The 72,089-nt window shown below is 38.6% G+C and overlaps 1 protein-coding gene across 3 annotated transcripts; it reads right to left on the bottom strand.

Moving 5' to 3' along the window:
- Positions 1-38,307: 38,307 nt before the first annotated feature.
- LOC136687473 (uncharacterized) lies at positions 38,308-46,353 on the bottom strand. Of its 3 annotated transcripts, none has more exons than XM_066661920.1 (3): positions 46,218-46,353; positions 45,183-46,032; positions 38,308-40,367 (listed from the first exon to the last, which is right to left on the bottom strand). In XM_066661920.1, the coding sequence occupies exons 1-2, from the start codon at positions 46,262-46,264 to the stop codon at positions 45,210-45,212; spliced, it is 870 nt and encodes a 289-aa protein (XP_066518017.1). In that variant the 5' UTR covers positions 46,265-46,353; the 3' UTR covers positions 38,308-40,367; positions 45,183-45,209. The 3 variants fall into 3 exon arrangements, with proteins under 3 accessions (XP_066518017.1, XP_066518018.1, XP_066518016.1); XM_066661921.1 differs by having other exon boundaries at positions 38,308-40,267; XM_066661919.1 differs by lacking the exon at positions 38,308-40,367 and having other exon boundaries at positions 44,598-46,032.
- Between the last annotated feature and the right edge of the window lie 25,736 nt (positions 46,354-72,089).

The following is a 72,089-nucleotide window of genomic DNA, read 5'->3' as shown; positions in this document are numbered from 1 at the left end:
GGCACTGTAAAGTATCCAAATATACTAATTATAAATATAAACACAATATATAATTTGACATTATTTGAAAATGAAGTTGATATTCATTGGTCATTGTTTTTATGTTTCATTACAGTTCCCACTGTTGTAAATGTGTCTGTTGGAGCTCAGGCTACACTTCCATGCTTCGCTGAAACGGACAAATACTCAGACTTCTCCTCCATCTACATTCAATGGGAAAAAGACCAAAAGCTGGTGGTGAAACTTGAGACTGGTGTGATTTCGTATGGTTCTGGATTTGAGCAGAGGGCCATGGTGTCAACAGAAGGTTACAAAATGGGGGACCTCTCTCTTAGCATCAAGAATGTCAGATTCTCTGACTCTGGTTTGTTTAGATGCTCTCTTAAGGACGGAGCGTACGGATACCCACACGCAGTTTCTCTGACTGTTGAAGGTTATAATAATTTCATTTTTGTCACATTTTAAAATAACTGCAGCCTGTTTTAATATATGCATTATGTTGTGCCATATGAAACTACAGTGGAGGCTATCCATTATTTACTTATTCATTCATTATCATTATTAGGTTGGAAACAGTTAATTACACGCCTCTGTTTTCTCCCACAGTTCATCGGTTTGAACACTATATAAAGGAGGGTGACTCCGTCTCTCTGGATCTAGTCCTCCCAACTCCAGTGATGATGCACTTCTCACAGGACGGTGGAAACACTGCAGAGTCCTGGATGTGCATCAATCCAAAGGAAGACTCTTTTCATTGTAAACCAGACTACGAGCAGAGAGCCTCCATCCTGAATAACGCTGTGGTGCTGAGTAAAGTCTTAGAGTCTGACAGTGGAACCTACACCATCACAGACATCAGAACAAAGGAAGTGGTGGGCATTCACAAACTAACAGTCATTGGTAAGTGTTTTTTCCCCAAAGCTTTCATGCTTGTTATTCTGTATTTGATTAGGAGTGTTACTGGTTTGTTCCTGCCATGTGCCCAATGATTTAGTGTAGGCTCCAGACCCACCGTGACCCTGAACTGGATGAGCGGGTACAGACAATATGGGAAGCCGTTCATGAAATAATTATTATGTACTTTGTACATATATATTGGGTTATGGAGAAACTACTTGCTTTAATGGCACATACATTGGTTTTAAACTGTTGGTTTGTATATATCGGTTTGTGAGTATATAATGGATTATCAGTTTATACATTGGCTTCCTAGCATATATATTGGTTTGTATGTATTGATTTGCTGGTGTATATATATTGGTTTGTGGGTGTATATATTGGTTTGTATATATCGGTTTGTTGGTATATATTATAACAATATACGACATATATAATATATGATAATGAATGAATGAATGAACATGTACACGCACGCGTGCGCGCACACACACACACACACACAGGAGGATGAGTCAAATGTTGTCTGCATTCCAGGCTATGGTATTGAAGATTTTATGTTAGTTAATCCCGAAACACTTCAGTGAAGAGCACAATTCAAAGTGTTTTAACATTTTCAAATTTTGGACTGAAAGTTTCTTAAAAAGAAACATTGCTAATGGAGGGACTTATTACTACGAGCCTGAGAGTAAATGGCAGAGTATGGAGTAGAAACACCTTCAACCGCTGACCAAGAAATATTTCAAAATTCTATCATCAGCAGGAAAATGGATTCTCCAGGATTCTAGGTGTCTAAGATTTGTACAGAAAGTCTGTTTTAGTTTTTTAATAACTCACCCGAACTCTCTGAAAAGTTGCAAAAACTAGTGGCAAAATCACTAAGTTGGCCATACCATGCAGGGGTTTGGACCCAGACGTGACATTTCACTAAGCGGATTGGAACAATCAGTAGTGCTTATTACAATGAGATGCTCACTGAAAAGATGAAGCCTAAAATTGGGACCAACTATCCATGTTCTCTAATGATTTGTTTGGAGGTGTTAATTAAAGCATCCTCCCTACAATCCTGATCTTGCCCCATTGGACAAACCCTGTTTGATCACCCGAAAGAAGCCCTGTGGTGACAGATGAAGAAGGGAAACAGACAGTGGTGCATTTATGGCCTGTAGTGCCATCTAAAACATTTTTTAATGAGGGAAATTGAAAGCCTTTTGACAAATTGCTCTGAGTGGATTCAGAAAGCTGTGCTGCTGGAGATTAAACACTGTGTCCACTCACTGACCTCTCTATTGAACACACACCCACCTTGTTGGTCTTTGTTGGTATTTGGGTCGAACCTGGTGCTGTGTGAACATAGGGGTGGCTGAGGTTGAGTTTCACACAGTCTGGTTCTCTGGTTCAGTATGCATTGTCAAAATTCAGACAGCCAATCTAATTATTCCTCAGTAACAAATATCTTATTTAAAATAATACATTTAAAAGAACCTTGTCTTTATAAATTCCTTTTGTGTCTGTTTCCTATTTTTCAGGTCTACCCCCTGCTAAAATTACAGTGGTTGCCCTCTCAGTAGTGAGTATTGTGGGGTTTATTCTTGGAGCACTACTTGGGGCTTACTTACAGAAGTGTCTGAAGCAGGCGAAGAGGGAAAAGAAGAAAGATGTGTCTGAAACTGAATATGAACTTGGGAACATGTCAGATAAAAGTACAACTGAATCTCCAAACCTAATCAACCGAAAGAAAAACTCCTCTTTATCCCAGCCTGAAGACCACAAATGTGAGAACTAAATCATATGAGTATAGATATCATCAATATGAGTATAGATATCATCAAAACAATAAGGATATCAAAATTTCTCTGCTGAAGGACTGGCGCCCCCTCCAGGGTGTATTCCCGCCTTGCGCCCAATGATTCCAGATAGGCTCTGGACCCACCGCGACCCTGAATTGGATAAGCGGTTACAGATAATGAATGAATGAATGAAAATTTATCTGCTTTTGAATTTGAGCTCAAACCTGTTTCAGGGTGTGTTTACATGTCAGCTATAGAAATACGCTTAGTGTTCCACCTCACTTTTGCTCAGTGAGGATATATACATGTACAGTTAAATGACAGAAGTGTAGTATTTTTCAAATTTTCTCCATCTGTCGACAGTATTTCAGGTTGCCTTCTTTTATTTAGTTAAATGGGGGATAGTGACATGCTGCTTCTCAATTTTCAAATGCGCTGCTGGTTTAAAATCTTAAAACCAACACTAATAAACCGCTTTCAAACATGGACAGTTTGAAAAACAGTAACCCAGAAATTTAGCCAGAGTTTAGCGTAACCCAGAGTTTAGCATGTGTAAACACAAACACCTGGACTTTACCCCACTAGTGCCCTAGTAAAAAATAAACAGGTAAACCCAGGTAAACTCAGAGTGAACACATATGAGAAGAGTGTTCCTGACAATTTGCTGCATCTCCTGCACACGTTGCACTGACACTGCCCTATACCTAAAAGCCTATTCACACACACACAAATTTTTTTTTGCACAGAAAAAAACTGATGTGATTTTTCCTGTAGTGGATCCTTCATACTAAATCACATTTTTTTGTCTCAACACTGAAATCACAGGAAGACACTGGAAGAGGAAGAAGAAATAGATTAATTGAGTAGGAATGATGTTGAATTTACAATTTTACTTTAAGCACAGCAACTAACTGGCACAAAATGAATTCACCCCATTCTTCAGAACAACTCTGGGATTTCAGGAATGTTTTGGTAGGTCAGTGGGGCGTTTGAGGCTCTGCTTCTGCATGTTGCTCCTCTGATTTAAATATATCATATTTTTTAACCATATTTTTATAGTCAATGTCTTGTTGTTCAAGCTTTTGTGTTCTGCTACGAACAAGAAGGGAAAGTCTACAATTGTGAGGAAATTCAATTCTTGCTGGTTACATTTACATTCTGAAGGTCGGTGCCTTTTATGGTGGAACAGTGATTTTGAGGGGAATAATTTGACTGTCGTTTGGACAGTTGACTAGATGTAAGACAAGACAGGCAACACTGGGAAGAAAAACACTGGACTTTTCCTTTATGATGTTTTCTTATCTGCTGTATTTTTTATGATGTATAAGTGAATATAAGATGTTTACAGTACTTTGTTGTAGGTAGGAGGTAAATCTCCTCAGATACTTTTGATGGAGAACAGTGCTAAAATGAAAGGAGGTTCTATATAAGCCAAAGAGCAACAGAGCACTAAAACATAAATTGTTGCTAGTATTTAGTCATATTTAGGAATATCTGAGTAATGTAAGAACAAACTTTACTTGCAGGGCAAAATTTTGACTCAGAAATGGCAGCTTTACAGAATATGGAAAAGTAACTACTGGATTATTACAACCTTAACACCTTAAGCATGGAAACAGTGTTGTATGTTGCTGTACATAGTTTTTATGTTTTTTGAATCTTTGTATTAATGTGAACCATTTTGCAAAAATTGTTTTTTTAGAAGATTTTTGTGTGTGTGCTTTTTTTCCCCAGTGATACACAGAGTTAGGATCTTGCATAATGACTTGCGAACCATACAGAAGAAGACTCATATGTAAAATATAACAACTTTTTTGTCGCAGATTATGATTTTGTAAAGACTAAGGGTCACTATTTGAAGGAACCAAGAATAAAAGACAGTTATCTTGACCACCTTGCAACAGAAGAGAAGAGAGTAACTGGGATCTTGCAATACGCTGGATTTGCCTGCAACAGTGAAATCCTTTGAAATACCGTTTGTTGTAAGGCCGGCATAAAAAAGAGTCATGTGGGATTCAGCCAAGTGTGGTGTGTCCTTACCAAACATAGGGCTTTGAACTGAGCATCAATACTTTGGATTGCTAATGATTTTGTGGCTGAATGCCCTCAAATACTGATGAGAAGCATTCCAACATCTAGTGTAAATCCCTCACAAAAGAGTAAAAGCTGTCACGACTAAGATGGACCCTGCAGTTGCCTCAGGAGGTGTGTGGGGGCCATGTTATATTACTAATATAAAGGGTCTTCTAGTGTTTAGAACACTACAGCTGTATCACAGTCCACATTACTTTCTTTAATTTTTCTAACACTCAGGCAGAGCTTGGATTTCTTGCACTGGTTTATTAGGTTTTCCACCTCTGTGAGGGGTAATGCCATTGTTTTTGGTGACCAGGCTGTTCACTATTGTTTTATGAACTCTCCGTTACTGTGGTAGTGAATGTATCATGACAGTGGTAATTTGAGATGGATATCTAAGGTTTTTATAGCAGGTCATTTACACATATATTTAGATTTTAGCCATTTACTGACTCACAGTGACATACACAATGTAACTTATGTCACAGATGAACACCTCAGTGGTGTTTGGTTTCTTGCCCAAGCTCTTATTCGTGTAGAATGGAGTTCCAGGCTGAGCTGGGAATTGGATCCTATGTAACCACTACCCTGCACTAACCAGACGCATGAGGCTACAGTGAACTGGGACAAGAAAATATTAACTATGAAGAATGCTGGTATTTGTTGATCTGCAAAAACTTTGATGACATGAAAATGGATGGTACCCATGCCCCCAACCTTCCTCAACATTCCTGACCACAAAGGACGGACAACTTGCATTACATGCTTAATGATCATAAACAGCAGGCCGTTTCCAGGCAAAATTGTGTAATTTTCCTCAAAATATACATGCTTTCCCCATCACGTTAATTTTAGACTTTAAAAGAGTATTTAAACTGTACATGTTTCTATTTACACAAAGGCTATTATTTTAAGTATCATTTGATGAGTGAAACCTGGAAATAAGTAATTAAGTTTTTATTGGTACATACCTTTACCACCCATAAAAACAGGTTCTTCATGATTTCCTTAATAAAGAATGGAAAACCAACTGTAAATGTTTCTTTTAAATATGGTGTATGTTAAAATTTCTATTCGTACTTTACAGAAACTTTGTTGCTGCAAATAAATCTTTCCAAAGTTTCTTCAGACTGGAACATTTATTTCTTGTAAAAAAAATTTAATAATTTTTTCCAGTGCTGTTTGCCATTGCTTCAGTGATAGATGCAGTTGTGGTGCAGCTTGGACACAGTGCCACTATTTCCTGTAAACTGAACCGCTCCACAGTGACATGGTCCACCAAAGGATTAGATGTATTCCAAATATCTCACATATTTCAGTTTTCTGGAGGGAAATGTACTGTTGCTCCAGAGTTTGAGGGCAGGATTGAATGCTCTGGAGAGAAGATCAGAAGTGGAGATGTTTCCTTGACTATATCATCTGTTGTGTACAATGACAGAGGCTGGTACTACTGCTCATGTGATGGAAATGACTACTGTGACCAGAAGATAGAAGTTTTGGGTAAGGGGCACTGTAAAGTATCCAAATATATTAATTTTAAATATAAACACAATATATAATTTGACATGATATGAAAATGAAGCTGATATTCATTGATCATTGTCTTTATGATTCATTACAGTTCCCACTGTTGTAAATGTGTCTGTTGGAGCTCAGGCTACACTTCCATGCTTTGCTGAAACGGACAAATACTCAGACTTCTCCTCCATCTACATTCAGTGGGAAAAAGACCAAAAGCTGGTTGTGAAACTTGAGAATGGAGTGATTTCGTATGGTTCTGGATTTGAGCAGAGGGCCATGGTGTCAACAGAAGGTTACAAAATGGGGGAACCCTTTCTGAGCATCAACAATGTCAGATTCTCTGACTCCAGCTTGTTTAGATGCTCTCTTAAGAACGGAGTGTACGGATACCCACACGTCTTTTATCCCCCTGGAGTCTGAGGCCTTTCAGCCATGTCTGAGGTGATTTGACATGCCTTGATATTTTATCAGAATTCACCTACCTAAAAAAGGTTTGTTCCCAAAAAGCCACACATGCTAATATTCAGCACAAACCCAGCAACAATAATGTGAGAGAAGTCTGTATGTCATTCATCTATTGTTTGTTTAAATTAACTCTAAACATGGACTTCCCAAAAACAATATTCAAAGTTGCTGATATATAGTGAAAAAGGTCTGAAATTTGTAGAAGTGTGTTAGCTACACACTGGTGTTACAGCTTTCTGATATTTTAATTAGTTTTTCTTCTATATTGCTGTGAATCTGATGTGACACTGTATTCATGATTATTCATGAGATAGGTGTGAATCACAGGTGAGAAATACCTTCCCCACTATCAAAACCAACTGAATTGCTTGTTTGTAAAAGGTGGTATTTTAGTGATTTAGCTGCTAAATAAGTGCTTTGGAGCAATAAAGTCAGAAATATGAGCTACAGGTGACTGATTGAAAGCAGCAGAGAGCATCCAAACTTTACTACAAGCCGTTTTTCCCCTCTATCAGCTGAGCTTTGTGCCTCTGGGTAATTACAAAACATTTCCACCAGCTTCACAAATTCCTTTGCTGTGCTCAGTGTGAAAAAAGCCATGTGCTTGTGTTTATATCACTAAAATTAGTGTTTTCACACATCGGAATCCTCCAATACGAGTGGCTGTATTAGCATGCTATTATCATATGAATATGAATGGGTGGGCCATAAAGGCATGCTGTCTGAGTCTCAGAGAGAGACATGCCTGCTGTTACTTATCTTTCTATAACAACCAGTTAAAAATATATTCCTTTTCTACGTTCATATATTTGACAAGTAAACCCTTTAAGGTTTCTGGGAGTATGTTTGTTATGTTTCAAGACAAAAACTTGCTGAGCTGCATAGCTAGCTTGTGTTTTGGCACAAATTATGATGTATCCAGTCTCCAGACTCCAGAGGGTTACACAGAGTCATTGTTTAAAAGAACTACTAACAAACCAGCTACAGTGGATGGAATCAATTATTTATTCGTTTGTCATTTTTTGTTAAGATTATTGTTAGACAAATATAAATTACATCTCTCTGTTTTCTCCCACAGTTTATCGGTTGGAACACTATATAAAGGAGGGCGACTCTGTCTGTCTGGATTCTCCCAACTCCAGTTATGATGCAGTTCTCACAGGACGGTGGAAACACTGCAGAGTCCTGGATGTGCAACAAGCCGAAAGAAGACCCTTTTCATTGTGAACCAACCTACAAGCAGAGAACTTCCATCTTGAATAACTCTGTGGTGCTGAGTAAAGTCTTAGAGTCTGACAGTGGAACCTACACCATCACAGACATCAGAACAAAGGAAGAGGTGGGCGTTTAAAAATAACAGTCATTGGTTAGTGCTTATTATTCTTTATATTTTAAATTTCATTAGGTCATCCCATGTTTAAATCACATAATTTAATCTTTTTGTTTACTGCATTACTAGGGCTGCAACTAATGATTATTTTGATAACCGATTAATCTCTCGATTATTTTTTCGGATAAAAAGGAAGACAAGCCAAATTTGGTGTCCTGTCTGTTACTAGCATATTCAGGATACCATCAGTGAGAACAGCTGCTTGCTGTGGTGTGTAGATCTTCTTCAAAACATAGTCAGCAATGCTGGGCTGTTTTTATCTGAGGTGAGAGAGAAAGTGTAGATATGAACATACATCTTTTTTAAGTTAATAACTACTGATCTAAAATGCAGACAACAATGCAGGCAAATTGAAATTACATAAATGGATATTGGGTGATGCTGCCATGTGCTGAGAATAAAAGGGAAATTCAACTAACACATATGATCAGATATGGTTAAGATATTTAAGATTTTAGAGAACTAATGTTGTAATTGTATGAGAAACACACAACTTACCATTATTAAAAAATAGCATTTACATAGAATGAATCCAACCGTTACATTAATTTTATGTTTATCAATATTTAACAGTGTATGTAATGTTATATACACTTGGCTGTGATACTCAAACACGCAATGCCAGTCAGAAAAGACCTTGAAAAAGGCTTTAAATATTTTATTTTTAAAAATGTTTGAATTGTTTTTTTTTAACTCTGAATGTAACTGCTGCCACATTTAAGGTGGAACGGAAACCTCGCTAAATGCAAGAGTGATATAAATTTACTAAAAATTAGACATCTTGTTTAAGTACTCTAGCAGGCTCTAGTGACAATGAGTGAGAGAAAAAATGGAACGTTAACTTGACTAAAACTACGGTCTGTTTTGGAACTGCTGGTCAAGCTGACACATTTAAGGTGGGGGGGGCATGCTAAGACTTGTTCGCTAAACGCGAGTGTAATATCAATGTACTAAACAAATGTAGGTTTAACTACTCTAGCAGGCTCTAGTAACAATGAGTGAGAGAAAAAGTAGAATTAACTTACTATACTTAATCTCTTTCACACATAGCTTCAACAGGCTTCATTTTCAGGTGCTCATGCAGTGATGTTGTGCTGTCATGCCATGCGAGATCAGCTGTGCACATTTTGCACCTAACGCTGTTCCTTGAAAGCGTTAATGTAAGGTGTTCCCATACTTTTGATGACTTTGGTCGTTGGGTCGATTGGTGTAGTGCAGATTATGACACCTCCTGATTGGTACACCCAGCATCTATAGTGAAGGATGGTAGCAGAGAGAGAGAAAAAGAAAAAAAACATACGTGCATGTAACAGTCGTACATTTTTCTCTCAGCTTGTGCTAACATTATCCTCTGCTGTGAACGCCTCCGCCAATTTTTAAACCCTTCTTCGCCATGTGTAGCAACTGTACTTATGTGTATAATAACTTAAACCCAACAAATCGATTATTAAATTAGTTGCAAACTATTTTAACACTCAATTTTAATCAACACCCTCAGTTGTCCCTACCAACTGTTTTTTGGAAGTCCTGAATTGCAGGAACATGTATTTTATGTATATTGACAAATTAAGTTGTAGGCACTTCTTCATTTTGTGTTACAGATACATATTGCTCATTTATACAACAGCCATAACATTTAAAATAGACTACTTATTTATATACACATTGTTAATTTCATAAGTGCACTCTAGTTCTAAAATTAGATTGTAGTCCATTTGTTGCTTGCATACTTTAGTAGCCCCCTTTTACTTTGTTTTTCAATGATCAGGACCCCCACAGGACCAGTAAGGAGCAGGTATGATTAGGTGGGTGGATCATTCACAGCATTGATGTAGTGGTGGTCGTGTGTGTTTTGTGTGTGAGAGTTGCTGGCAGAGTGTACTCAGTGGTTCCTGGGCCTCTTCACATCTGACACTGAAGGAGAAACAATGTGTGGGGCCTACTTTGTGCCAAATTCCCAAAAGCGCTTCCCAGGCCTAGGCGCAACTCATTCAGGTGTCGGTGTTTAGCATATGTCTAAAAATGTGATGGCTATTATTGACGGCCCTGCCCTCACCTCCCTTTGTCATTGTCACCTCCCCCCACACTAACAACTTCCACCTCAGTGCATTTTTCAAACCTTCAGAGAGGGCTGGGTTCCACACATTTCAAGGGCTTAAATAAACTTTTAGAAAAATCCAGCAGCACTGTCAGATCCATATACATATAAATAAGTGCTGATCGTAAAATTAGAATATCATGAAAAAGTTGATTTATTTCAGTAATTCCTTTCATTATATATTATACTTGTATATTATACTCATTCATTACACACAATCTGATATATTTCAAATTTAGCTCTTTTAATTTGATGATTATAACTGACGACTAATGAAAACCCCAAATTCAGTATCTCAGAAAATTAGAATATTATTTGAGATCAATACAAAAAAGAAGATTTTTAGAAATTCTGGCCAACTGAAATGTATGAACATAAAAAGTATGAGCATATACAGCACTCAATACTTAATTGGTCCTCCTTTTGCCTGAATTACTGCAGCAAAGTGGCATGGCATGGAGTGTTATGAGAGCCCAGGTTGCTCTGATAGTGGCCTTCAGCTCTTCTGCATTGTTGGGTCTGGCGTATTGCATCTTCCTCTTCACAACACCCCATAGATTTTCTATTGGGTTAAAGTCAGGTGAGTTTGCTGGCCAATTAAGAACAGGGAGACCATGGTCCGTAAACCAGGTACTGGTAGCTTTGGCACTGTGTGAAGGTGACAAGTCCTGTTGGAAAATGAAACCTGCATCTCCATAAAGTTGATCAGCAGCAGGAAGCATGAAGTTCTTTAAAATTTCCTGGTAGACGGCTGCGTTGACCTTGGACCTCAGAAAGCACAGTGGACCAACACCAGCAGATGACATGGCACCCCAGACCATCACTGACTGGAAACTTTACACTGGACCTCAAGCAACATGGATTCTGTGCCTCTCCTCTTTTCCCCTAGACTCTGAGACCTTGCTTTTCAAAGGAAATGCAGAATTTACTTTCATCAGAAAACTTAACTTTGGACCACTCAGCAGCAGTGAAAAGTGAGATGCTTCTGACACTGTCTCTTGTTCAAGAGTGGTGTGGAATGGATGTTAAAATTGAAGTGTGGAGGGTACGGCTGAAGAAGTATGGGTTCACTCAGCAAGGAGCAGGCAGGACTCAAAATAACTCTTTCCGTGAGAATTTATTCAAATGTAGCACACGTGATGACATCACAACAAGAGAGGTACCCATAAAGAAATGAAAAGAAAAGAAAAAAAGAGCGAGTTAGAACTAACCAGACCTAGTTCGTCCGTACTGCAGTTCCTTCTACCTTCACCTGGCTACAGCAGCCAAATCCCCCTCCTTTTAGGAACTAGCCCCACCCCTCTCTTAATTGGACTAACCCAACTCTGGCAAAGGGGTAACAAAGTTACTTACAGGAAGATATTTATTCCCTACAATATAATAATAATATAATATAATAATCAATAACTGATATCCCCAGCACATCTTATTCCAGCTTCACTGGTAAGTTTTTATCTATGTACATAGTTTGTTAGTATTTTTACTTATTTGCTTTTTCCCTTTCACAGGTTCCCAAATCCAGCTCCTCCCTCCCCCTCTCTATACCTCACCGTGGGCCCTTCAGCTAGCACAAAGAGAGACAGGAAATTTGCTGTCATTCCCCTAGGAAAAGGAACTGAAACACAAGGTAAGTAATAATACCGACATTCCTTAATGTATATTCCAGTCTTGTTGATGGGGCCAATTCACTGACCTTCACACAGGTCAGTGGCTTCACACAAGGAATGCGACAGCTAAAACACATGTCTTGCATATGTCTGTGCGTGGTGGTTCTTGAAGCACTGACTTCAGTCCAGTCTTTGTGAATCGCCCCCATAATTTTCAATGGGTTTGTTTCACAATCCTCTCCAGGGAGCAGTTATCCATATCACTTGTAAACATTTTTCTACCACATCTTTTCCTTCTCTTCACCTCTCTGTTAATGTGCTTGGACACAGAGTTCTGTGAACAGCCAGCCTCTTTAGCAATGACCTTTTGTGTATTCCCCTGCTTGTGTAAGGTGTCAGTGGTCGTCTTTGGACAACTGTCAAGTCAGCAGTCTTCCCCATGATTGTGTAGCCTACAGAACTAGACTGAGAGAACATTTAACGGTCTTTGCGGGTGTTTTGAGTTAACTAGCTGATTAGAGTGTGGCACCAGGTGTCTTCAATATTGAACCTTTTCACAATCTAATTTTCTGAGATACTGAATTTGGGGTTTTCATTAGTTGTCAGTTATAATAATCAAATTAAAAGAAATAAACACTTGAAATATATCGGTCTTTGTTTAATGAATGATATTGCATTGTGTATAATTTGCAAGTTTCACTTTTTGAGTGGAACTACTGAAATAAATATACTTTTTCATGATATTCTAATTTTATGACCAGCACCAGTGCAATACACACACAAACACACTACCACAATATCTGTGTCACTGCAGACCTGAGAAATACGCGTCATCCAAAATAATACCTCCTCTGTGGAGGTCCTGTGCGGGTTCTGACTAGCAAGGTAAGTGGAACTGAAAATGGACAGAGGAGCTGGTTTAAACTGCAGAACAGGCCCGCCTCCCTGGTGATTGAACCTGCCTGGGCCAAGCCAATTGCTGTGTGAAGATAGGTGTGGCTGAGGTCTGCATGATCATGCATGCTGCCAACTAATTATTCCTCAATCATATAACATCTACAAGCAATAAAATTAAATGCAGCACATATGTATAAATTCCTTTTGTGTCTGTTTTCCCTTTTTCAGGTCTACCCCCGTTAAGATTCCAGTGGCTGCTCTCTCATCTGTCGGTGGTATTTTGGTGTTTTTTCTTGTAGCAATTTTGACTTACTTATATAAGTGTCAAAAGAGAAAAATGAAGAAAGATGTGTCCCAAACCAAAGGTGAACTTGGGCAAATCACAGTCCGAGGACCAGGAGGTAGATGGTCTTCTACAAGATCAATGTAGAAGTGATATGAAAAAACTAAAATATATGATGTTAAAAGTGTTGTTACTTTACATATAGCAAACACTGTGCATCAATCATGCCTAAATCTCTGCATCTATAGCCATACTATCATCTGTGATAGTACACATAATGGCTATAGTTGTATTGTGGAGATCCTGAGCCCAGTTTCTTAAAACAGAAACAAATATGACTGGAAATTAACTGTGAAAAAAGCTGAAATGTGAAAAGCTTATTATTATTTTTTAACTATTGTTCATCAGGGCATGAAAACTGCTCTCGTATTTTTCAACCTATTTTGCCATATGTCACATCTGTAGTAAACTAGTGATGCATGATGATGTAAGAATTATATTGGTGTCAGTAGATTATAAGTTGAAATATATTTAGCTAACACCTTTCTCAGGAAACACCTTTCATTTTGTTCTCATAAAATTTGTTGAATTATTGGTTTGCATAAAATTGGTTTGTGTTATTTACATTGTGTATATTGGCATGAGGGCGGCACGGTGGCGCAGCAGGTAGTGTCGCAGTCACACGGCTCCAGGGGCCTGGAGGTTGTGGGTTCGATTCCCGCTCCGGGTGACTGTCTGTGAGGAGTTGGTGTGTTCTCCCCATGTTCCTCTGGGTGCTCCAGTTTCCTTCCACAGTCCAAAAACACACGTTGGTAGGTGGATTGGTGACTCAAATGTGTCCGTAGTTGTGTGTATGTCTGTGTTGCCCTGTGAAGGACTGGCGCCCCCTCCAGGGTGTATTCCTACCTTGCGCCCAATGATTCCAGGTAGGCTTTGGATACACCGCGACCTGGAACTGGATAAGTGGTTGCAGAGAGTGAATGAATGAATATTGGCATGAATAATGCAGGATATCATAATCCGTAAACTGTTGGTTGGCACAAACACATTTCTCAGTGTCCTTTTATTTGAAGTAAATGAACTGAAACTTGCTGCTTTTAATCACACATGGAATCTAAAATTTGAAGTCACTGTGGTCTTGTGATAGTTTATGTTTTAAATCATAAATATTCAGGTAAACGCTGCAAAACTGGTGCCTGCACCCTCAGAGAAAAAGGCACTGGTAAAATCTTGTTCCTTTATTTATCGTTAGACTTATATAGCAGTTTTCTAGAATCCTATGGACGCTTGACACACAGTGTACTATCAACCAGGAAGAATGGTTCACCTGGAGGATTGCATCGGGCACCAGGGTTTCACCCAGGACAGAGCATCAATCCATATCTGGGCATACACATACAGACTTTCATTCACTGTGGGAGGAAAGCAGAGACCCCAGAGGAAACCCAATTAGGCACAGGGAGAACATGGAATCTTCACCCAGATGGGACTTGGAGGGTGCAAGGCGGGATCACACCCTAGAGAGGGTGTCAGTCATTCACAGGGCAACACATACACACATTCACTCACACACTTACGGACACTTTGGAGTTGCCAATCCACCTACCAATGTGTGTTTTTGGACTATGGGAGGAAACCCACGCAGACACAGGGAGAACACACCAAACTCCTCACAGTCACCTGGAGTGAGACTTAAACCCACAATCTCTAGGTCCCTGGAGCTGTGTGACTGCGACACTACATGCTGCGCCACCGTGCCGCACTAAACCTTTTCTAGTGAAACAAAATATGGGTTTCGCACATGATACAAGGAGTTAGCAAATTCATGCTAACAGTCAACTATCTGCGCTTGTGATAAGAACCATCTGTAATGTTTCTCAAACTTTTAAAACAGCTGCTGGACTAAAAGAGGAAAAACAGTTAGAAACTATAATGTAAACAGCAGAGCTTACATAGATGATACAAAGTGAGAATTTCTGCAGTCTGTTCCAATCTGTGTGTTTGTTCATCCGTCTAGAGTTTGTTCCAGATCCCAGTCCACGTACTTGTTCAGTGTTCAGTCCGTTCCATAATCCAGTTCATGTGTTCTGTCTGTCACTGTTTCCTGTACATCATCTCGACAGAAATCATAAATACATCTATTTGTACGCTGCTAGTCAACACATTTGTGAGGTCAGACACTGATGTTGGACGAGAAGGCCTGACTAATTCATCCCAAAAGTGTTCTATCAGGTTGACCATGTCTTTATGGACCTTGCTTTGTGCACTGGTGCACAGTCATGCTGGAACAGGAAGGGACCATGCCACATGAAGTGTGGGCGTCTGTAATGATTGATTTTGCAGAAGGTTGCCGACCTCTGCACACTATGTTCTTTAGGACCACCACAGAGCAGGTGTGATTTGGCTGGTGGATCATTCTAAGTGCTTTTTAAATCCCTGATGATCCCTGAGTATCACTGATGCACCGAGAATAGCCCACCAACCAAAAAGTCCAGCCAACAGTGTCCTGTGTCTACTGATGATGGACAAGAGAATGATGAACACACACTGAAGCAACAGGTCAGCTACTCTCTGTGAATTTCTGAATTTATATCTATAATGATGGACCAAGGAGGTAGATGTGTCTAACAGGTTGGACACTTTAAGAACTCCAGCAGCACTGCTGTGTCTGATCCACTCATATATACATACAGTCATAAATACATGTTCTCATGTATGCTCAAATTATGTGAGTGACTGGCTGAGTATGTGATGCCTTCTGATGGACTGGTGCCATGTCCGGGGTGTGTTCCTGCCTTGCACCCAATGATTCCAGGTAGGCTCTGGACATGATGGCAACCATGAACAGGATGAACTAAATTACAGGTGAAGTGAATCAATTAATTTATTCTTTTAGCGAAAGAAATCTTGAAATGATTCTTCTGTGCCACTAAAAGGTTCTTCTAGCAGGTTCTTGCATGGAAGGGAACACTAACTGTCTGGATCTGTTATTTTGTTAACCAAACTGTTTTTAACGTATTTCCATGTCATCCTTTTAATAAGGTGCTGAATTGTATTTATTTATCATTACACTTATATACCCAAGGACACGCTGCTCAGAACGCCATTCCATTTAACACTCAATTCACACACACACACAGGTGAGAAGCAGCAGTCAATCTGATTTTTTTATTTCAAAATATAATTGGTATTTGATATTATTTTATCTATGTTGGAAATTGGCTTTCAATAGGGAGCTGAGTTCATGATTTTAAATTTGATATTTAAATAAAGATAGCAACCATGTCCTCATTGTCTTCTACAGTTGTAAATGTGGCCTAATACTTTCTGTGGACTAGGAAATATATACGGCCAGAATGCATCTGGATGAGGAAAGGTAATGTTGGTAGGACATGTTACACTTCTAAGTCACTGTTTCTCTCAGCTTAGCTGAAAACTTAAGTGGGAAAACAATTATTACTTTAAAAGAGAGAAAGAATTATTAAGCTAACTACTGTGTATTTTTTAATACAAAGTTCACAGTTTTTAATTCTTTCTAATCATTCAGAGAAACGTTTTTCATTTTGAATCCATGTGATCACCAGCCGAAGAAGGGTGTCTATTTAAAAACATATTTATTTATACATTAATCAGAAGTCTGAGATAAAAGCCATTGAAATACATCTACGTTACACACTTCATGTGACCTTGGGTCTAAGAAAGGTGCTAGTTCTTTGTCACACTGCAAAATCACACGCTGGTGGTTTCAGTCCCCAGAAGAGCTACTGTAACACACACTGCTTCTCTAGGAGCAGACAGAGGAGGGCTTCATTACCCACAGGTCAGTGAGCCCTGACTCGGCACCAGTTCAGTGGTTGTCCTTGGACCACTTTTTTAACGAACACTACACAATACTTGCTATCTTTAGATGCTCTAGACTAAAAAAAAAATCGTAATGATAATTCCCGTGTCCACAGTAGAATCGAAAAAACTTCAACATTCAAGAAATGACTGTTCACCTGCTGATATCCCACTGCTGGACAGGGGCCAGGGTCAAGAAAATAGATGAATTTACTCATATTTTAAGAATATTTAATGAAATTATTTTCTGAGTATTATTCCTGAAAATATAACAGAGTGGAAACCTCCTCCCCGCCCACTCTTCCGTGAATGACCGCTGAAAGTGAAAGCATTATTCATTCCATTGTTCAAGTCCTAAACACGTGTTATCCAGTCTAGCGCTGTCAGATAAAAACCTTTATTTATTTACAGTCTTCTGCTGTTTCAGAACATTACAGGCTCGATGCTGCACGGACAGAGAAGATTAATAACTCCTGGTAAGTTTTGAACAGCACAAATCCATGCACGGCTTTAGTGTTTGCACGAGACGGGAGAAGTGTGTGGAGGTGTTTAACCGCTAAGTTTTAAAGTTTGTTGTTTCCAAATCCACAACTTAGAACACAGCGTGTACTGATCAGAGACAGAGCTAGTGATATCGATATTTTACCTGCACGCATTCCCTCCCTATTTTTTTTTTTTTATTATTTATTTATTTATTTGTTTATTTTTTTAACCCTTTTGTGCGCGAGCACACAGCACGAGGCGGAGAATATAGACTGTGTAGAAGTGTCGGAGTTTTAGGGCCATGGCGTTGAAGAAAGAAAAATGATTTCGAGTCAGAATTCAGCGAAGACCCTAAAGTCTCGTGGTGGAAAAATATTATTTAGAGACTTCCCTCAATTTAGTAATCGGTTCCCTCACTTTAATAATTCGTTACTCAATTCAGTAATCAGTGCCCTTTATTTAGCAATTCGTGCCCTCAATTTTGTAATATGTTCCTTCATTTTAATAATTTGTTCCCTCAATTTAGTAATCCGTTCTCTCAATTTAACAATCATTTTCAGGTTATCCGTTAGGTCACTTGTTTGATTTCTCCTGTCCATTCCTTATTTACACATTACAACCACTTTTTAACTAAAACATTAATAGTTCAGGTCGAGGAGGAGTGAATCTGACGGGACTCCATTTCGTTTTTAACTGAGCGAGTTTGGCGCGGAACATTCAGCTGGAGGCGGGACAGTGGACTAATGTTGAGCGGCTCATAGCTGCGGCCAAAATCACATCTCATTCTCAAGAGAATTATTCAGTAAAATCCAACTGACCTGCTACTGTCTTTGTGTATGAAATACCACATTAAAAAATCAGATAAAACACATCGGGGCTTTTGTGGACAGAATTAAACCTGAAAATGAGATCAGGCAATACCTATATCGTCCACAAGAGGGCACCATAAGATTTAATCTGACACCTCATTCAATATAATGAGGCATTGCGTGATAATATGACACTAAAGGGATTTGTGACACCGATTTTTGCAAAAAGGACACATTTACACATCTAGTGAGTCTATTATTGCTGGTCAGAACCTAATATTGCCCAATTTGTCATGTCCATAATACAATAAATACAATGTATGTTTGTAAGTAATATCCACATAAATTGCACTGCTCCAGTGCTGCATATATATATTATAGTATAGAATAGAATACTATAGAATGTAGAGTGTAGAATGAAGAAAATAGTTATAAACACACACCTATGAAATAGACTAAATTAATCAAATAATTACAAATAAGCAGCTTTACAGTGGCACTGACAGGTGTAAATAAGGAATGGACAGGAGAGATCAAACGTGTCCTAATGCACAGTCTGTGTCATGTCTGTCTAAATTGAGGGAATGAATGACTAAATTGAGGGACAAAATAAAGTCCCTTAATAATATTTTCCACCATGAGATAATTCTGAGAATGATGTCGGAATGTTTCTGAGAAAAAAGTCAGTATATTTCACTGCATATTTATTGTGGCAGACAACCGTAGCGTAACTGAGGAATGCAGTTTCACAGTTAGTTTCACAGGATACAATCAATGATCACAGAAAAGGTTTATTTAAATGATTTATGTAATGAAATATATCAATCAAATCATTTATTTAATGAAATTTATTAATGAAGAACAAAAAAATATTTACACATTCAAACTACTAAAACTGATCTGATCCAAATATAAATCATTTGTGGACGACCAAAGAAAAAGGCCGGAAAAATAATTAAATGTGATTATGTAATTATTTTTAACTACTTGATTTTCCATTTGTTTTCACAAGTATGTATTTTCTTTTCCAGTGCTGTTTGCCATTGCTTCAGTGATAGATGCAGTTGTGGTGCAGCTTGGACACAGTGCCACTATTTCCTGTAAAATGAACTGCTCCACAGTGACATGGTCCACCAAAGGATTAGATGTATTCCAAATATCTCACATGTTTCACTTTTCTGGAGGGAAATGTACTGTTGCTCCAGAGTTTGAGGGCAGGATTGAATGCTCTGGAGAGAAGATCAGAAATGGAGATGTTTCCTTGACTATATCATCTGTTGTGTACAATGACAGAGGCTGGTACTACTGCTCATGTGATGGAAATGACTACTGTGACCAGAAGATAGAAGTTCTATGTAAGGGGCACTGTAAAATATCCAAATATACTAATTATAAATATAAACACAATATATAATTTGACATGATTTGAAAATGAAGCTGATATTCATTGATCATTGTTTTTATGATTCATTACAGTTCCCACTGTTGTAAATGTGTCTGTTGGAGCTCAGGCTACACTTCCATGCTTCGCTGAAACAGACAAATAATCAGACTTCTCCTCCATCTACATTCAGTGGGAAAAAGACCAAAAGCTGGTGGTGAAAGTTGAGAATGGAGTGATTTCGTATGGTTCTGGATTTGAGAAGAGGGCCATGGTGTCAACAGAAGGTTACAAAATGGGGGACCTCTCTCTTAGCATCAAGAATGTCAGATTCTCTGATTCCGGCTTGTTTAGATGCTCTCTTAAGGACGGAGCGTACGGATACCCACACACAGTTTCTTTGGCTGTTGAAGGTTATAATAATTAAAACTTTGTCACATTTTAAAATAACTTCAGACTGTTTTAATATATGCATTATGTTGTGCCATATGAAACTACAGTGGAGGCTATCCATAATTTACTTATTCATTCATTATCATTATTAGGTTGGAAACAGTTAATTACACGCCTCTGTTTTCTCCCACAGTTCATCGGTTTGAACACTATATAAAGGAGGGTGAGTCTGTCTCTCTGGATCTAGTCCTCCCAACTCCAGTGATGATGCACTTCTCACAAGACGGTGGAAACACTGCAGAGTCCTGGATGTGCACCAAGCCAAAAGAAGACTCTTTTCATTGTAAACCAGACTACGAGCAGAGAGCCTCCTTCCTGAATAACGCTGTGGTGCTGAGTAAAGTCTCAGAATCCGACAGTGGAACCTACACCATCACAGACAACAGAACAAAGGAAGTGGTGGGCGTTCACAAACTAACAGTCATTGGTAAGTGTTTTTTCCCAAAAGCTTTCATGCTTGTTATTCTGTTTTTCATTAGGGCTGGTACTTTTAGTTATTGTAGTAATTATGTAGTGGATAATTATTTTGATAAAAACTGGATTTTAACTTGACAATAACAAACTGGGCATACAGTGCTCTCCATAAATACCCCGTGTAAACATGACCATATCTAAACTTTATTTGAAAACATTTATATTCAAATTGGAAAAAGTGAAAGAAAAACAAAAGTCACAGACACGTGTTCCAAAAAGCATCCCTTCATTTTATGGAGCAGATGTCCTGAAACAACTCAGTGAAGAGCACAATCAGTGTTTTGACATTTTCAAACAAATTTTAAAAAGAATGATTGCTGTTGAACATCGAAATATCACTACTAGCCTGAGAGTAAATGGAGTACGGAGTAGAAACACCTTCAACCGCTGACCAAGAAACATTTCAAAGTCTAGCAGAAAAATAGATGCTTACAGTTTTCTTGGATTCTCCAGGATTCTCAAGTATCTAAGCTTTGTACAGAAAGTTGCTAGTTTTGTTGCTAGTCTCTTGTTTTTTTAATAACTCAAGAGATGGTCTGAAAATTTGCTAAATATAGTGTCAAAATCACCAAAAGTTCGCCATACCATGCAGCAGTTTGGACCTGGACATGACGTACCACAAGGTTGATGGTCACGACTTTAGCAAGTGGATTGGAACAATCAACAGTTTTATCAATCAACATCATTACAGTGAAAAGCTCACTGAAGGGTTGAAGCCTAAAATTGTGACAAATTATCCACGTAATCTAAAGATTTGTTTGGAGGTGTTAAAGCATCCTCCCTACAATCCTGATCTTGCCCCATTGGACAAACCTTCTTTGGTCACCTGAAAGAAGCCCTATGACGATGTAGATGACGAATTGATAAAGACAATGGTGCACTTTTGGCCTATAGTGCCATCTAAAACAGTTTGGACTCAGAAAGCCGTGCTGCTGGAGATTAAATACTGTGTCCACTCCCTGACATTTCTATTGAAGGGCTGGTACCTTGTTGGTATTTGGGTTGAACCTGGTGCTGTGTAAACCAATAGGGCCAGCTGAGGTTGAGTCTAGCGCAGTCTGATTCTCTTGTTATATATGCATTCTAAAAATGCATACGGCCAAATAAAATATTCCTCAGTAACAAATATCTTATTTAAAATAATACAATTAAAAGCAGCTTGTCCGTATAAATTCATTTTATATCTTTCCTATTTTTCAGGTCTAACCCCTGCTAAAACTACAGTGGCTGCCCCCTCATTAGTGAGTGTTATGGGGTTTTTTTTTGGAGCACTACTTGGGGCTTACTTACAGAAGTGTCTGAAGCAGACGAAGAGAGAAAAGAAGAAAGAAATGGAACATGAAGTTGGGAGCATCTCAGATGAAAATAAACATGAAACCCCAAACCTAACCAACATAAGGAAAAGATCCTCTCCTTTAAAGCCTGAGAACTACGACATAGAGAACTAAATGATACAAGTATAGATATCAGCAAAGCTGTAAGGCAATCAAAATTTCTCTGCTATTGAATTTGAGCTCAAACCTGTTTCAGGGTCTGTTTACATGTCAGCTATAGAATTACGCTTAGTGTTCCACCACACTTTTGCTCTGTGAGGATATATACATGTACAGTTAAATGACAGAAGTGTAGTATTTTTCAACATTTTCTCCATCTGTCGACAGTATTTCAGGTTTCAGGTTCTTGTATTTAGTTAAATGGAGGATGGTGACATGCTGCTTCTCAATTTTCAAATGAGCTGCTGGTTTAAAATCTTAAGACCAACACCAACAAAACCCCTTTCCAACATGGACGCTAACCCAGAAATGTTCCTGACTTTACCCAGAGGAGCTGTATGTGTAAACACAAACACCTGGACCTGTCCGGGTAAACTCAGCGTGTGCACATATGAGAAGAGTGTTCCTGAGAATTTACTGCATCTCCTGCACACGTTGCACTGACACTACCCTATACCTAAAGGCCTATTCACACAAAGGGTTTTTTTACATGGGAAAAAAACTAATCTAATTTTTCCTGTAGTGGATCCTTCATACTAAATCACACTTTTTTGTCTCAACACTGAAATCACAGGAAGACACTGGAAGAGGAAGAAGAAATAGATTAATTGAGTAGGAGTGATGTTGAATTTACCATTTTACTTTAAGCACAGCAACTAACTGGCACAAAATGAATTCACCCCAGTCTTCAGAACAACTCTGGGATTTCAGGAGTGTTTTGGTAGGTCAGTGGGGGAGTTTGAGGCTCTGCTTCTGCATGTTGCTCTTCTGATTTAAATAGATCATATTTTTTAACCATATTTTCATAGTCAATGTCTTGTTGTTCAAGTTTTTGTGTTCTGCTACGAACAAGAAGGGAAAGTCTACAATTGTGGGGAAATTCAATTCTTGCTGGTTACATTTACATTCTGAAGCTCTGTACCTTTTATGGTGGAACAGTGATTTTGAGGGGAAAAATTTGACTGTCGTTTGGACAGTTGACGAGATGTAAGACAAGATGGAGGCAACACTGGGAAGAAAAACACTGGACTTTTCCTTTATGATGTTTTCTTATCTGCTGTATTTTTTATGATGTATAAGTGAATATAAGATGTTTACAGTACTTGGTTGTAGGTAGGAGGCAAATCTCCTCAGATACTTTTGATGGAGAACAGTGCTAAAATGAAAGGAGGTTCTATATAAGCCAAAGAGCAACAGAGCACTAAAACATAAATTGTTGCTAGTATTTAGTCATATTTAGGAATATCTGAGTAATGTAAGAACAAACTTTACTTGCAGGGCAAAATTTTGACTCAGAAATGGCAGCTTTACAGAATATGGAAAAGTAACTACTGGATTATTACAACCTTAACACCTTAAGCATGGAAACACAGTGTTGTATGTTGCTGTACATAGCTTTTGTGTTTTTTGAATCTTTGTATTAATGTGAAACATTTTGTAAAAATAGTTTTTTTACAAGACTTTTTGTGTGTGTGCTTTTTTTCCCCAGTGATACACAGAGTTAGGATCTTGCATAATGACTTGAGAACCATACAGAAGAAGACTCATGTAAAATATAACACTTTTTTTGGCGCAGATTATGATTTTGTAAAGACTAAGGGTCACTATTTGAAGGAACCAAGAATAAAAGACAGTTATCCTGACCACCTTGCAACAAACACTTGAGAAGAGAGTAACTGGGATCTTGCAATACGTTGGATTTGCCTGCAACAGTGAAATCCTTTGAAATATCGTTTGTTGTAAGGCCGGCATAAAAAAGAGCCATGTGGGATTCAGCCAAGTGTGGTGTGTCCTTACCAAACATAGGGCTTTGAACTGAGCATCAATACTTGGGCTTGCTAATGATTTTGTGGCTGAATGCCCTCAAATACTGATGAGAAGCATTCCAACATCTAGTGTAAATCCCTCACAAAAGAGTAAAAGCTGTCACGACTAAGATGGGCCCTGCAGTTGCCTCAGGAGGTGTGTGGGGGCCATGTTATATTACTAATATAAAGGGTCTTCTAGTGTTTAGAACACTACAGCTGTATCACAGTCCATATTACTTTCTTTAATATTTCTAACACTCAGGCAGAGCTTGGATTTCTTGCACTGGTTTATTAGGTTTTCCACCTCTGTGAGGGGTAATGCCATTGTTTTTGGTGACCAGGCTCTTCACTATTGTTTAATGAACTTCCGTTACTATGGTAGTGAATGCATCTTGACAGTGGTCATTTGAGATGAATATCTAAGGTTTTTTTATAGCAGGTCATTTACACATATATTTAGATTTTAGCCATTTACTGACACACAGTGACATACACAATGTAATTTATGTCACAGATGTAGGCCTCAGTGGTGTTAGGTTTCTTGCCCAAGCTCTTATTCGTGTAGAATGGAGTTCCAGGCTGAGCTGGGAATTGAATCCTATGTTACCACTACCCTGCACTAACCAGATGCATGAAGCTACAGTGAACTGGGACAAGAAAATATTGACTATGAAGAATGCTGGTATTTGCTGATCTGCAAAAACTTTGATGACATGAAAATGGATGGTACCCATGCCCCCAACCTTCCTCAAATTTCCTGACCACAAAGGACGGACAACTTGCGTTACATGTTTAATGATCATAAACAGCAGGCTGTTTCCAGGCAAAATTGTGTAATTTTCCTCAAAATATACATACTTTCCTCATCACGTCCATTTTAGACTTTAAAAGAGTATTTAAAATGTACATATTTCTATTTACACAAAGGCTATTATTTTAAGTATCATTTGATGAGTGAAACCTGGAAATAAGTAATTATGTTTTTATTGGTACATACCTTTACCACCCATAAAAACAGGTTCTTCATGATTTCCTTAATAAAGAATGGAAAACCAACTGTAAATGTTTCTTTTAAATACGGTGTATGTTAACAATTCTATTAGTACTTTACAGAAACTTTAAAAGTTTCTTCAGACTGGAACATTTATTTCTTGTAAATAAAAATTTTAATCATTCTTTAGGGGAAAATATGATTTTAAGGTAAGGATTCCTTAATGGAAATTATTTTAAAATGATTCTTTTGGGGGGGCACAGTGGCGTAGCATTTTCAGTGTGGATTCAAGTCCCACTCCGGGTGACTGTCTGTGAGGAGTTTGGTGTGTTCTCCCCGTGTCCGCATGGGTTTCTTCCCACGGTCCAAAAACACATGTTGGTAGGTGGATTTGTGTCTATAGGTCTGAGTGTGTGAGTGAATGTGTGAGTGTGTGTTGCCCTGCGAAGGACTGGCGCCCCTCCAGGGTGTGTTCCTTACTTGTGCCCAGTGACTCTGGGTGGGCTCCGGACCAACCACGACCCTGAGCTGGATAAGTGGTTATATACAATGAATGAATGAATGACTCTTTAGGTAGAATGAATGATTCCACATGTTAATCAGTCATTCCCATTTCTCAGGACTCCCTCAATCACATAGTACTAGAAAGCTGGCAGAGTAAAAGTAGTACATGCTTCCTCTTCATATAGAGAAGACAAATATATTTCCCTTTTTGAACTGCTGCCAACACAACATCACTGGACAGCTTGTAAATCTCGGAGGAGAAACTTTAACGGCCTAGTTCTGTGACATTAGCTAACACACCACACTGAAGAGTATTGCGCTGAAGAATAGGGAATAGGGTGGTTCCTACTATTGGGTTGAAAACAATAATGTATTATCAACAGTACTGAACTCTGACATTTTAACTAAGGAGTTTTTATGAGGTGATGGAGAGGGTACAGACTCATTGTTGGATATAGACGTGCTAATCACTTGTCTGATATTCTGGATTTTAGTGTTAAAAAAGAATGCAAACTCATTACATCTCTAATACTAATTCAGGAGCCATTGGTGTGGGTGAGTTAGTAAGTCTGTCGACCACGGTGAAGAGGATTTTGCTGTTGTTAGTGTTATTGTTGATGATGCTAGAGAAATAGGATTGTCGTGTTTTGCATATTGTCGCGTTGTATTCACGTAGCTTATTTTTGTAGATTTCTTTGTGAATATGAAGACTTGTTTTACGCCATCTGTGTTCTGCCTTGCGACACACTCTCTTTTGGATTTGAACAACAGAAGCATTTCTCCATGGGGCTTTCTGTTTGCAAGACGTAGCCTTCACTTTAACTGGCGCAATCTCATCCATAACACTGACAATTTTTGTATTAAAACTATTCAGCAGATCATCAACAGAGTTGGATCGTTCACATGGTGTAGTGCACATTTTACTCATGAAAAGCGTAGCTGTGCACTCCTTTATAATCCTTTTCTTGACACAAACTCTTCTGTTTCTGATGACTGGTGAGGCCCACATAGCAAAGAACACACAGTAGTGATCTGACAATGCGACGTCCTTCACAGTCGCTGATATGTTGAGACTCTTTGAGATAACAATATCCAGCGTGTGACCATGACAATGTGTGCTACCTGTAACATGCTGTGAAAGGCCAAAAGAGTCCAATATGGCATGTAGTTCCTTGGCAAAACAGTCCTTGGGATTGTTGATATGCATGTTAAAGTCACCAGCAATAACAAAATGGTCAAAGTCTGTAGAAATAAAAGACAGCATCTCTGTAAATTCATCAACAAAATTAGCACTGTACTTCAGAGGCATGTAGACAGTTACTAGTAATATCTGTGGTGTCCCTTTCAGAACTGCACAGAGTTACTTGAATGTTGTGAAGTCACCAAATGATAACTGCTTGCACTGAAAAGAACCATGGAACAGAGCAGCTAGACCTCCACCTTTTCTACTGGCATGAGATACATTTAAAAAATGAAAATCTGGAGGAGCCAACTCCATTAAAACAGTTGCAGCACTACATTCATTTAGCCCAGTCTCAGGTAAAAGTATAAAATCAAGCCCATGTGCTGTAATAAAATCATTAATTAAGTGTGATTTGTTTGTGAGAGATCTGATATTTAGAAGAGCTAACTTAGTAACTTGTGCACTTTGCCACAGAATCTCTGTCTCGCATTTTATATGCTGTAGATTGGCTACATTCACAGAATCTGACCTGAACTCTCTGTTCTTTCTCTCTCTGATAAGTACTGGAATGGGAGAGATTACAGGCATCAAAGGTCCAAGCTTGTTTTGAAAACATGTACTGCTGACATCATCACTGCAGCAGCCAGGACCCGAAAAACATCACTTTTCCTCGCCCTTATCAGCTGACGAAGCTGTGTGAAGCTCCTGCTGGCGATGGGGCCGTGAGCGAAGCTGCCTTTCCGGGGGTCGAGGAGCTTGTCTCTTCCGTTGAGGTGCTCTAGGTGGTGATGGAGCGTGATTTTTCTTAGGGGACAGTCTGGGGGACTGCAGTGGAGAAGTGGCAGTAGATGAGGGTGGAGTAGAGGCTGGGGTGGTTCTTCTTTGCACCTGAGGGCTGGCTGACAGGGAAAGTGACAGCCTTGTCCCAGCCGAAATCAGCTTCTCCATGGCTGCTGGGAGGTTGAGGTGGGGTGATGTGTTGGGGGGTGGGGGGGGGGGGTAGAGGACATGGAGGATTCCTCTGGGGGTTTTGGTGTCTCTGGCAGCTGATAGAGTTGGTCATTGCCACTCATGTCCAGTGTCTGCTGCTCCCTCAGGTCGTCCTCAGTGGTGAGAGGATGTTCTGGCTCTGACATGGTGTCATCAGCTTGTACAGCAGAGTTCCTGGATGTTGGTGCTGATGTGCCACCACCAAGAGAAGTAGATAGATTGCACACTGAGAAAATGAGATTGTGTGTCAGAGGTTTGACACCCCTCTTGTTCGTGTGCAGTCCATCTCTCCTAAAAAGTTCTCTCTTCCCAAAAAACAAGTTAAAGTTGTCAATGAAGTTCAGTCCATTTGACCTGCAGCTGTTCTGTAGTCAGGTGTTTAATCCCAGTAACCTTGAGAACATACTGGTGCCTCCTGCAGGTAGAGGTCCACTGATGAAAAATTCTATGAAGGTCATTAAAGTCTCCTTTTACAACTTCAGACTCCTGCTTGACAGTGTCATTCTTTCCAACGTGTACAATAATCCTCTTCACATTTGTGTACTCAGCCAGTACAGCTGGAAGCGTTGCAGTAAGTTTAGGGACGGTGATGTTTGGCTCGCATCTCACTATAAGTTTTGGGTTTGTTCCCCATTAACAGTGTCATCTCCAAAGATCAGGGTGTCTGCAGTAGGTTTGTTAGGGTGTTGTGACCGGCTGTCACTTCTGGCACTTTCTGTGCTGTGTTCACTGCGTTTGTGATTCTCACGAAGGGCATACAGTGGTTCAAATCTGTTTTTCAGCTGAAGTGAATAAGACCGGTATTCTGGTCTGGGTCTGTGCTGTGCTCTCTCAGTAGCAGTGTTAGGTTTAGCAGCTGAATTTCCTGGAGTAGAAGACAAGACTATAGAGCTATACAAAGCACGGCGCTTGGGTCTAGCTTCAATCTGCACCCATTGCCCGTCTCTAGCTGTACTCACAGCAGTGTTGTCATTCACTCGAACCTTTGGTCTGGATCTGTGTCCCTCCACTGTCCGCTGCTCTGTTAAATCCTCAGCCCGCTGTCTGCTGCCTGTACTCCCACTCACAGTTACTCCTCGCACAGCTCCGACATGCCAGTCCTTAAACTCTGAAACCAGGTTCCGAAAATCCCTTTCCAAAGCTGACATTCTCTGTAGAAGTCCGTAACAATTCTGGCAGCACATGTGTTGAACAAAATGATGAGGCATTTCACAAGTTTCTTCTACTGTAGCCTGATGAAACTGTCCTGGTTGTTGGAACAGTCCTGGTTCCTAGAGCAATCGCACTACTTTAAAAAGTATCAAAAGCAGAAGATATCCAGTTTTGGTTTCGTAGTGCCGCTGACTTGTGTATATTTAAAAGCTCAGATACTCTATCATAGAAAAACAAGTCGGTTTTGAAAAAAGAAAAGAAAAGAAATAGAAGATAGCAGAGCTAAGCAGCAAAGTGTCTGAACGGCAGGGAAGCAGGAAGCCACTGCCCAGGAGATCAGATTTAAGCTACTGATTTGTGAGCAACTTCTAATTTAAAGCCTATGGGGTTTGCGGAGGAAAACCAGACCAATGGTTAATACATCTTTAAGGGCATTCTGGCCTACATCCAGCTTTTATGTAGTATACAGTAAGCATTCATCTATAAAATCTTTGCATTACTCATCCTCACTGGTTTGGTATACACTGTAATATCAAGGGGTTTCCTTTCCTGGGAACGATACAGTTGTTGGAGCATTGCTGTGAAGATTGAATGGCATTGTGCCACATAAACATTAGAAAGATCAGGTGTCAGTGGCAGAGAATAATTTCAAGATCACAAATACCACTTCAACACTTCCTTAAGGTGTCATTTGCTTACTGGAGTCAAGCTATCCGCACTTTGGAAACTGTATGTAAACATACAGGTAATAACCAAGAGGCCCCTCTGTTTAATGACAGTACAATGGTTTAGGCATTATGGGTAATTTTTGAGAAATCCATGTCAGTATGTATGTAAAATGTGTTTATGAGAAAAGTACACAGTGAAATTCTACCAAAATCATACAGCTGATAGCCAAGAGGTCCCTCTGTTTAATGACAGTGGAATGGTTTAGGCATTATGGGTAATTTTTGAGAAATCCATATTGGTAGGTATTCAGTATAAATCCATGAGAATATTATACAGTAAGGTCCCTCTGTTTAATGACAGTAAAATGTAATCTGTATTTCTACATGTCCACCAGGATTACTATTCAAAGCCAGTTAAGTGTTTATAGAAAAGTAAAAAAAAAAATACGTAAATATATGAAATAATCAAAGCGTGTTTTGCCTCTTTAAAGTGATTTAAAATAAATATATTCCTAATGGCTTGTTAATTTTAGCCCATTTAGTCCATTTTAGCATTGCGTGCATTTATTTATTAACAGAGACATCGCTGCTCAAACGCGGGTTTCAGACTCTGTCCCAAAGCGGACGTGGTGTTCTCCGCAATGAAAAACCGTAATGACGCGCCTATACGTGCATTCGGATTTGAAGCGCGGATGGTTTGACCGTCAGTTTCCAAAGTGCGGATAGCTTGACTCCAGTCAAAGACGGGCTAGGCTTCATTACCCACAGGTCAGTGAGCCCTGACTCTGCACCAGTGGTTGTCCTTGGACCACTTTTTCAACAAACACTTCACAATACTTGCTACCTTTAGATGCTGTAACCAAAAAATAAAAAATAAAAAGTAAAAACATGAATAACATTTTAAAAATCGTAATGATAATGTCCGTGTGCACAGTAAAATCGAAAAATGTTGAAAAACATCAACATTCAAGAAATGACTGATCACCTTCTGATATCTAATCTACTGGACAGGGACCATAACACATGTTTTAAGGTAATAAAAGTTAAAATGTTTTCTGAGTGTAATTTCTGCAAGAGTCGAAACCACCTCCTCCCGCCCCCTCTTCCGCGAAGAACCGCTCAAAGTGACATCATTACTCATTCAAGTCCAAAACACGTGTTATCCAGTCTAGCGCTGTCTAATAAAAACCTTTATTTATTTACAGTCTTCTGCTGTTTCAGAACATTACAGGCTCGATGCTGCACGGACAGAGAAGATTAATAACTCCTGGTAAGTTTTGAACAGCACAAATCCATGCACGGCTTTAGTGTTTGCACGAGACGGGAGAAGTGTGTGGAGGTGTTTAACCGCTAAGTTTTAAAGTTTGTTGTTTCCAAATCCACAACTTAGAACACAGCGTGTACTGATCAGAGACAGAGCTAGTGATATCGATATTTTACCTGCACGTATTCCCTCACTCTTTTATTTACTTACACTCAAAAAAATAATTTGTTGTATTTACTTAATTCTGTTATGTCAACAATTTCCACATAACCAAGTTGTTTTATACATAATTAAATATTATTATTAAGATGGAAGTAACCACCTTATGTAAAGGCTACATTATTGTATTATTGTCATCCAACATGACAATATTATGTAGAACCAACATTGCTGTATTTTATAAAGCCAACAAGACTGTAAATTATGGTTAAGTTGGATTTAATTAATAGGATTTAGTCTATCTAACTAATCTTACTAACATAAAAGCAACAAAATGCCTTTTGCTTCAATTAGCTCTTTTATATAATACCAGCATAAATATATTTAATTGTAATAAATTCACTCACTTATACAAGTGTAAATTAACTGTTGGAACTCCATTACTGTACTGTATTTATTAAGACCAACTAAACTATACTTAGTATTTCTAACATCACTGAATTAAACATTTGTTGTAAATTTAAGTAAACAAATTTTGTGAAAGTACAGTGTGGACACTGACAAATTCAAGTCACACTACTTGTTTCTGTGAAAGAATACATTTATTATATCAAATAAACAACAGGTCAGGTTCCAGAGTTGGATTTGTGTCACCATACCACTAAACAGTTTCCATGTTATAAACATGCCTTTCAGAGTTTAATATTGCACACAAAATGTATTCCAATTAAATAAAATAATAATCATTTTAAAAATGAAACATAAAAAAGCCCAATTCATTATTGCACAGATATCTCATCTTGCTAAATCTGACCTATAGCTGGTGACTTTGTGTTTTTATTAAGTCCTGTTAAAATATCCACCCAACAACGTGCGGCCTCTGGATGGGAATAATCCATCAGGCTTTAGAGACATAAGCAATAATTCTTAACTCTAACAAACTCAACGTTTAAAACTCAAAGATAAACACTGAGATGTTTAAAACCTCAAACCATGAACTTGCTTGACACTAAAATGGTACATAAGAATTAACTCAAGAAGAGGAAATCTGAGAAAACCACATCCATTTCTAAATGAACATTTTATTCTTCTCAATTGTAATAAAACACTTTTTTTTAATAAATCAAGTGCTATTTCCACAAATCTGTTTGATTTCTAATTGTCAACAAAAATAAATGTCCAATGAAGGTGTATTCAAATTGCTCAAAAACCCTCTAGCAGTGTGAATAAATTTTATTACTTCACTACCTACCAGTTCAGTACTGTAAAAAATTAATGTTGTACCTGTGAATTTTGTGCCATGCTTGAACACATTCTTTCCATTCTAAACTAGTCTTTTATTCCTTAAACACAGACCAAATTCAACCTCTTGGAAAGTTTTTAATTGGTACACTAATTCTCTGTCTCTTCGCTTAACAATTTGGCACAATTTAAAACATTCAGCATTATTCTTCCCGAAAGAGCACCTTTTGAAGTGAGGGCAAGTAGGTGTTGGATTTTGACTTTGCAGAAAAAACACGACAAGATTATGGACAATACCTCAGTTACAAGCTTTCCTTTGTGCCAAGTCAGAGATCCAATATAATGTGTTTGTTGTACCATTCAGCTGCCATCTTGACTACATTGTCCCTTCAAAGAGTTTGTTTTTTAGCACTTGAGCCTTTCTTGAGAGGTGTCTGCTATCCAGTTCCATCACAACTTTTTGTAGTACCTCAAATGTGTACCTGAGGTTTGTTGGGTAGCTCAAGTCCAAGGAGTACATGAGGCCAAACAAAATGGCGAGGGCATTTGCAATGTTACCTAGGTTGTGAAGCACCTCAACACCTTCAATAATTATTCCAACATCTTCCAGATCATCTGTGGGTTCTGCACCTTCCATCTTTATTGCAAAAATTCCTAGGATTGTTTGCTCCATCTCCTGATTGTCATCAACATCCTAAAAAACAGAACAAACCTTTAGCCAAAATATATACACATCAAAAACAGACTCATCAACCACACACAATCTCTTTTGCCAAGTAACACCTATCCAGCTCCTGGATTATAACCATGCAGACTAGCTTTGAAATTATCTGCTGCTGGTAGCTGTGTCTCTGTTATCCAGTACAAATATGACAAGGGTTTTTACAATATGCATTTGAACCATCCCTAAACTGTACATTTAATCAGCATTCCCCCAACTGCTCTTAAAAAGGTACACAAGGAGGGATGTTTTACTATGCAGATGTGGCAGATATTTTTCTGTCTGCACTGAGTTAAAGAATGCTTTATTTTCAGCATATCTTATGTCTTGAACCAAACCAAACATGTACTGATCTAACAATGTGTCTCCAAAGTGTGATTCCTTTCTATTTAAATGGTACAGAAATAGTGTTCAACATTTATTTAAAGCAAGTCAATGAGTTAGAGCTCTACTGAGTGATGTTCATTTTTAAGTGAAGAATTTGATTATATTAGTTAAGAAACATCTCCTAAAAGTACAAACAGCCAGAGTACGCAGAAAGCAATACTGTGAAAAGCAAAGGGCAATATACTTACAAGGTACTCCCTTACAAGGTGTTCAGGGTCTTCATTGAGGTAAACAATTAGTGCTTTCAGTACGCATGCTCTTCTTGCTTCAATGGCATCATTCTGTAACAAAGAACAAGAGAAATAAGGAAACTTGTGCTTAGTTTTTTGGAGGTACTAATACAAAAAGTAGTATTTTATGAAAGCATTATTTATTGTATTTCACAAAGTATTCTGTAAATGCTATAGCAAGATAACAGTACACTTATTGTTTGTGGAATATGACGTCAATGTGCACTAACAAAAATAAACTTACAAGACATGTAGTAATTATGTTGCAAGGTGCACTAATTAAAAAAGATGACCAAGAGTACTTTTAAGATGCAGTGTAAAAAGCAGTCTTAAAATTCTACCCAACAAGATAACATTTATTATTTTGTTGCATGTACAATTCAGCAGCAAAATAGTAAATTAATCAAATTAGCATAACAATTAATGATGAACAGACATTTGTAAGAAAAACACACCTTATCCAAGTCTTCTGCAGAGTTCAAAATCATCTACGTATAGACAGACAGAGATTCTCAATTCCTCACCTGACAAAAAAACATTGTTTTTAAAGTTTTGACCATCTTCAAAAAATCTATAATGTACTTTGTCACACACCGTCTGTTGCTGTCTTCTCTTTTCAAAAACCTTACTGAGAACATCTTTGTCATTAAGAAGCTGATCTAATACCTTTAGCAATGGAACATACTGAAAACATCTTTTGTTTTTTGCATCAAGGATATACTGAACTGGATCAACTATATTAAAATTATCTTTGTAATATTGATTCCGCTTAAATGCAGTGGTTAATGGTCCATCCTTTCTTAAGGCTTTCAACAGAGGATTAGATGAATAAAGTGTACAGCCTAACTCTTGGACAAGCAGCTGGTCAACTTGCAGTTTATGTTTATTGAAGAAACCAGCAAGAATGTTGTTAGATACAGGCACCAGTGTAGAACTAATCAAATACTGCAACTCATTTAACAGCTCATCAATAGCAGAGCTTGGTACATGGAAACAATTCTCCAATTTCAATAATAGAAATGCCAATTTCTCTTCTATAATTTGTAGCAAGTTGTCAGTTTCTTGAACCACTGCAACATCATTAAGTTAAGAATCAACAAGGAACTCCTCACTCTCTCTCAAACATATATTTCCCACAGTACAATTTTGAAAATCTGATGTGTCATTTTTCACAATTCCAGCTTTGAAAGCATTCAGTGTATATGGTTTGTGCTTTCTGTTCTTGTGGGTCTGATATGTTCCATAAATACTTGTTTGAAAGGAACAATTATCAAACATACAACAAACAGTTTCGTGTCTTTTTAGATGGCTGTTAACATGAGCAAAAAAATCTCTCAAGGAGGAAATGTCATTACAGGCACAATGATGGCAGCTAAATGTTGTACAATTCACCGATCTTTGAGATGTCTGATCAAAATGTGATCTACATAGGTGGCTTCTAAGTGCATTCCAAGACTTAAATGCACATGGGCACTTTGCATATGTGCATGGATAAGGGTGTCTGCGACCAAAGTGGCCATGTTTTAACCTGTAGTGCTTCAATAACTGGGATCTTGTACTTTCTTCAGCAGCACACTCTTTACATTTCCACATTAGTTTTACTGAAAGGAAAAAGAAAAGAAAACAAAAGTTGACATCCTATAAATGTATATAGCCCACTACATACTCTGTGCTAAAAGCAATTAATAGTCCACTCACTAAAACACTGCATGAAAGCAAGTCAAAATCAGTACTATTATGGAACACCATGCATTACATATATTGCCAAATTAACTTAACCAGCATATTTGGCAAAAGTGTTATGTCGATTCACTACACTGCAGTGTTAGTGCTGCATGTAACATTCTCACCTTTAATTCATAAAAAAACCCTCAATAATTTAGGATCCAGTCAAAGGATATTCAGAGAGATTTTACTTAGTGTAATTAAGTTTATATATATATATATATATATATATATATATATATTTTTTTTTTTTTTTACAGTTTGTGTACAACACTTTTTGATTCGCTAATTGTTCCTGTCCATCTTGAAAATGCCATTAATTACAATTTATATAATTTTTCATGAAGCCAGTATTTTCAGCTATTAAATAAAAATTGTTCATTGCTATCTTTTATTTTCGTTTTTTTCTTAAAAATAATTAAATAAATAAAACCCTGTCTAAAGATCATTTATGTGTGGTTATTATTTTTTGCCATATATATATATATATATATATATAAGAAAAAAAAACGTATCCAATTTGGAATGTTTGTATATGACACGGTGCAATAAATTGATTTTAATAATTCCATTGTAAATTCAGATCACTGAAGCTGTCATCATGTAGTGCATTAAGATGTGTCTCTTGTAACTAATTTTTAAGATCAACACTGACGCCTCATCATGTTCAATGCTTCTAGTGATTTAGATGATCAATGTACTTACCACTACTAAACCCCACAAATAAATGTAGACCGCTCAGCCTTCATGTTTCCTGAGACATCCTGTAACAAATTCACCAGACCCATGGTTAGAAAACATAAAATATACAAAATTAACTTACTTTTAGTTTTACACTTCTTATTCCATTAAAACATGACGATGAAGCACCACTGAAAACATTCCAAACTCAGGGTTTAGCACAGGGTTTGCAACAAAACAGGTTTCTCTGGTAAAAGTTCTAATGATAAATAACAATTGGGTTTTTAAATACAATTTCATGTACTGCCAGCCCAACCATGTTGATATTTATGAACGATAAAATTACAACTTGTGTACATACAGAAGTGAGTTAATGCTGTTCTACAATTAAAGAGTGAAAATTAAGTAAATAATAAATATGTTGGGCTGGTCACTGGTTCACAGAAATATGCAAAGTGTTTTGTGTGACCAAAGGCGCAATATCTTTTAGACTACACTCAAAGGAGTTCTTATTAAAATCACACGTCTCTTTATTCCTTGTTTTGGCAGTTTAGGGATTTTACATTCCAACTTAAAATGGCACACTGGGTTATTTTGTCATTATTTAAACACACAATAAAACTTCTAAAATTAATCTGGGTTTATGGAGACATAGCCCAGTTCAACCGTTCAGTAGTCATAAAATGTCTCACAGTATACCTTCCCTTAAAGTAATACTGATAAGTAGTTTGATACAACGGCTACGTCGACATATTTTAAGTGCATACAATGCGTATTTTGTAAGCCCCCCCCCCCCATTTATGGCCATAATGATGCGGGTTACTATTAAATCGGTTTTTAAAAATTTCCCCCCACTAGTTTTCGAAACGAACTGTTCGCACGACCATGCCACCCCAGGAAAAAAAAACACGATGGCGCAAACTAGAGGCTGAATTCCAAATCAATTCACTCCTTATGTAGTGCACTGTCCTAGACATGTAAATACGAATACTTCCCTCTAAATAGTGCATTGTATTCATCTAATAGAACAAGAAGAATGCATTGTGTCATATGTCGGACGGCACTATACCTTAAATGTTAAGACATTTGTTGTTCCCCGATTATAGTGAGTAACGACTGCTTTGCGATACAGCCAGGAACGGCACACACGCGGGTTCACTTAGCTGTCTTTGCCTTATAACGGCTTTACCTGTAAACAATACTGAAACGTTTTTTAAAAGCTCAGTTTTCAGTGTCTTAAAACGGGGTATGAACCATACTCCAGTATGATTCTTCTAGCTATCGCTAGTCAACTGGCTAGCTTACTGATGTCCGTTAGCTAGCTATTATATGCTGAGATATCATCCTTGTTTTGTGAAAAAAGTTTAATAACAGCAATAGTGTTGCTAACTTAATAATATCTTCACAGACTACATTAGAAAAACATACATATTACGATAATTACTCAGATGTTTTTCGATTTATGGTTTCACCTCATTTCAATGTGCTCGCGCCTCACTCTCTTCCACGTCCACAGACTGAGCTTCTGAGCATGCGCAACGCCTGTTCTACAGGAACTCCCGCGATTCACTCAGCACTGTTGCGTTGTTTTAAATCAAGCAGATTGTGCTGCTTTAACAAGTCTTCAGTTTGCGTTAAAACCGTTTAAGTGACCTACGTTCAAACTGGACACTAGGCACTTATCCGACATCTTGCATCCTTGTGTTGTATGAGTAAATCTAAAGTAATCTAAACCTTAAAAAACCTTCCAAAATTATTTTTCATTAGCCACTGTATATTGGTTGTTATTTAAGTTACATAATATAACTGTATTGTGGAGAGCATGATTTAACCATTAACCAAATCTAAGAAAATGCTTAACGATGTGTTATCTTCATTAAGTAATAATGATGTGTAATCTGTTGGCTGTCAAATTTACTAACCAAATGAAGGACAGAAATTACTATCTACTGACAATTTAAGTTTAGATGCAAAAGGTTAAAAGAACGACTGAAATTATTAAAAGCAGAACATTAACAGAGCTGATTTTGCACTAACTGGCAGAGTAAAAATATGTTGTAAAAGGGAGGATATTCTTAACAAATATCACACACAAATAGAACATGGCGTAGGCTACAGCCCCATAAAGAACCATAACTTATACTCACCGCATTCCACTCCTCTCCAAGAAAAAAATGGCGCTACTGCAGAGTTCACAGGCAAACACGAATATCCCGGATGTAGAGATTAATGAAGTCTGTTGAGTTTATTTAACAGCGCTGCATTGATCAAACATGCACTTATCAGTTAAAACTGACAACTCAACTGTTTTTCAAGCCAATAACCAAACTGACTTAATTTTCACACAATAACACACATTTGTTGACTAATTACAATGAAAAAAACTTAAATAAAAGCAACAACAGATTAAGTTCATTTTTTTCAGTGTATTAACCTTTTGTGCGCGAGCACACAGCACGAGGCGGAGAATATAGACTGTGTAGAAGTGTCGGAGTTTTAGGGCCATGGCGTTGAAGAAAAAAAAAACATTCCGAGTCAGAATTCAGCGGAGACCCTAAAGTCTCGTGGTGGAAAAATATTATTTAGAGACTTCCCTCAATTTAACAATCATTTTCAGGTTATCCGTCACTTGTTCGATTTCTCCTGTCCATTCCTTATTTACACATTACAACCACTTTTTAACTAAAACATTAATAGTTCAGGTCGAGGAGGAGTGAATCTGACGGGACTCCATTTCGTTTTTAACTGAGCGAGTTTGGCGCGGAACATTCAGCTGGAGGCGGGACAGTGGACTAATGTTGAGCGGCTCATAGCTGCGGCCAAAATCACATCTCATTCTCAAGAGAATTATTCAGTAAAATCCAACTGACCTGCTACTGTCTTTATGTATTAACTACCACATAAATAAATCAGATAAAACACATCGGGGCTTTTGTGGACAGAATTAAACCTGAAAATGAGATCAGGCAATACCTATATCGTCCACAAGAGGGCACCATAAGATTTAATCTGACACCTCATTCAATATAATGAGGCACTGCGTGATAATATGACACTAAAGGGATTTGTGACACCGATTTTTGCAAAAAGGACACATTTACACATCTAGTGAGTCTATTATTGCTGGTCAAAACCTAATATTGCCCAATTTGTCATGTCCATAACACAATGAATGCAATGTATGTTTGTAATTAATATTCACATAAATTACACTACTCCAAAGGAAAAAGGACATTTCCAGCTTTCATATGTCACCTTCATCTTGTATCTGTTTATTAAAAGTATTGTGCCTTATTTCATAGTCTACACTTTGCTGCAGACAGTACAGAATGAAGAAAATAGTTATCAACATACACCTACGCAAAAGGCTAAATTAATCAAATTATTACAAATAACGGATTACTAAATTCAGGGAAATAATTACTAAATTCAGGGAGCAGATTATTAAATTGAGGGAACCAATTTTGACTCTAAATAATGTTTTCCACCATGAGACTTTAGGGGCTCCATAGGATTCTGAGAATACAGTCAGAATAATTCTGAGAATGATGTCTGAATGTTTCTGAGACAAAAGTCAGTATATTTCGCTGCATATTTATTGTGGCAGGATACCGCAGCGTAATTGAGGAATACAGTGATTAGCTGAAGTCATATTTTTGTATAGATTTCAGGAATAAATCCTCTGTCCTTTGGCACATGAGGACCAGACTGTGATTAATGTTTAAACGCTGAATCAGTGCAAGAACAAGAGGACATGTAGTTTCACAGGATACAATTAATGATCACGAAAATGATCAATCCAGAGGCAGTGGAACTCCGGCATGCCGGTTACATTGCGCTATGGCTTATAGAGTTGTACATTAAACTAAAGCCCTGCTGCAGTCAGGGGCTGAACTGATGGGGTTTGTTTTCATGAGGATTAAAGCGTTTAATACATATTTATGTTTACTTCATTAACTGCTTCTTTCACAACTCACTCTATGGGACACAGACAGTGAGTCTGTCCGTCTACATATGACAATAAATAATAATCCCTAACTGTAAAGGAGAACTCAAGGCTTGTTGCGGACAGAATGGGTGTAGGTCATATATGGCGTTCGCCCCAGTGTACCGGTCAGAGTACAAATGACAGGACCCAAAGGTAACGTTATTGCACTTTACTGAGTCTTACAGGATTCAGATACAACACAATCATGCACATGTCACAGCAGGAATTATGTGATGAATTTGTACAACAGTTGTATATAAATGAGTGTGGTTCTGGAAATAAACATACATTGAACATAAATTACAAATTATTCAGGGCCTATTCTCTTGACATGTACATTGAGAAAACAGAAATAATATATAATAACAGCCTAAGCATGCTTGATAAGTAATTAAATGAATTTATCTCCAGTTACGTCTATATAGATATATTTAAATGAAAGTGGTCTCTCTGCGCCACTCTGAGCTCTCACAGTGCCACCATTTCCTGTAAAATGAACTGCTCAACAGTGACATGGTCCACCAAAGGCTTGGATGATGATCAAATATCTCACATATTTCACATTTCTGGAGGGAAATGTTCTGTTGCTCCAGAGTTTGAGGGCAGGACTGAATGCTCTGGAGAGAAGATCAGAAGTGGAGATGTTTCCTTGACTATATCACCTGTTGTGTACAATGACAGAGGCTGGTACTACTGCTCGTGTGATGGAAGTGACTACTGTGACCAGAAGATAGAAGTTCTATGTAAGGGGCACTGTAAAGTATCCAAATATACTAATTATAAATATAAACACAATGTATAATTTGACATGATTTGAAAATGAAGCTGATATTCATTGATTATTGTTTTTATGATTCATTACAGTTCCCACTGTTGTAAATGTGTTTGTTGGAGCTCAGGCTACACTTCCATGCTTCGCTGAAACGGACAAATACTCAGACTTCTCCTCCATCTACATTCAGTGGGAAAAAGACCAAAAGCTGTTGGTGAAAGTTGAGAATGGAGTGATTTCATATGGTTCTGGATTTGAGCAGAGGGCCATGGTGTCAACAGAAGGTTACAAAAAGGGGGAACCCTTTCTGAGCATCAACAATGTCAGATTCTCTGACTCCGGCTTGTTTAGATGCTCTCTTAAGGACGGAGCGTACGGATACCCACACGCAGTTTCTCTGACTGTTGAAGGTTATTATATTTTCATTTTGTCTTTTATCCCCCTGGAGTCTGAGGCCTTTCAGCCATGTCTGAGGTGATTTGACATGCCTTGATATTTTATCAAAATTCACCTACCTAAAAAAGGTTTGTTCCCAAAAAGTCACACTTGCTAATATTCAGCACAAACCCAGCAACAATAAAGTGAGAGAAGTCTGTATGTCATTCATCTGTTGTTTGTTTAAATTAACTCTAAACATGAATTCCCAAAAAAAAATATTCAAAGTTGCTGATATATAGTGAAAAAGCTCTGAAGGTTGTAGACGTGTGTTGGCTACACACTGGTGTTACAGCTTTCTGATATTTTAATTAGTTTTTCTTCAATATTGCCTTTAATCCAATGTGACACTGTATTCATGATTATTCATGAGATAGGTGTGAATCACAGGTTAGAAATACCTTCCCCACTGTCAAAAATAATGGCCCATTAGCCCCCACCCACTCCATCAGTGAGACCAACTGAATTGCTTGTTTGTAAAAGGTGGTATTTTTTTTTTTGTATCTGCTAAATAACTGCTTTGGAGCAACAAAGACAATAATATGAGCTACAGACGACTGATTGAAAGCAGCAGAGAGCATCCAAACTTTACTACAAGCCGTTTTTCCCCTCTATCAACAAAGCTCTGTGCCTCTGGGCAATTACTAAACATTACCATCAGCTTTTCCTTTGCTGTTTTCAGTGTGAAAACAGCCATGTGTTTGTGTTTATATCACTAAAATTAGAGTTTTCACACATCGGAATCCTCCAATAAGAGTGCCTGTATTAGCATGTTATTATCATATGAATATGAATGGGTGGGCCATCAAGGCGTGCTGTCTGAGTCTCAGAGAGAGACATGCCACTTGTTACTTATCTTTCTATAACAACCAGTTAAAAATATTTTACTTTTCTACGTTCATATATTTGACAAGTAGATCCTTTAATGTTTCTGGGAGTATGTTTATGTTTCTAGACAAAAACTGTCTGAGCTGCGTAGCTAAGTGTTTTGGCACAAATTCTGATGTATCCGGTCAGCAGGAGCGCAGACTCCAGAAGGTGACACAGAGTCACTTTTTAAAAGAACTACTAACAAACCAGCTACAGTGGATGCCATCCATTATTTATTCATTTGTCATTTGTTGTTAGCATTATTGTGCTAGACAAATATAAATTACACGTCTCTGTTTTCACGCACAGCTCATTGGTTTGAACACTATATAAAGGAGGGTGACTCTGTCTCTCTGGATCCTCCCAACTCCAGTGATGATGCAGTTCTCACAGGATGGTGGAAACACTGCAGAGTCCTGGATGTGCACCAAACCAAAGGAAGACTCTTTTCATTGTAAACCAGACTACGAGCAGAGAGCCTCCATCCTGAATAACGCTGTGGTGCTGAGTAAACTCTCAGCGTCTGACAGTGGAACCTACACCATCACAGACATCAGAACAAATGAAGTGGTGGGCGTTCACAGACTAAATGTTATTGGTTAGTGCTAGGGATTTATACGTGAGTAAAAGAATTTTGTAATCAATACGGAATTTAACTGGAAGCCAGTGAAGGGCCGATAAGACTGGGCTGATATGATCAAATTTTCTAGTTTTAGTGAGGACCCTGGCTGCAGCATTTTGAATTAACTGGAGTTTACTCAAGTTTCTGCTGGAGCATCCTGATAAAGTGCATTGCAATAATCTAATCTTGATGTAATAAAAGCGTGAACTAATTTTTCCGCATCTGGGAGGGATAAGGAATTTCTTAACTTAGCGAGGTTCCGAAGATGTAGGAAAGCTGTTCTTGTAATGTTACCTATATGCTGATCAAATGATAGATCTGAATCAATTATAACACCCAGATTGTTAGCTGATGAGCTAGGGAGAACAGGGAAGTCAAAATTATATATTAAGTCTGATACCTTATTTATAGCAGGTTTTGGACCTAGAAGGAGAACCTCGGTTTTGTCGCTGTTTAGCAGAAGGAAATTGTAAGATGACCAATGCTTCACTTCTTTAACACAGTCCTCCATTTTCTTTAGTGTAGGTTTGTCATCTGGTTTGGCTGATATGTATAACTGTGTGTCATCTGCGTAACTGTGGAAGGTAATGCCATGCCTGCTAATAACTCTGCCCAGTGGCAGCATGTATAATATGAATAGTAAAGGTCCTAAAATGGAGCTTTGGGGAACTCCAAATCTCATTTTTGTATGAGTAGAAGAAGCATTATTTACTTTTACAAACTGATAGCGATCTGTGAGGTAAGACTTAAACCATGATAGGGCTGTTCCTGTTATTCCAACCATGTTTTTTAATCTTTCTTGCAGAATAGTATGATCAGTTGTATCGAAAGCTGCACTGAGGTCTAGTAGAACTAGCATGGATACGCAGCCTTGATCAGAGGCGAGAAGAAGGTCGTTTGTTATCTTAACTAAAGCTGTTTCGGTGCTATGGTGTGGCCTAAAACCAGATTGAAATTTTTTCATATATGTTATTCTTATGCAAGTATGACCTAAGTTGTTGGGCCACAACTTTTTCTAAGATCTTAGATATGAAGGGAAGGTTAGAGATGGGTCTGTAATTGGATAGTACACTACGATCAAGATTCGGTTTCTTGATCAGGGGTTTAATAACTGCTAGTTTAAATGCTTTGGATATGTGACCCAGTCTAAGGAACAAATTTATGATTGTTAAAAGGGGATTGATTATGACTGGTAATACTTCTTTAAATAGTTTTGTTGGTATTGCATCAAGTGTGCAGGTCGTACAATTTGACGAGTAGATGATTTTCTCCAGTTCTAGCTGTGGTAGTGGGTCAAAGTCCTCTAGTCTTTCTTCTATATTTTGTTCTATATCATCCACACCAGATGACAGACAGGCTGGATTTAGTAATATGGTATTCATTGTTTGTCTAATATTTTCAATCTTATTGTTAAAAAAGTCCATAAAAGCATTGCTGGTGTGAATGGCTGGGATCTGTGGATCAGTAGCTGCCCGATTGTTTGTAAGTTTAGAGATTACATTAAAGAGTGCTCTAGGATTGTGTTTATTATTTTCAATCAGTGAGGACAGATGTGCTGAACGTGCATTGATGAGTGCCCTTCTATATTGGATAAGGCTGTCTTTCTAGGCACAGTGAAATACTTCCAGTTTAGTCAACCGCCATTTCCGCTCTAATTTCCTTACGGTTTGTTTTAGGGTGAGTGTTTCTTCATTATACCAGGGACCGAGTTTTTTCTGTTGTAGCTTTTTACGCTTAAGTGGTGCTACACTATCTAAAGTTGATCGAAGTGTGTTATCTAAGTAGTCTGTTAGTCTGTCCAGCTCCAGTGGGTCTGCTGGACTACTGACTGAGGTCAATAAATCAGTGATGTTTTCAGTAAATTTAGGGGCTGTAGATGGGGTTAGTGAGCGCTTTAGATAATAATGTGGGCATGTACATTTTTTAATATCTAAACTCAGTTCATATGAAATTAGGTAGTGGTCTGAGACCGTGGAAGACGGAGGGAGAATATTTAGGTTTTTTATGTTCGTGCCCAGGGTCAAAACCAAGTCTAGTGTGTGATTACAATAATGAGTAGGACCTGATACATTTTGTGTGAACCCAACAGAATCTATGATTGATGTGAACGCCTTTTTTAGGGGATCATCACTTTTCTCAAAATGAATGTTAAAGTCTCCTACAATTATTAACTTATCACAGGACACTGCTAAATTAGCAGCTAGTTCACCAAATTATTTTATAAATTCTGAATAGGGCCCTGGTGGTCTATAAATGTTTAAAAAGGAGATAGTGTTCTTATTTGTGGCGGGGTTAATTATGTTAATGTACATAATTTCGAAGGAAGTACAGTTGTAACCATGTTTTTGGTTAATAATTAAATTATTTTTGTAAATTATACATAATCCACCCCCTTTGCCCGTCAGTCTGGGGCTGTGTACATATTTATAGCCTGTAGGAGTGACTTGATTTAGTGCTAAATATTCATCATTTCTGACCCAAGTTTCACTAAGGCATAAAACTTCAAACTTCTGATCCATTATTATTTCATGTATAATGACTGCTTTAGAGTTAAGTGCTCTTATATTGATTAGGCCAAACTTTAGGTCTGTGGGATGGTACTACCCTCTGTTTCTGATGGTTTAATAGTGATTAGGTTATTGGTGCACGCTGTTTGATATTTTCTGGGTTTAAGTTTGATTCGGGGGACAGACACAGTCTTGATACTGTAACAAATTTTTATATTTCTTAAAGCAAGCTTTGTAGATATACCCTTACTATGGGCAAACAAATGGCCATTATCTGTAAGTGTATCCTTAAAATCACTTACCTGTTCGCTGTGTAATCTACTTGCCTGGTTTGTGCTGGTGGGTGGGGTTAGTCAAGCCTGGCGAAGAACATCCTCGATGTTCCCAGAGAGAACTGCAGAACCTAGACGACTAGGGTGAAGCCCATCCTGGCGGTAGAGGGCAGGTCGTTCCTGAAAACACTCCCAGTGGTCGACATAGTCCACGCCGACAGTGCCACACCAAACCCGGAGCCAGGAGTGGAGTGCGAAGAGCCTGCTGTACGCCTCACATCCTCGTCTGTAGGTGGGTAGGGGGCCGGAGACGACGATCCTGGCGTCCGTCTTCTTCCGAGCGGTATCCAGAAGCGAACGGTAGTGCTCCTTCAGGACCTCGCTGCAGCGGGCAGAAGTGTCGTTCGTCCCCACGTGGAGAACGACGGTGCCGAGGTCCTCATGCTGCCGCAGCGCCGAGGGAAGTCGCCTGGCAACATCCAGGACACGAGCACCTGGAAGACAGGACACAGTAGCGTTACTCTTTGTGCCTGAGACTCTTAAATGTCTGACTATAGAGTCGCTGATGATAAGAACACCGCCCTGTTTAGCTCTCGGTGCCGGTTCCGGAGCAGGTGAGGGCCAGGAGCTGAGCACCTCAAACCGGTTAGTAGAGGTGAAGACTGGCTGCGGAAGAGGGGGAGACGACCTTGGCTTCCCACGCCCACGCTGACGCTCCCAGCTCGGGGCTGGAGTGAAGATGGCCGTCCCGGGGAGCCGTCGCGGCACAGGAGCTGGCGTGCCAACGGCCACGTAGGAGGCATCGCGAGTGGCCTCGGGCCTCGTCTTCTCCCGCTGGAGCTCCGTCTGCTTCTCCAGGAGACGCTGAATTCGACGGCCCAACTGCTCGAGCTCCGTGCTGAGCCTGGAAAGAGATCGTTTGCCATAATCAGGAGAGAAGGAGTTATTAATTGAGAGAAGTTATTAATATGAAAACAACAATAATAAAATGGTAGTGCTATTTAACAGTGTACAACTAACACTAAGCACAACTAATAAGGATAAGTTAACAAGGTATTAACAGTAAAGACTTTAAGTAAAGAGAGTTACTTAGGAACAGTACTAAACAGCAGCAAGCAAACAAACAAACTGAGCATGCGAACTGTCAGCCAGAAATGACGACATCAATGACGACTGCTGACTGATTTTTCAATCCCCCGCCCACAACACGACACCGCACTTTTGCTTGGAAGACAGCCACAAGCTCATTGTTCAAAGTGAAAGTGAATGAATTAAAACAGGAACACGTGCTACTGCTGTCAGTTTTAGAATAATCATTTAATAATTCAGTGTAGCTCTAGATTCTTTTCACTTGTGAAGTTCTGTTGTTTCAGCACACTACAGACAATGCTGCATGGAAAGTGGATATATATCACTTTGGGTGAGTTTTCACAATCTCACTATTACATGATACAAGTCAGATCTCACTCCCCCACAGATGCACATGGGACATACATTTTGTTAAAAATGGTCTCTAAGTTTACATCTGATACACAAATTGAAAAATTGAAATTGTTAACTTTCACAGATCACATGAAATATTTCAAGAGAGTCTTGTATAAACAGGAAGGATTCACCAGCTTAGGGTTTTGTTTGTTATTTTGACCAGTCTGCTCACATGTCAATTTTTAGGTATAGATGAGACTAGATAAACATTTCTAAGCCAAATTACTGAAAATCATTACTGGAAGGGACGAGAAGTGAATGCATGTGTAGATTTAACCAACTCATCAGGGGACACAATTGAGGGGGAAGTTTGTGAGTTGCTGTCTGATGGGAATGTCCTGAATAATAGATCTGACACAGAGTCCAGGACTTTGAATCCCAAAACTGATACTGTATTTTTTAATTGAAAAACCGCAGCTCAATAGTACCTATAAACAACTTTTGTAAAAAAAAAAAAAAAAAGGAATAAATGCTTATTTGACAGTATTGCTGTGCAATGATCTCTTAACATTGTATAAACCGGTTAGACATTTACTGTAATGATCTTTATTCTTTGTTTTAGACACACAATGCTCATAGCTCAGTGTAACACACAATGCTCTCAGTGTAACATTGAGTGTGGAGCAGTAGAACTCTATTGTGATTGAGTGTCCTCCAATATGTGATGCAAATGTAATTATCCAACTTGAGTACCGGAGAGTCCTGCAGTAAAACATTCCCAGAAGAGTAGAACTGCTGTGAAAAACAGCCTCTTTATTTATACTACTGATTACAGAAGATATATTGGATGAGCAGGTGTCCATACAGTGAGTTCTTCAGAAAAGTGTATTTCGTCTTGTTCTTGAAATGATTTAACTTAACACTAAATGTATTTTCTTTTCCAGTCCTGATTGCTGTTGTTTCAGTCATCAATGCAGTTACAGTAACGCTCGGACACAGTGCCACCATTTCTTGTAAACAGAACTGCACTACAGTAAAATGGCAGACTAATAACAAAGAGATTCTTCGGTTTTCTGGAGGGAAATGTACTGTTGCTCCAGAGTTCTGAATGCTCAGGACTGAATGCTCTGAAGAGAAAATCAGAAGTGGAGATCTTTCCTTGATTATATCATCTGCTGTGTACAATGACCGAGGCTGGTACTACACAATGTGTGATGGAAAGGACCACTGTGACCAGAAACTAGAAGTTCTAAGTAAGTTCTGACCTTAAGCTTTTCCAGTCGACTGCACTCAGTGTCCAAAGTGTTTATATAACGTCAAGGATGGAGTCTCCCAGGACTTGATTAACCAAAGCTTGGCCAAGTCTGGACTTAATCCATGCCTAGAAAAATAGGACTACAGGTCAGTTTCCTGGACATGGTCTGGGCCTGGACTACACAGGATATTTCAATTCAGAATTAACTCCAGATGTAGAAGTTAAGTTAGTTGTTCCATTGGAAGGAGAATATACTCCAATATAACACTTCCAGGTCCAAGAATAATAAGATTTTTATTTTAGAACAGAAATTTGATGAAGCTTATAAAATTGATATTTATTATTGTTTTTATGTTTCATTACAGTTCCCACTGTTGTAAATGTGTCTGTTGGAGCTCAGGCTACACTTCCATGCTTCGCTGAAACGGACAAATACTCAGACTTCTCCTCCATTCACATTCAATGGGAAAAAGACACCAAGTTGGTGGTGAAACTTGAGAATGGAGTGATTTCGTATGGTTCTGGATTTGAGCAGAGGGCCATGGTGCCAACAGAAGGTTACAAAAAGGGGGACCTCTCTCTGACCATCAACAATGTCAGATTGTCTTACTTCTCTCGTACGGATACCCACACGCAGTTTCTCGGACTGTTGAAGGTTATTATATTTTCATTTTATATTAGTTTTAAAACTGAAAATGTAAAAATCTAAATAGGAAAAAAGAGTTGCATTCTGTTGTGCCATGTGAAAGCATTTATGGCACTGGCCAGAAGACCAGTGTTCACACCTGGAATAACTGGTCAGAAATATGATGCCCCTAAGAGACAAAAATGAGTGAGTGTCCATCACCATTTGTGCAAAAATTGGAATTTTAAGTGTACCCTTTTTTTAAAAACACAAGAATAATATGAAATACATCACTGTCATATGTTTACAGTATCAGTTACAGAACTTCTATAACAGTATCTTTGGTGAAGTCAGTAACAGTGAACTGACAATCAGCTGATCAACCTGCTATATTCTGTTGTAGAAATCTATAAACATTGCCGGTATAAAAGAAACACTAAACTAGCTGTGGCTAAAGTAGTGTCTAGCAAACCAGCTGCAGTGGATGCAATCCATTATTTATTAATTTGTATATTATGGTTCGCATTACTGTGTGAGTCAAATATAAATTACACGTCTCTGTTTTCTCCCACAGTTCATCGGTTTGAACACTATATAAAGGAGGGTGACTCTGTCTCTCTGGATCTAGTCCTCCCAACTCCAGTGATGATGCACTTCTCACAGGACGGTGGAAACACTGCAGAGTCCTGGATGTGCATCAATCCAAAAGAAGACTCTTTTCATTGTAAACCAGACTACGAGCAGAGAGCCTCCATCCTGAATAACGCTGTGGTGCTGAGTAAACTCTCAGAGTCCGACAGTGGAATGTACACCATCACAGACATCAGAACAAATGAAGTGGTGGGCGTTCACAAACTAACAGTCATTGGTAAGTATTTAAAGCTGCCCTGCTTGTTATTCAGCATTACATTAGAGCTGTTCATTCATTATCTGTAACTGTTTATCCAATTCAGGGTCGCGGTGGGTCCAGAGCCCACCTGGAATCATAGGGCGCAAGGTGGGAATACACCCTGGAGGGGGCGCCAGTCCTTCACAGGGCAACACACACACACACACATTCACTCACACCTACGGACACTTTTGAGTTGCCAATCCACCTGCAACATGTGTTTTTGGACTGTGGGAGGAAACCGGAGCACCCGGAGGAAACCCACGCGGACACGAGGAGTCACTCGGAGCAGGAATCGAACCCACAGCTGTGTGACTGCGACACTACCTGCTGCGCCACCGTGTCGCCCTACTGTTATTTTCAGTTTTTGTAGTACAGTAATCCCTCGCTACTTCGTGGTTCATCTTTCACAGATTCGCTACTTCCCGGGTTTTTTCAAATGGGCTTTTTTATTATTTACATGTATTAGACTAGGCCTGTAGGTGAGAAAATATATCATTTACAAGTATTTCTTACGTACAGTACATTTATTGTTCATGTCCACATCCGAGTGAAATTTGTTTACACTAAATCACAGCTTAGGAATTACTCTATTAAAGAAACTGGTAGGATATCACATGTAGTTCCAGCTGAAGAACATTATAGAATGACTGTTTAATGCAAAGGGTGAGTAGTTAACAGTAACATGGAGGGTTTTAAAAGTCCAAATACTCGTTAAATACATAAAGAATTATCTTTCCTCTACTTCGCGGAAATTCGTTTTTTGTGGCTGGTCTTGGAACACATCCCCCACGAAATGTGAGGGATCGCTGTAATCAGGAAGTCCAGCAACTACCTTTTTAAAAAGAAGAAACACACACTTAAATGACTCATCGGGTCTCGATGATTGAAATATTCCTTGAAAGCCTTTACTGATATAAATTTGTATGTTGCTGTGAACAAAACAGTCAACGGAAACCAAAACCATCAACCCAGACTGGATTCAAAATCCCACCATAAAATTCATAAAAATCACAGGGTCCTCTAATTTGAGTGAATCAACTCATAATGTGGCTCATCTATGCCATCCTGGAGGAGCTGGACAACTTGGGCAAATTAAGATATTGCCACATGCTTTCAGTAATGCCAAGGACAGTAAAAAAATGCAAACCCAACAACAATCAGTCAGGAAGTATGAGAAGAGTGTAACTGTCTGTGGCCACCACCTGCACAACCAATCACTTTTTGGGGGGGTTTCTTGCCGTTGAGTGATATTCCTGAAGTTGCATTGGGTTTGTACTGTCATGATTAGGTTTTCCTTTAATAATAATAATAATAATAATAATAATAATTAATAATAACAATAATAATAATAATAATAATAATAATAAGCAAATTATTATTTGCTGTTTTGTTTTACTTAAGGAAAGGGTTCCAAACTTGGAAGACGGCTAACAGCATTACCAAAAGCGCTACAAAACTAAACAACTCGTGTTACAGAAGATCTTTTGTGGTAATTCAAACAGTGAATATAAACCTACAGAAAAGTAAAATTCCAGCCATGTTCAAACACCACTCATTCTCCTGCTTAAACATACCTGTAATGGTTGGCTCTGGTGCTGGGCCGTCTCTGACCACCAGAGGGAGACATTACTCCGACCCCAGAGTTAATCAGGCTCAATGTCCCACACCTGGGCAGAGGGTTTTATAAGCCCAAAGACATGGCGCTCAGTACAGGGTCTTTGTCTCTACTGCGGGTCAAAATATAGAGCCGGTAATTTGGTAAAAGAGCTAAGAGCTTTTGCACGTCCCCTTTCAATCCTTTTTTCGAGTGTCTCAATATTTATGCCTGGGTTTTTGCTTCTCTTCTCTCTCTCTCACTCTCTCTCTCTTCTACTCAAAAAAAACAAAAAAAAAAAAAAAAAAAACAACATTTCGTCCTTTTTTTTGTTCTGACTGCTCTTTGTTGTGAAAAATTATTTTATTACTTTGTGTTAGTGGACAGATATCCTTAAATGATTAGTTAAAATTAAGCATTTATAATTGTGTGAAATCCTGTACCCTATATGCATTTATATGAATGACTAACCAGTATTTACATTATGAATTACTTACACATGTAGTTAAACATTTTTGCTTGATTCTGCACTACTAACTCATATGATAATTACTCCTAAAGACATATTATAAGCTAACTTCACTATATGGCATGATAACTTGATATTTACACACAGTTTTAATTCTTAACGTCTAACCTTGAACAGATGTGCACTCCAGAATTGTAACGCACTGACATCATAGTGTTGGGCACTGAGGCGCTGATCTTTTGCTTCTGTTTGTGGCCTTGAAGTGTATTTCTGACTCCCTAAATTTTAGTCTCTAGGGAAAAAGTGCTGAGAAGAGAGGCCCATTGTCAGCCTGGCCAGATAATGAATGTCTTCAGGGTCACAACAGGCACCTGAATATTGCACTTGAAGAGCTGAGTACTAACACGTGAAATCATGCATATTAATATACGCTAATCAGCCAGAAACGCCTCACCACAGGCTATACGTCATCTGGGGTCTAACTTGGAGTCAGATCATGGGAGGTCAGAATTTTCACTTGGGAGGGGTATTAGACTGTTCTCAATGTGTGAATTCTCCTGGATCCAGTATTTTGTTAAATAAATACTTTGATTTGCTTTGAACTTCACTCGACTGGTGTCTGCGACTCTCTCGTAACGGACATGCCTCCCCCGAAGAGGGAGAGTGTATTTTGGACCTTTTTGTTATTTTCTCATGAGTTGGTAAATTTTAAATACTTTGAGAAAGGTCCAAAGAAACATTTTTATCTTCAGAGTGCTAGTTGTTTTACCCCTTTGTTTTGGTTAATCCCACCGTTACAATACAGTTCCACCTTCAAAGAGCCAGAGCTTCTGAACGTTTAAACCCCTGCTGTGTCTGATCCTCTTGTACCGTCACAGCAGACACCAACACCAACACGTCAGTGTCACTACAGCACTGACAATGATCCACCATCCAAACCATATCTCTGTGATGTTCCTGAACAGGGTGAAAAGGAGTAAACATTAGAGCTATCAATATATGGATTCCAGTCTGTAATTATATATATTTATATAGTTAATGTTCTAATGTAGGAAACGATACTCTTTAGCATTTATATATATATCTATATATATATAAAACTAAAGAATATCGTTTCCTACTGAATTTGAAATAAATAATAAGATCTAAAGAACTGCATTGTTGTTATGAAGAACACCTTACCCACATTAGAACATAGTTTCCATGTTTTCCCCGTGTCTGCGTGGGTTTTCTCCAGGGTCTCCGGTTTCCTCCCACAGTCCAAAAACATAGGGAGGTTAGGTGAATTGGCGTCTGTCTAATAACTGTTCTGCTGTGTGAGTGAATGAGTGTGTGTGTGTGTGTGAGTGAAAGAGTGTGTGCCCAGGTATGGATTGGCACTCTGTCCTGGGTAAAATCCTAGTGCCCGATGCAGTCCTCCAGGTGGACGGTCATTCCTGGTTGAGAGTATGCTGTGCGCGTTTGGCTGCCGCTTCTCACCAGTGTGTGGATTGAGTGTTCTGGGCGTTCTGAGCAGTGTGGATTGTAAAGCGTCCTTGGGTGTCTAGAACCGGCGCTATATAAGTGTAACGATAGAACATTAGCTAAATGAACAACAAGCAGCACGGCGGTGCAGCAGGTAGTGACACAGTCCAGGGGCCTGAAGTTTATGGGTTCAAGTCCTGCTCCGGGTTACTGTCTGTGAGGAGTTTGGTGTGTTCTTCCTGTGGGTTTCCACCAGGTGCTCTAATGTCCTTGTTCTTGGAGCACTATTTGGGGTTCGTGTTCAAAAGAGGCGAGAGCAGACGACGAGGGAAATAAATGGACATTTCTCAGTTGAGCAAAGTGAATGTAATAATATGACCTCAAAGCCCTGGACTGAGAAGACAGAATCTCTTCATTCCCAGCCTGAAGACCAGGAGGTAGATGTGCAAAACTACATGTAGATGTTTACATAAAACTGAAAGAAAAAATCTTATTTTATTTAAAATAGTATGGGAATGTGAAACCAGTAGTTAGGTAGATGTTGGACCAATATTACTTTGCTCTCTTATACACTAGATTCAAAATCAACATAAACAAAAATATTTTAGAATCACGGTTAGTCTCTACATTCACAAATGCTAAGATCAAATCACCATCTTGAAATTTTCTAAAACAAAATTCACACATACTTTTGGATATGATATTATCCCCAAGTATCCCCAAAAAGATTTAAATCTACTGAGTACACATAATATAAAATACAATATGTCATGAATGATGGGCACCACACGTCTGAACCAGAAGAAATCTCTAAGATAGTTATTACATTAGAAATATGCTACCTTATGCCAGAGAGTTCAAATCTGTACTGAAGATCAGGGTTTAGCCAGGAAAAGCAGTGATGCAGAAATGTAACATGTTTTACTACCGTGGTATACCCTTATCTAACTATATCTCTTAGTCCTCAGAAATTATTAGGACATTTTTAGAGACTTCAAAATCCCCGAAGGCGTAGTTATTATGTTTATTTTAAAGGTGCCTCTAAAAACGTGAAATAAATTCTGCCCAAAGATAAACTATTTAAAATATCCAGCACCTAGTTTATACAATGACTATTACGGTAACCACTGTGTCATTTGTTGAAATGCCATGTTATTTTTAGAATGCTTTCTCATCATTGTGAGAACCGTTTTCATTCTGTTATGAAGAGCAGTTCCGGGAAATGGTTTGGGGATTTTTTTTTTATTAGTTTCTTGGTTTTAATCATTCACACACCATTTTGGTATGACTAATGCATTTTTTTAATTTTATTTTTTGTTTTTTACAGTAAGCTCACCTTCAGCTTCATCAGTGCCGTCCATATGTGTAAAGACCAAACAGAAGTAGGGTGTCTGTTTAAAGAAGATGTAACTAATATTTTATGGTGCTTTTTACTGTTTTTCTTCATGTCATACATGAAAATTGTTCCACTTGTATTATTGTTTTTTAATTAAAAAAATAATAATAAAAAAACAAATAAAGATATGTTACATTAAACCAGTTATAAGTCTATTTACATTTGTGTGAGCCAATGAGAAAAATAAAACAAATCCAACATGAGCTCTGGCCAAGCTGAGTTATTTAACAGAGTGGAGATTTATGATGTGTGAGGGAGAGAGAGCATTAATCAAAGTGAATGAAACAGCAGCCTCTACATAAATAAAAACATAATTGGATAAGCCTCATTTAAATAAATAAATCAACAAACAGGCTGTATACTCAATGAAAGGATTCAACTTTGACACCTCCTCCTCCGCCCCGGACCTTCACGTGCTCATTGCCACGTGCCTGCGACGCTCTTTTTCAAATAAGTGGCAACGCGTTACCTGATGTCACCTGATGTTCAACAACGATTAGGAGCTATATTTATTTACAATCGCCTGCTGTTTCCGCACATTACAGACTCGATGCTGCACGGACAGAGATCAGTGCTTCCTCTCGGTAAGTTTCACCCAGGACTGAATCAGAGGTTCCAACTTTTGGAGTTTGTAGTACATTCCTAATTTGATATTCAAGTGGTGGGGTGCGGAAAATATTACCGGTTGATAACAACCCGGTCTCACACCTACTCGTGATATAGTCACATATCTAGGAGACTGCAATTCCTGACATAGTCGCATATTTTCGACATTTTATGCGACAATATCACAATCATAAGTGAATGGGCAATTACCATAGAAACACTATCCGACAGTAACACGAAAACTCTTCCTCATTACAGGCGTCATTTTATTATAATATTTCTCCTAAGCAGTGCTTATTATTGGTGTCCTACTTTAGCTTTAACTCTAACGAGAACATTTCTTTCACTTAACGTTATTTTGACTAATTTTCTAAAGGTTAATACTGAAAAGGACATTTCTCTAGCCATTATTTGATTCGATATTTTAGCAAATAATGAATTAGTAACATTATATTTTCCGGAAATAAAAATAAGACCGTGGTATTAACGGATGGTAATGACGCCTTAATGAGGAGTTTCCGTGTTACTGCCGTATAACACGGGGCACTGATATGTGTGTCATAAATGCGTTTCTATGGTAATTACACATTCACTTATAATTGTGATGTTGTCGCATAAAATGTCGAAAATATGCGACTATGTCACGAATTGCAGTCCCCTATATATGTCCCTATATCACGAGTAGGTGTGAGACTGGGTTGCATTATATTTTGCCAAAATGTCACGTTTCCATTTCGCGGAGTACATTTACTGAAAATAACAGGTGTTGTGGTCGATTCAGTTCCCCGTCCAGTTCATGTTTCTTGAGTCTGCGAGAACGCGCATTCAAGAAATCACCCTGCGCGCGACCGAATGCTACATCTACGGAATCCGAAACTCAACAAAAAGTACTAAATGACGAATAACACAATCCGCTTTGAAAAAAAAAAAAAAGATTTATGCAGCCTTTTCTTAATCATATTTTGTCTAATATAATTAAAAAAGCTAACGGAATTATTTGTGTGTTTTATTAAGTACAATAAAGACATTTTATGGACACAGTGAAATACGATTTTAATATTTTTTAAATGTTAATTGAGTGAATGAAACATTTATGCACGTCTATGTAATAGCCATTTACTCAGGGATTATTATCATTAAAATTAAAGAAAACAAACAAACAAAAAGGAGGCTGGATTTTAGTCAGGTGAAATAGTCTGTCCAGATCTGTTCCCCTGTCATAATCACCTTAAAGTAATCTTTTGTGATCTAGTACTAATGTGAATGAGACATTTAATGTAAAAGTAAAAGTGTTCCCCCTACAGAAATCTGTGTTTTTATATTCACTTACATGAATAACAGTGTATTATTAATTAATAATGACTAAATGTCTCACTCACATCAGTACTAGATCACAAAAGACTACTTTAAGGTGATTATGACAGGGGAACAGATCTGGACAGACTATTTCACCTTACTAAAATCCAGCCTCCTTTTTGTTTGTTTGTTTTATTTAATTTTAATAAAATCACCCTGCCTTTTTACTGGCCCTGCAGTAAAACATTCCCAGAAGAGCAGAACTGCTGTGAAAAACAGCCTCTTTGTTTATACTACTGATTACAGAAGATATATTGGATGAGCAGGTGTCCATACAGTGAGTTCTTCAGAAAAGTGTATTTCGTCTTGTTCTTGAAATGATTTAACTTAACACTAAATGTATTTTCTTTTCCAGTCCTGCTTGCTGTTGTTTCAGTCATCAATGCAGTTACAGTAAAGCTTGACCACAGTGCCACCATTTCTTGTAAACAGAACTGCACTACAGTAAAATGGCAGACTAATAACAAAAAGATTCTTCTGTTTTCTGGAGGGAAATGTACTATTGCTCCGGAGTTCGAGGGCAGGACTGAATGCTCTGAAGAGAAAATCAAAAGTGGAGATATTTCCTTGATTATATCGTCTGTTGTGTACAACGACCAAGGCTGGTACCACACAACGTGTGACGGAAAGGACCAATGTGACCAGAAGATAGAAGTTCTAGGTAAGTTCTGACCTTAAGCTTTTCCACTCAGTGTCCAAAGTGTTCATATAACGTCAAGGATGGAGTCACCCAGGACTTGATTAACCAAAGCTGGGCCAAGTCTGGACTTAATCCATGCCTGGAAATATAGGACTACAGGTCAGTTTCCTGGACAGGGTCTGGGCCTGGACTACACAGGATTTTTAAATTCAGAATTAATCCTAGATATAGAAGTTAAGTTAGTTGTTCCATTGAAGGGAGAATATACTCCAATATAACACTTCCAGGTCCAACAATAATACGATTTTTATTTTAGAACTGAAAATTGATGAAGCTTATGAAATGTTGAAAGCGGACATTTTTTATTCAGCCTGAACAGAACAATACAACTGTAGTACTCAGCAGACACAGTAGATGGAAGCTTCTCTATTAACCATTTAACAAATTACTGCTTCATATTTCAACACTCCCACTTAATTTTTTACAATGGTTGTAAGACATGAGGTAATGCTGAAATAATAAATTTAACTCAACTTGCACAAAAACTACCATATTATTCCTTTCCTGTTGATAGCTTTTCTTGTCTTGCTATATTTAAAAAACAAAATTTGCCCATTTTATAACACAACTAAATAGCAGGACATTCTATCACAGATTTACATTGGGAAAAAGTCCAATCTCTCTCTTAAGATACTCAAAGTTTTGTTTTGCAAGAGGTTTTGTCAAGATATCGGCCTTCATGCCATCTGTTGGACAGTATTCCAACTTTCTGCACACATTCACAAATGTAATGATAACAAATGTCTGTGCTTGGTTCTTTAATGGTTCATTGGATTCTTTGCAATTGCAATAGCTCCTTGATTGTCCTCCAGAACGACTGTAGGTGTTGTGACCATACCAAGATTACTCAGTAATCTTCTCAGCCAGGTACCCTCTTGAGCTGTTTGACTGAGAGCAACATACTCAGCTTCTGCAGTTGAAGGTGCAACTGTTGCTTGTTTCTTGCTTAGCCAGCTCACTGCTCCTCCACTCAGAAATATGTTGCCTGTCATCCTGATCTCCAGCCCAGTCAGCATCAGAGAAGCCAATCAGCTCTTTGTTTCCTGCATAGTCATACTTCAGAGCGAGATTAACTGTGCCCTTTAGGAATCGAAAAATCCTCTTTAAAGCAGTCAGATGTGCAGTTTTGCACATCTGGGTTTGCATTGAACTCTGATACAGTACTCACTGCTTGTGCTATGTCTGGTCTTGTTGTCATTGCTGCATGCAGCAGACTTCCCACTATTGACCGGTAAGTACTTGGATTGACAGGGTTACTGATACCATCATTCTTTTTCAGCTTTACACTGATGTCAGCAGGGGTTGCAACAGGATTTGCTTTATCGATCCCATACTTCTGAAGAATGGTTTCAATGTACTGCTTCTGATGAAGAAGGATGCAGGTTTCTGCTTTGTCTTGAACAACTGAGATGCCCAGGATATAGGACAGCTCACCCAAGTCCTTCATTTTGTAGCACTCATGGAGAGCCATCTTTAACTCATCCATGCTTTCAGCTGACTCTGTTATCAATATCAGATCATCTACATAGATTGCAATAATCTCCAGCACTTGTGATGACCTCACAAACACACATGGATCTGAGGTGCTCTGTTCAAATCCAAGATCCTTCATGAACTGTGTGAATACTTTGTTCAAGCAACGAGGAGACTGTTTTAGCCCATAGATTGCCTTTTTAAGCTTGCACACAAGGTGCTCCTGACCTCGTCTGATGTATCCCTCGGGTTGTTCCCTGTAGATTTCTTCCTCCAAATGTCCATTTAAGAATGCAGTGACAACATCCATTTGATGTACATGTAGACTATTCTGGATGGCAAAGGATAATAGTGTGCGAATTGAGCTAAAACGTATCACAGGTGAAAAGGTTTCATCATAGTGGGCGCCATACAGCTGTGAGTAACCCTTGGAATCAAGTCTGCACTTGTATCTCTCCACTTCCCCATCGCTTTGATGCTTGACTTTGAACACCCATCTTGACCCTACAGCCACTTTATCCTTTGGTAGTTCCACCAGATCCTAGGTCTCATTTTCTAGCAATGACTCGTATTCCAAATACGCTTCTTGCCATTCTTTTGCATTTGGACTCTTTAATGCTTCTTCCAGTGTGTTTGGTTCTGTAATTGAACACACATTGGCGCAATTATCAATAGTCACCATATCTGCAAACTCGTCATATCCATATATTTTTGGTGCCCTTCTGATTCTGCTTCCTCTTTTAACAGTCTCATCGAGTGACATCATCATCAGCTATTTCCTTTCCTTCTGTGATGGTAGTCACTTCTCTCTCTTCACAGAAAGTGTCCACCTCACGTTTCCAGTCAAAGTCTGACTCACTAAAGATGACATCCTTTCGAATCAGAATGAGCCTTCAAATATTCTTGAAACACCCTTGAAATGTACTCCCCACCATTATCTGATCTTAGTCTTGCAATTATGTGTCCACACTCATTAGAGAATGTTTTCTCAAATTCCTTGAACTTGCTTAAGACTTCACTTTTTTGTTTCATGAAGTAAACCTTACAGCAGCGAGAGAAGTCATCAATGAAAGTTACAAAGTATTTTGCTCCACCTATTGACTCAGTTTGCATGGGTCCACAGAATTCACTATGGATCGCATAGTTTTGAACGGATTTCTTCCACTGACTTACATGACTGTCTCGTCAGCTTGCCCTGCACACAGGCTTTGCAGAAGGAGAGCTCTTTGCAGAGAATTTCACTCCATTCACCAAACTTTCTAGTTCCTTTAACTTGGTAGAGTGACCCAAGCACTGAAGCCACAGATTAGCTGTTACTGATGCACTTGATGCACTATAACAGACAGGTGAAGCTCCTTCAACATCCAACTGGTACAGCCCATCAGATACGTGTGTTCCCATTCCTCGAAAAGTTCCATCCTTGCCACGTATGTAGCAGCGAGTCTCTTTGAACTGCACTGTATTTACTTTTCTTGTAGAAGCTCCAACTGAAAAAAGATTTCCAGACAACTTTGGAACATACAACACATCATACATAGTGGCTCGTTTAGCATTACTGACTTTGACGACCATGTTCAGTTTAACAATGCCCAAACCCTGAGCTTCAACAACTCTTCCATCACACAGTTTTACAGTCTGTGGTTTTGAGAACTGCTGATAGTCTTGAAGAATGTCTTCATCACAAGTCATGTGTTTTGGTGCTCCAGAATTTTTAGCAACAAAGGCATTTTCAGAGGAGTCTTCTTCATTTTCACAGATCACACTTTTGGCTTTGTGATTTTTGATTTGTTTTTTCCAGCTTGGACAGTTACGCTTTATATGTCCTTCTTTTCCACACTTGTAACATCCTCATGAGCTCTGTTTTTCAGCTCCCACTGGCTTTGAATCACCCTGCATTCCTCTGTGAACTTGTGTTGACATGGCTGAACACCACCTGATACAGCTGAACTGTAGTCATCTACATTGATTCTCTTTTGCCCTTCATTCATTAATGCTTGCTGAACAAACTGCAGTGTCAGATTTTCCATCTTTGTTTCCAAAGCAGTAACAATCGTTGCATAACTTGGTGGTAAACTACCCAGGAGTGTTACAATTTGATCTTCTTCGTTAATTACAGCACCTATTGTGCTTAGCGGATCAGTCAGTTCCTTCATTCGTTTCAAATGATCATTTAAATTTTCCTTTTCATTCATTTCGCATCTGAAATTCTTCTTCTTCCGGAACAGTTTATTCGCTAAAGTATGTCTCTCAAAATGCCCTTTTAGCATGTCCCAAGCCTCATTTGGAGTTTGGCAACTTGTTATCAAATACAGCTGTGGTTTACTCACGTTCAGCACTAACATGGAAATGCCATTTCTCTCCGTCTCTCAAACTCTGCCGTAGCTTGTGCACTAGTACCTGGAGTTAGCACATCCGTCTCAGTTAGCATACCCCATAGTCCTTTAGCTCTCAGCAAATGCTCCATCTGAAACTTCCACGTTGCCCAGTTCTCTGGTCCGCTCAGCTTGTCAATAAACATCTTATCATCCATTGTAAATCTCACAACTCCGTTTATCTGGCTTAGCATCTTCGCTTACATAACCTTTTTAGCGTCACTCTGGGCCCATAACCTGTTGAAAGCGGACATTTTTTATTCAGCCTGAACAGAACAATACAACTGTAGTACTCAGCAGACACAGTAGATGGCAGCATACCAGCCTCTCTATTAACCATTTAACAAATTACTGCTTCATATTTCAACATCAAATTGATATTTTTTTGTTTATTGATGTTATTGTTTTTATGTTTCATTACAGTTCCCACTGTTGTAAATGTGTCTGTTGGAGCTCAGGCTACACTTAAATGCTTCACTGAAACGGACAAATACTCAGATCTCTCCTCCATCTACATTCAGTGGGAAAAAGACCAGAAGCTGGTGGTGAAACATGAGAATGGAGTTATTTCGTATGGTTCTGGATTTGAGCAGAGGGCCATGGTGTCAACAGAAGGTTACAAAAAGGGGGAACCCTTTCTGAGCATCAACAATGTTAGATACTCTGACTCCGGCTTGTTTAGATGCTCTCTTAAGGACGGAACGTACGGATACCCACACGCAGTTTCTCTGACTGTTGAAGGTTATTATATTTTCCTTTTGTCTCTAATCCCCCTGGAGTCTGAGGCCTTTCAGCCATGTCTGAGGTGATTTGACATGCCTTGATATTTTTTCAAAATTCACCTACCTAAAAAAGGTTTGTTCCCAAAAAGCCACACATGCTAATATTTAGCAACAATAATGTGAGAGAAGTCTGTATGTCATTCATCTGTCATTTGTACAAATTAACTCTAAACATGGACTTCCCAAAAAACAATATTCAAAGTTGCTGATATATAGTGAAAAGGCTCTGAAGGTTGTAGACGTGTGTTGGCTACACACTGGTGTTACAGCTTTCTGATATTTTAATTAGTTTGTCTTCTATATTGCTGTGAATCTGATGTGACGCTGTATTCATGATTATTCACGAGATAGGTGTGAATCACAGGTGAGAAATACCTTCCCCACTGTCAAAAATAATGGCCCATTAGCCCCCACCCACTCCATCAGTGAGACCAACGGAATTGCTTGTTTGAAAAAGGTGGTATTTTAGTGATTTAGCTGCCAAATGACTGCTTTGGAGCAACAAAGCCAGAAATATGAGCTACAGGTGACTGATTGAAACAGCAGAGAGCATCCAAACTTTACTACAAGCCGTTTTTCTCCTCTATCAACTGAGCTCTGTGCCTCTGGGCAATTACTGAACATTACCATCAGCTTCAAAGATTCCTTTGCTGTGCTCAGTGTGAAAAAACAGCCATGTGCTTGTGTTTATATCACTAAAATTAGTGTTTTCACACATCGGAATCCTCCAGTAAGAGAGGCTCTATTAGCATGCTATTATCATATGAATATGAATGGGTGGGCCATCAAGGCGTGCTGTCTGAGTCTCAGAGAGAGACATGCCTCTTGTTACTTATCTTCCTATAACAACCAGTTAAAAATATATTCCTTTTCTATGTTCATATACTTTAAGGTTTACATTTTAATGTTTCTGGGAGTATGTTTGTTATGTTTCTAGACAAAAACTTGCTGAGCTGCGTACATCAGCAAATTCTGATGTATCCGGTCAGCAGGAGCACAGACTCCAGAGGGTTACAAAGAGTCACTTTTTAAAAAAACTACTGACAAACAAGTTGCAGTGGATGCAATCCATTATTTATTCATTTGCCCTTTATTGTTAGCATTATTGTGCAAAACAAATATATATAACACGTCTCTGTTTACACAGTTCATCGGTTTGAACACTATATGAAGGAGGGTGACTCTGTCTCTCTGGATCTAGTCCTCCAAACTCCAGTGATGATGCACTTCTCACAGGACGGTGGAAACACTGCAGAGTCCTGGATGTGCATCAAGCCAAAAGAAGACTCTTTTCATTGTAAACCAGACTACGAGCAGAGAGCCTCCATCCTGAATAACTCTGTGGTGCTGAGTAAAGTCTTAGAGTCCGACAGTGGAACCTACACCATCACAGACATCAGATCAAATGAAGTGGTGGGCATTCACAAAATAACAGTCATTGGTTAGTGCTTATCATTCTTTACATTTTAAATATCATTAGGGCTGTTGCATCCAATGCTTAAAATCTCACAATATCATCTTTTTATTACCTTATTACTTGCCCTAAGTTGCCCCTACTAATTGTTTTTACATACATACATATGTACATATTGTTAATTGTATAAGTGCACTCTCTAGTTCTAAAATTAGATTGTAGTCCATTTGTTGCTTGCATACTTTAGTTGCCCCCATTTACCTTGTTTTTAATGATCAGGACCCCCACGGGACCAGTAAGGAGCAGCTATATTTAGGTGGGTGGATCATTCACAGCATTGATGTGGTGGTGGTCGAAAGGAAATGCAAAATTTACTTTCATCAGAGAACATAACTTTGGACCACTCAGCAGCAGTCTAGCACTTTTTGTCTTTAGCCCAGGCGCTATCTCTCATTAAAGAGTGGCTTGACACAAGGAATGCGACAGCTGAAACCCATGTCTTGCGTACGTCTGTGTGTGGTGGTTCTTGAAGCACTGACTCCAGCTGCAGTCCAGTCTTTGTGAATCTCCCCCACATTTTTGAATGGGTTTTGTTTCACAATCCTCTCCAGGGTGTGGTTATCCCTATTGCTTGTACACATTTTTCTTCAACATCTTTTCCATCCCTTTGCCTCTCTATTAATGTGCTTGGACACAGAGCTCTGTGAACAGCCAGCCTCTTTAGCAATGACCTTTTGTGTCTTGCCCTGCTTGTGTAAAGGTAGTCGCCTTTGGATAACTGTAATGTCAGCAGTCTTCCCCATGATTGTGTGGCCCACAGAACTAAACTGAGAGACCATTTAAAGGCCTTTCCAGGTATTTTGAGTTAATTAGCTAATTGGAGTGTGGCACCAGTATTAGAGTGTGGTATCCCTGTTCAATATTGAACCTTTTAACAATTCTGATTCTAATTCTGAGATACTGAATTTGGATTAGGGCGGCACGGTGGCGCAGCAGGTAGTGTCGCAGTCACACAGCTCCAGGGGCCTGGAGGTTGTGGGTTCGATTCCCGCTCCGGGTGACTGTCTGTGAGGAGTTGGTGTGTTCTCCCCGTGTCCGCGTGGGTTTCCTCCGGGTGCTCCGGTTTCCTCCCACAGTCCAAAAACACACGTTGCAGGTGGATTGGCGACTCGAAAGTGTCCGTAGGTGTGAGTGTGTGAGTGAATGTGTGTGTGTCTGTGTTGCCCTGTGAAGGACTGGCGTCCCCTCCAGGGTGTATTCCCGCCTTGCGCCCAATGATTCCAGGTAGGCTCTGGACACCCCGCGACCCTAAATTGAATAAGCGGTTACAGATAATGGATGGATGGATGAATTTGGGGTTTTCATTAGTTGTCGGTTATAATCATCAAATTAAAAGAAATAAACACTTGAAATATATCAGTCTTTGTGTAATGAATGAGTATAATTTACAAGTTTAACTTTTTGAATGGAACTACTGAAATAAATAAACTTTTTCATGATATTCTAATTTTATGACCAGCACCAGTGCAATACACACACTAACACACTACCACAATATCCGTGTCACTGCAGACCTGGGAAAGACACACCATCCAAAATAATACCTGCTCTGTGAGGGTTCTGACTAGCAAGATAAGTGGAACTGAAAATGGACAGAGGAGCTGGTTTAAACTGCAGGACAGGCCAGCCTCCCTGGTGATGGAACCAGCCTGTGCCAAGCCAATTGCTGTGTGAAGATAGGGGTGCCTGAGGTCTGCATGATCATGTCTGCTGCCAACTAATTGAGGAATAATCATATAAAATCTACAAGCAATAAAATTAAATGCCGCTCATATGTATAAATTATTTTGTGTTTATTTCCTGTTTTTCAGGTCTACCCCCTGTTAAGATTCCAGTGGCTGCACTCTCATCATTAGCTGTTGTTTTGGTGTTTTTTCTTGGAGCATTTTTGGCTTACTTTAGAAGTGTCAAAAGAGAAAAATGAAGAAAGATGCGTCCCAAACCGAAGATGAACTTGGGCAAGTCTGAGGACGAGGAGTTGGATGGTCTTCTACAAGATCAATGTAGAAGTAATATGAAAATATATGATGTTAAAAGGGTTGTTACTTTACATACAGCAAACACTGTGTACCCTGGAGCTGTGTGACTGTGACACAACCTGCTGCACCACCATGCCATCCCTGCACACCCTCAGTGAAAAGTGACTCTATGATTATTTATGTGTTTAAAACAGAAACAAATATAACTGGAAATGAACTGTGAAAAAAGCTGAAATATGAAAAGTTTTTTTTTGTAGCTATCGTTCTCACATAATCAGGGCATGAAAACTGCACTCAACAGTTTTTCAACCTATTTCCCCATATGTCACATCTGTAGTAAGCTAGTGATGCATGATGATGTAAGAATTATATTGGTTTCAGCAGATTTTAGGCTGAAATAAATTTATCTAACACCTTTCTCAGGAAACACCTTTCATTTTGTTCTCATAAAATTGGTTGAATTATTGGTTTGTATAAAATTGGTTTGTGTTATTTATAATGTGTATATTGGCATGAATAATACAGGATATCATCATCTGTAAACTGTTGGTTGGCACAAACAAATTTCTGAGTGTCCTTTGTTTGAAGTAAATGAACTGAAACTTGCTGCTTTGAATCACACATGGAATCTTAAATTTGAAGTCACTGTGCTCTTGTGATGGTTTATGTTTTAAATCATAAATATCCTGCTAAACGCTGCAAAACTGGTGCCTGCACCCTCAGAGAAAAAGGCACTGGTGAAATCTTGTTTCTTTATTTATCGTTAGACTTATATAGCAGCTTTCTAGGACCCCAAGGACGCTTGACGCACAGCGTACTATCAACCAGGAAGAACAGTCCACCTGGAGGATTGCCACGGGCACCAGGGTTTCACCCAGGACAGAGCGTCAATCCATATCTGGGCATACACATACAGACTTTCATTCACTGTGGGAGGAAAGCAGAGACCCCAGAGGAAACCCAATCAGGCACGGGCAGAATATGGAAACTTCACCCAGATGGGACTTGAACCTAAGAGCCTACCCAGAATCACTGGGCGCAAGGCAGGAATATCCCCTAGAGAGGGTGCCAGTCCTTCACAGGGCAACACATACACACACACACACACACACATTCACTCACACACTTACGGACACTTTGGAGTTGCCAATCGACCTACCACTGTGTGTTTTTGGACTGTGGGAGGAAACCTACGCAGACACAGGGAGAACACACGAAACTCCTCACAGTCACCTGGAGTGAGACTTAAACCCATGACCTCCAGGTCCCTGTACGTCATCTTGGCAGAAATCATAAATACGTCTATTTGTACGCTGCTACTCAGCCGTGTTTGTGCTCTGTGCTTTATGTGACTTTGTTGTGTATGTTTAATTCTGTGTGTTTCTTCGTATTGACTTTGTGCTCTTACTGCTTCGACCACGAGTTTGTTTTGCTCCTTTTGGTTACTGATGCTAGATTTATATTTGTAAAGTATTGTAAACACTGTGTACATATATTTCACCAGAGAAGGGTTGGCTGGCATTAGTTTTGGGAGTTGGTTTTGTGTGTGTTTTTGTGTATACCTAGGGAGTGAGGTAAGACAGTCTTTTGTTTCACTTAGGTAAGTTAGAGTTGTCTGTGGGTCAGTTAGGTGGGGTGTTTGTTATTTTTGTTGGTCTAAGCCATCCTGAAGGTCACTGGTCTTTGTGTTTTTGTAAATATCATATTTACGTTATATATTTTATTCATTATCCATTCTGTGTTTCAGTTTGTGTCCTTTTTGTCCACATTCTCACCTCTGTTACAGTTATTAATTTCCCATACATTAAACACAACACACACCTCATTCTGTTACAGCTGAACCCTAGACTGGGTCATAACACATAGAGACAAAACAGCACTGAATAAATGACGTTGACCTGAGTGAGCTTGGAACACCATGTTTCACTGTCTTTTTTTTTTTTTTTTTTTTTTTTTTTTTTCTTGTTTGCTGTCATGTTTCGGCCCACACTTTGAAGCTATAACAGCTTTAACTCTCTTGGGAAGGCATTCCACAAGGTTTAGGAGTGTGTTTATGGGAATTTTTGACCGTTCTTCTAGAAGAGCATTTTTGAGGTCAGACACTGATGTTGGACGAGAAGGCCTGACTCCTAGTCTTCCTAAAGGTGTTCCATGGGTTGATCATGTCTTTATGGACCTTGCTTTGTGCACTGGTGCACAGTCATGTTGGAACATGAAGGGACCATGTCACATGAAGTGTGGGGGTCTGTAGTGATTGATTTTGCAGAAGGTTGCTGACCTCTGCACACTATGTTCCTCAGGACCACCACAGAGTTGGTTTGGCTGGTGGATCATTCTCAGTGCTTTTTAAATTCCTGAGCATCACTGATGGAGCGAGAATAGCCCACCAACCAAAAAGTCCAGCCAACAGTGTCCTGTGTCTACTGATGATGGACTAGAGAATGATGAACACACACTGTGCAGCAACAGGTCAGCTACTCTCTCTGAATTTCTGAATTTATATCTATAATGATGGACCAAGGAGGTAGATGTGTCTAACAGGTTGGACACTTTAAAAACTCCAGCAGCACGGCTGTGTCTGATCCACTCATATATACATACAGTCATAAATACATGTTCTCATGTATGCTCAAATTATGTGAGTGACTGGCTGAGTATGTGATGCCTTCTGATGGACTGGTGCCATGTCCAAGGTGTGTTCCTGCCTTGCACCCAATGATTCCAGGTAGGCTCTGGACATGATGGCAACACTGAACAGGAGGAACTAAATTACAGGTGAAGTGAATCAATTAATTTATTCTTTTAGCGAAAGAAATCTTTAAATGATTCTCCTGTGCCACTAAAAGGTTCTTTTAGCAGGTTCCTTTTGCATGGAAGGGAACACTAAATGTCTGGATCTGTTATTTTGTTAACCAAACTGTTTTTAAGGTATTTCTATGTCATCCTTTTAATAAGCTGCTGAATTGTATTTATTTATCATTACAAATATATACCCAAGCACCCACTGCTCAGAACGCCATTCCATTGAACACTAAATTCACACACACACACACACACTGGTGAGAAGCAGCAGTCAATTTGATATTTTGATATCAAAATATAATTTGGTATTTGATAATTTTTTATCTATGTTGGAAATTGGCTTTCAATAGGGAGCTGAGTTCCTGCTTTTAAATTTGATATTTAAATAAAGATAGCTACCATGCCCTCATTGCCTTCTACATTTTTAAATGTGGCCTAATACTTTCTGTGGACTAGGAAATATAAACGGCCAGAATGCATCTGGATGAGGAAAGGAAATGTTGGTAGGACATGTTACACTTCTAAGTCACTGTTTCTCTCAGCTTAGCTGAAAAATTAAGTGGCAAAACAATACTTATGGTTGTGGTACAGCATGTTTTAAAAGAGAGAAAGAATTATTAAGCTAACTACTGTGTATTGTTTTAATATAAAGTTCACAGTTTTTAATTCTTTCTAATCATTCTGAGAAACGTTTTTTATTTTGAAGCTCAATGCTGTTGTGAAGAGCTTTTTCCGAGGACTGCTTTAGGAACTTGTGTGGGTTTCAGGAATTTAGTCATCATTCATACATTTATTGTAACCTGTTTTGACTAATGTTGTCTTTTTACAGTAAGTTCACCTTCTGCTTCATCAGACTCAGATGTGCCCACCCAGCTGGCCACCAACGTCAAAAGACGTTGATATGTGGTTGAATGTTGGTTGTGACATCAGATGACCAAAAGTTTACGTCAGGGTAACGTCTAATACCGATGTTAAACTGACGTAAGAAACTGACAACATATGACACTGATATTTTGTTAGTTTTAAGTCATGATATTATGTAACCACAATCCAACGTCTAACAAACGTCATATCCTCATGTCAAATAGACGTAAAATACCAACATTTAGTTGTAAGGTATGGTGACCAAATCCCAATGTCTGATAAACGTCTGAAATTTAACGTCAGCTCAATGTGCCATTCTAACATCAATAGACATTGATAATTTGTAGGTTTTAAGTTGTGATGTTATGTAACCAAAATCCAGCATCCTCCAAACGTCACATCTTGATGTCAAACTGACGTAAAATACCAACAAATAGTTTTAATGCATAGTGACCAAAACCCAACACCTTGTAAACATCAGTCTTCTGACATCAGTTCAACATGCCATTCTAACATCAATAGACATTGAAAATTTGTTGGTTTTAAGTTGTGATGTTATGTAACCAAAATCCAACATCGTTCAAACGTCACATTCTGATGTCAAACTGACGTAAAATAACAACAAATACTTTTAATGTATGGTGACCAAACCCCAACATCTGATAAATGTCTGAATTTTAATGTCAGCCCAATGTGAAATCCTAACATCAATAGACATTGATAATTTGTTAGTTTTAAGTCATGATGTTATGTAATCAAAATCCAACATCGTCCAAACGTCACATTCAGATGTCAAATTGACGTAAATTACCAACATTAAGTTGTAAGGTATGGTGACCAAATCCCAACGTCTGATAAACGTCTGAAATTTAACGTCAGCTCAATGTGCCATCCTAACATCAATAGACGTTGATAATTTGTTGGTTTTAAGTTGTCCTGTTATGTGACCAAAATCCAACATCTTCCAATCATCACATCCTGATGTCAAATTGACGCAAAATACCAACATTTAGTTGTAAGGTATGGTGACCAAGACCCAACATCTTGTAAACGTCAGACTTCTAATGTCAGATCAACCTGCCATTTTATCATCAATAGACGTTGAAAATTTGTCTTTTTTAATTTGTGCTGTTATGTAACCAAAATCCAACATCTTCCAAACGTCACATCCAGATGTCAAATTGACGTAAATTACCAACATTAAGCTGTAAGTTATGGTGACCAAATCCCAACATTTGATAAACGTCTGAATTTTAACGTCAGTTCAACCTGCCATTCTAACATCAATAGATGTTGAAAATTTGTTGGTTTTAATTTGTGATGTTATGTAACCAAAATCCAACATTTTCCAACCATCACATCCTGATGTCAAATTGCCGTAAATTACCAACATTAAGTTGTAAGGTATGGTGACCAAATCCCAACGTTTGATAAACGTCTGAAATTTAATGTCAGCTCAATGTGCCATCCTAACATCAATAGACGTTGATAATTTGTGGGTTTTAAGTCATGATGTTATGTAACCAAAATCCAACATTGTCCAAATGCCACATACAGATGCCAAAGTGGCGTAAAATAACAAGTAGTTTTAATGTATGGTGACCAAAACCCAACGTTTTATATACGTTATTTAGCATCCTGAAAGTGCTAGTCAGAACGCCGTAGTTCCATGTATTTCCATAGTAACAGGTGTAGGCTGCTTCATGAAACGGCTGTGTTTTTTTTTTTATTGTTATTGTATTGTGAAGGAACGCAAAACTATTTGCGAAACAATGCAAAAGTCTTTTTTTCCCCAGTCCCTTTAGGGGCTCCGTAACAAAGACAATTGTGTATCATAAAACATTTGCAAAGGAGCGCAATGTATTTGCGAGGGAATGCAATAATGTTTGCAAGGGAACACAAAATCAATAGTCTTTTTTTATTTTTGGGTATTGGGTATGTATATGTAATTGCAAGATACTCCAGAATGACAAAAGTTTAAGAAACATTTGAATTAATTACAGTGGAAGTTTTGACGAATGCAAGATGTTTGCTGACAGTGGAAGTGACCCATGTTTGCTCAAGCCTCCATTCATTTCTGGAAAGGCAGCCCTATTCTTCTTGTACTAAAATTTTAATTTCCAATATCGAAAGGAAATTTAACGTATAATTAATTTAATCCAGAAGTAAAAATTGTATTCTTTGTATTTTTTTTCTCTCTCTCTACTTGTTTACTTCCTTCCCTGAATTAAACTAGCCTCTATTTCATGTTATCTTACCTGTAATTAAAAGTATTAATATATATAAAAACCTTGAAATATGATAACTTTAGTGATGCAGAAACCCCATGTATGAAAATGGATTAAAAAATTCTAAAATTATCTGAAGGCAACTGCTTATTAAAATTTTGACCCGTTTCTGTTGGATAATTCTTTATGAAATTATTATGAAGAGCAGTTACTGTTTACTGTCATTCATTCATCTGTTGTAATTAGGGTCATTGTGGGAATCTTTTGATGCAGTTGAAAATTGTGCTTTTGATACGTGAAATTAAAGGTCAAATACAGGATTTTCTGATTACTATGATACATTGAAATATTGCATAGCATATCAGTCTACATGGCTTTTAGATCAGGTATCAAATTGAAATTGCAGTACTTTTGGAAAAAAATGGTTTTGTTGAGTTTGTATTAATATCTATCCTCAGTCTTCACTGCAAAAAGTGTGAGCAAGCGACAACTAGGGCTGGGCAATATGACCAAAAATTCATATCTCAATATGCCTAAAAGAAATGGAGATATATGATGCGATATGACATTATGAAAGCCATAACAAAATACAATGTCAAAGTATTATTGTTTATTTTTAGCACCAAATAGGACATGCTGCATTATGTAACTGTAATTATTAATGTAATTCACCCTTTACTTCACTCATTTGCTCTGATTACTTGCAGAAAAATAAACATAGCACAAAAAGTAAGGAAATTTGTGTCTGGTAGATTATTTCTTTGTTGTAACAGTGCTTCTTGCCAATAAACCTTATACCATTACTGTTAATTTATCTTTTAAATGGTGCCACATTTGCAACATTTGGCGCCAGTGAAAAATTTGTCAAATACTCACTGCCAGTGCCAAACAGCTTATTTTGTGTGATGGTGTGATGTGGCATCTCCTTCACTTGAAAAATGAGGCTTATCATCATTGGAAGCAATCTCAATGCATAAAAAGATATTGGGATGAAATTCTACAACCAGTGGCAATCCCATATCTCCACAGTCTGGGACCAAACTCTATCCTCCAAAATGACAACACTTGCCCCCAAAGAGCTGTGTTTATCAGAGACTACCTCCAGAATTTGGTAGTGGAGAGGATGGAATGGCCTGCTAGCTCCTGACCTCAACCCCAATGAACACTTGTGGGATCAGCTTGGGCGTGCTGTTCATGCCACAGTG

This window comes from Hoplias malabaricus, chromosome 2 (genome assembly GCF_029633855.1).
Source record: "Hoplias malabaricus isolate fHopMal1 chromosome 2, fHopMal1.hap1, whole genome shotgun sequence".
Taxonomy (NCBI): domain Eukaryota; kingdom Metazoa; phylum Chordata; class Actinopteri; order Characiformes; family Erythrinidae; genus Hoplias; species Hoplias malabaricus.
Note: the sequence above shows the minus strand (reverse complement) of the source record. Positions and strands in the feature narration are given on the sequence as shown.

Bases quoted from the DNA above. Each gene is read 5' to 3' on its own strand.
- LOC136687473 (XM_066661920.1), bottom strand. From the start codon at position 46,264: ATGCTCAGTTTGTTTGTTTGCTTGCTGCTGTTTAGTACTGTTCCTAA. The intron at 46,033-46,217 runs GTAACTCTCTTT...ATCTCTTTCCAG, and splicing joins CTGTTTAGTACTGTTCCTAA to GCTCAGCACGGAGCTCGAGC.